This window comes from Vitis riparia, chromosome 13 (assembly GCF_004353265.1).
Source record: "Vitis riparia cultivar Riparia Gloire de Montpellier isolate 1030 chromosome 13, EGFV_Vit.rip_1.0, whole genome shotgun sequence".
Taxonomy (NCBI): domain Eukaryota; kingdom Viridiplantae; phylum Streptophyta; class Magnoliopsida; order Vitales; family Vitaceae; genus Vitis; species Vitis riparia.
The window spans coordinates 14,789,685-14,850,632 of record NC_048443.1 but is presented as its reverse complement, the minus strand read 5'-3'; the positions used below and the strand labels follow the sequence as shown (position 1 = coordinate 14,850,632).

General features: G+C 33.4%; 2 protein-coding genes and 1 long non-coding RNA gene across 7 annotated transcripts in view; all 3 read right to left on the bottom strand.

Moving 5' to 3' along the window:
* Window positions 1-9,705: 9,705 nt before the first annotated feature.
* On the bottom strand, window positions 9,706-11,484 carry LOC117927840. The gene has a single exon (XM_034847534.1). It carries the CDS (start codon window positions 11,318-11,320, stop codon window positions 9,863-9,865), a length of 1,458 nt encoding a protein of 485 aa, XP_034703425.1. The 5' UTR covers window positions 11,321-11,484; the 3' UTR covers window positions 9,706-9,862.
* A 739-nt stretch (window positions 11,485-12,223) lies between these two features.
* Window positions 12,224-28,012, bottom strand: LOC117929383 (uricase-2-like). Its single transcript, XM_034849683.1, has 8 exons — window positions 27,766-28,012; window positions 21,846-21,938; window positions 17,392-17,467; window positions 14,478-14,587; window positions 13,876-13,967; window positions 13,565-13,738; window positions 13,358-13,451; window positions 12,224-12,555 (listed from the first exon to the last, which is right to left on the bottom strand). Exons 1-8 carry the CDS (start codon window positions 27,970-27,972, stop codon window positions 12,472-12,474), a joined length of 930 nt encoding a protein of 309 aa, XP_034705574.1. The 5' UTR covers window positions 27,973-28,012; the 3' UTR covers window positions 12,224-12,471.
* A 20,930-nt stretch (window positions 28,013-48,942) lies between these two features.
* Window positions 48,943-60,948, bottom strand: part of LOC117927841 — a 14,456-nt gene continuing 2,450 nt past the window's right edge. Inside the window, exons 2-6 of one of the 5 annotated variants that reach the window (XR_004653413.1) lie at window positions 53,880-58,419; window positions 51,790-51,903; window positions 50,640-50,723; window positions 49,831-50,559; window positions 48,943-48,993 (exon numbers count right to left, since the gene is read on the bottom strand). This is a non-coding gene — a long non-coding RNA (uncharacterized LOC117927841). Of the gene's footprint in view, window positions 48,994-49,826; window positions 50,560-50,639; window positions 50,724-51,789; window positions 51,904-53,879; window positions 58,420-60,948 lie in introns of those variants that run through there. The other 4 variants (XR_004653414.1, XR_004653415.1, XR_004653412.1 and 1 more) reach the window with 4 other exon arrangements.

Genomic DNA, 60,948 nt, shown 5'->3' with positions numbered 1-60,948 from the left:
ATGTAGAGAATGAATTCATCTAGCACAAGAAGCATTAAAGACAGTTTATAAAAACTGTTCAAAGTCCCTTAAGATGGTTTTTTCTAAAGCACCCAAATATGGACATGCACAAAGAAGAAGGTAGGAAAGATGGGAAGCATAAAGAAATAAAGAATTAGACATAAAAATTATTGTAGATTTTTTTTTTCTAACTAGAAAAGAGATTTTGAATAAATAAAGAAAAAAACCTAAGCATCAAAATAGATTCTTGGTCACAAAAGCATCATGCTGATATTAATATCCTAAAATTGGTGTACCCACCAAAAAGGTAATAGTAGGTTTTGGATTTAATTGACATTCATAGCCAGTGGAAATCTAGGAGTTACTTAACTCGACTTGAGAAAATGATAGCTATTGGAAAAATGATCTTTGGGATAAAACAAAAACACAAAAGACTATTAATTTGAAGGTTTCTTTCTTTAAAAAGTGATGGGCAAGCTGAATTGGAAACAAGGGACTTTTCAGAGAATTAAAAACCCTTGATCTTGTTATATGCATTTCCCATATAAAGAAGAGAAAATGAAGGAGACTTTATTACATGATTATATTTACTTGTCTTTGGTCAATAAACCTTTTAATAAGTTCAAACCAAGAGAGGATGAAAGATAGAAACCAAGGTAGAGAAACAAAGCAAATTTGTGGAGCCAATGATGTGTTGTATGTATTTTTATATGAAGCATTCTATTGTTTTATATCACCTTTACTTTGTCATGTTGCAAGGATGACTTTTATAAAATTGAATGTGTTCATGAATGCACAGAGGAAACTGTTACTACTTTCTAAATAAGACAATTTGTCCATGAGTTTCAAAATTGTCTTGCATCATGCTTTCTTTCTTTTTTCTTTTACTTAGAGATAATTGTCAGTATGGTTAGTATTTGACAACTTGTTGAGTATTTTTTTTAGTTTTTATTCTATTGCAGCCACATGCCAAAAACAAATATTGAATGCATTAAAAAAACAAAAAAAAAATGTCAAGATTGAATTCAAAATTCATTTGATAAGATGGAAAAAAAAGAAGACAAATAAAGAATTAAACATAAAAATTATTTTTAAAATATATTTAAAAACATTAAAACAAGTTAATAACATTTTAGGTTAATCATATTTACCCATGATATAATTAAACCTAAGTAGATAGTTAGATAGTCTTGATCATTTTTAAATTAAAAATTTAAATTTTCCTCTCATCATAAATCAAAGAGTGATACCTAGGAATTAATATAAATATTCAATCATATATAAGGCAACCAATGAATATAGAAAGCCACCTAAAGAGTCTACCAAAAAACTTATGAAATGTAAAAAGCAAAGACCTAACCAAAGTACAACACATATTCACTAATTTTGAAAGAATCGCCTAAAAGAGTCTACCAAAACCCTTTTTAAGTTAATGGGTTGATGTAAAACCGAAGTACTTTATTTGTTACCAAAGACAAAGCCAAAATTAATAACAACTTTGTTAAGGGGATTAACCAGACAATGCCAAAAAATAGCTTCAATAGAAACTTGTGAACCAAAACAACAACTATCAAATTTAGGGTTGCAATATATGAAAAGGACCCTAATGATTCAACCTTCAAGTACCCCATATGAAAATGACGCAAAGTTTGAACCAACTACCAAAAAAGATCCCCAAGAAAATCTAACTCAAAGGTAAGAAATATTATGAGACAGTTAAAACTAAATAATTTTGAGATTTCCATGATAACCAAACATGATGTTCTTCTATATCATTTATTTTTGCTTTAAATTTTTATGATCATTGGGTAAAACTAAACATACATTAATGGCTAAATGATATAATTATTTAATCTAATTTATGTAAATGTCCTTTAGTAGCTTCCAAATAAGATATCTTGACTTTGATCATATTCATATATAAGCCATGCTATCAATCAACCTTTATCTCATGGGATGAGGAATCATGCCATAAGCCTACTCACAATTCACTAGAAATTCTATACATGCACATCTTACTATGACATATCCTTTCTTATATAAGTCCGTGCTGATAGAATATCCTCTAATACACTATCCCATATTTCTTGTTGTTCCCAAATCAAACATAGGTTTAAATGACCATGTACATTTTCCAACTAACCTCCCACCATCACTTTTCACAAGGCAAACTAGTTAGAAAATGTGAAGGAAGCTTCACAAACACAATTCAACAATAATCAAGGTAAAAACCAGCCCACAAAAATGTCTAACAGTCTTGTTGTTCAACATGCTCTTAATTCAATTCAAAAGCAAACCATAACAACAGATAGAGATGTAATAAGTGTATAAAAAGGTCATAAATAGTTAAACCCATCAAAACCCAGTTCCTCATAATCAAAATTCAATCATAACAGCACATGGAGATGCAAGACAGAGAGTGTATATCAAAGTAATGGGAACTGTAGAGGAGCAAAATTTGTAAACATCGATGGTTCCTCAAAGCCATAACCGAAACACACATATGGATCCAAACATACAATTGAACATCTTTACAAAATTCCAAAGTAATGGGAACTATAAAGGAGCAAAATTTCTAAACATCAATAATTCCTCAAAGCTAAAACTGAATCACACAAATACATCCAAACATACAATTAAGCATCTCTACAAAATTCCTTGAATCTCTAAACCCACTCCCACAAAATCAAAATTCCCCACAAAACCTTAAAATAAACCATTGGCATGAGAATCATAATAAATCGTACTAGAGAAGATAATTATTTAATTAATAAACCATTTCCAAGCAAAGAACAACCATTCTACCTATGGTTTAACCCCATTGTTGAGAAAGAGCAAGAACAAAATCTGAAACCTAAATAGAGAGAGAAAATGGGAAAGAAATTACCTTAAGAAAGCTTGGTAATGGTCATGTAACCAATGAGCTACACAAGGATGGGATGGGCTAGGGTTGGGGGTCGGGGTTGGAGTCATGATTTGAGAAGGTTTTAAAAGCTTGTTTTTTCTATTTTGAAAAAGACAAATATTTTGGTTTTTTCTATTTAGCCAAATATTTTAAAATTTTGGTAATAAGTCATCAAAAACTAAAAAAACAAACAACCTAAATTCTAAAAGCAAATTGTTTTAAGCAAAAATCCAAAAAAAAAAAAACACACCCTTTTAGATCTTACGTGCAACTCTTAATGCACCTAAGTCAGGTATAATGCAAAATATGCAAACAAGAATGTTTACAAAGTATTATACATGAAATAAGAATAGATAAAAATGAAACTGAAACATCATTAAATAAATAATGAATTCCAAATTTATTACATCATGTCATGTTTTTAAGGGTTCTATCATAATAGATATCACATTTTTCCATATTTATTTATTCAATTGAACAAATAACAATCAATCACAAAAATCACTCATTCATTCACAAATTTAATTCTATCTCTAGGGGTCATGGTATAAAAAAAATACCCTACAAAACAAAGTTAGCACACCCTATAAGGGATCTAACATGCTAGAACATACTCTAAGGCTCTAATACCAGTTGTTGAGAACCCTGAATTACTTTGTTCCCATGCCCTGGATCTCGTTGGATGCATGTATCTATCCCTAGGGATCCCTATCTAAAAAAATAAAAAACAATGCCTTCAAAACCATTTTAGAATAAAGATTTAGAGATTTTAAACTGATACTTGAATCTAGATGTTCCCATATCAAAATCCATTAGACGAAAATGAAGCATGTAAGTCTGGAAGTTTCGTACACCTAAGGTCTTCCTACTAATGACTCAAACCACAATCTTGACATTCTAAAGTGTGGCCTTTGAAAAAGAGGAATCCTAGACTTTCTCTCTTTCTAAAGGTGGAAGATGACTCTTACACCAAAAATTGATGGAAACTCTAACCTCTAAAGGGTATTTATCAGGTTCCCCTACTAGGCTTAAATGATTTGAGCCCACCAAGGCTTAGGTCACTTAATTTAGCCCAAAATGAGTCCTAATTGATTAATTAATTATATAAGGTCATCTAATTAATCAATTAACATAGTCTAGAGACCTTGTTCACTATCCACTGTGCAATTTTACATAATTACCAAAATGCCCTTATATACAAGAATGAACCTAGAGTTAATCCAACCCTCATAAACCCTGTCATCATGGTATATGATCTCAAAGTGGAGACCATTAGGACTCGTAGGATTATTGGCTCCCTCAAAATCTAATTCAAAAGCTAATTCAATATTTCATTAAGAGAATCAACTACGCTCCAATACTCTATGTAAATAATAGCGAAACGGAGCTCGAATTTGTCACTTATTATCCACTACATGCAAACACCCCATGAATTGGTGTTCATACTCTAACAAGGTAGTGCTATCACCTATCAAGATTAACTTTCCAATCCTTGAGTTACAAATCCTACTAATTATATGATCAACTAACATACTCTACTTGCAAGGAGCATATGTCAAAGTCCATTAAAGGAATTATAGTGACCGTAGATTTCAAGATCATAGGTCCTTTGGATCACCTAAGATGACACATTGTCTCAATCCTATGAGATATCATGGTGTCTCTATTGAGAATACCTGTTGCAACAAACCTCTATCAATAATGACACAATCATAGGGATATATGACCACTTTAGGGTCTTACTCATAGGTCAAAACCTCCTATTGATTTTAGAACAAACTCAATATCCTCTCAAGGTTGAAAGTCCATTTGTTCATATAGTATTGTAGCTTGGTGAATCATGACAATAGATAACCTTACATCATGATTCACCATAGGCTCTGTTCAATGTGTGTCCAATACACTATTGCACTCACCATGGGAAGCCTATCTTGACGCCCAAAACAAGTCATCCCTTCAATTAGGAGGTGGTGCACTACAGTCTTTACTAGATTATCCAAATTCTTAACTAATTGTGGAAAACTTATCTACTTACAAGGAACTCATGACTTGTATCTTCTATGCAATTCTTAGTGCACCCAAGTCTTGTACAATATAAGAGATATGAGGTGAATGCCCAAATCAATGTCAATGCATAAAAAAGATAGCAATAGGATAGTCAAATCTGAATTTGTTATACAAGGGGCTCGATCTCAATATATATTCAATATTATGGAGAGGATGGTGACCCCTAAGGATGATCAACAATGAGACATAAAATGGTTGTATGATATCCCTCAATTAGAATATGTGCAAGTAAACAATCATTCAAACATTCATCTTATCATTTTATCATCATGTCTTATATGATCAATTTTTTATAACAATTTAATTTTGATTATTAATGTTTTATACAATGGTGATTGTGTAATGTTTTTAAATGAGTATGTAGAATAATTGATGCATGACCAACCATTCAAACCTCTAATTAACACCTTTATGGACTAATTTCGAGAGAAAATGACAACATAATTATTTTACTTCAAAAATTTGTTTATGTAGTGAGTTCATATAGCGTTGAGAGTTGACTCTTAGTTTAGAGGAATTTTACTAGTTGTTTGAAGTTTAAATTTTAAAATTTAGTTTGATATGTTCAAAAAATATTAAAGTGAACATGGTGATTAAAATATTATATATATATATATATATATATATATTATTAATGCTTTATATGGTGTTGATTGACACATAATCAAAGTCAAGTGAATAATTTTGATTTCCATTGTGACTCATGTAGTTCTGAAATGAGTTAGACACATATTCTTTTCCATTATCGCTCCTTAATATTTTCACAGACACATCATATTGGGTTTTAATCTCAGCAGAGAATGCACAAAATTGTGAAAATTCTTCTGAACAATTCTTCATAAAATAAATCCAAGTCATTCGAGAAAAATCATCCACAAAGGTAACAAAATATTGAAACCCAGTTTTAGAAGTAATAGGACAAGGACCCCAAACATCAGAATGTACTAACTCAAACAAAGACTCAGCCCGTTTATTAATCCTTGGGCCTAAAGAACTACAATGATGCTTCGCAAAATGACACGACTCACAATCTAATGAAGGTAAATTTTCAAACTGAGGACATAATTTCTTCAACACCGGTAGAGAAGGATGTCCTAACCGACAATGAGCTTCAACAGGAGAGGCAGTACTGACACACGCAACTAGTCGAGGTACCCACTCATCAAGAATATAGAGCCCATCAGATACATGTCCTTTACCAAATGTCTGTTTCGTCATAAGATCCTGAAACACACAATGATCAGGGAAAAATGAGACACTACAATTTAGATTTTTGGTAAGTTTACTGACAGAGATTAGGTTAAAGTCCAAATTTGGTAAGTTTAACATAGAAGATAACGTAATAGAAGATGTTGGTTTCACAGTCCTAGACCCTTTAATCTCATAGGTAGAACCATCAGCAATAGTAACAGGAGGAGCAGAATGTGTTCTGAATGTAGAGAAAGTTTTATGATTACCTGTCATATGATCTGTGGCACCTGAATCAATTATCCATTTGTTTGAGGAGGAGACAAGACATGTTTTACCTGACTCTACTAGAGCACTAACAGGAGTAGATGCTTTCAATGTTTCTTGATACTGTGAATATTTAGCAAACTCTTCTGCTGTCATTGTGACGATCTTGCCTGAGGAGTCTGAAAATGCAGCAGTATCAGATGTAGCAACATTGGCAGTTTGAATTCTCCGATTTCGATTCTGCAATTTCTTGCAGTTCTTCTTGGTATGGCCAACCTCATGGTAGTAAAAACACACAATAGTACTTGAATCATTGCCACAATTTTCAAATGCCCTGTTTCCACCCCTGTTATTCACCTTCCTTGCATTTTCTGCATTTCCTCCTTTTGCAGCAAGAACATTGGTGTGCTGAGAAGACGGGACATTCTCAGTTCGTAGAACTCTACTGAAAACTTCCTAAAGGGAACCAATGTCAGAACCAGAAAGAATTTGAGATTTTGCAGTCTCAAACTCAGATGGGAGACTAGATAAGAAACTCATAACAGCCATCTGTTCCCGTTGAGCCTGTTGTACTCTAACATTCGGACTGAAAGGCATAAGTGCATTCAATTCCTCATATACCTTCTTGAAGTCCATAAAATATGCAGTGAGGGATTTAGCTCCCTTCTCAGGACAATGGAAGGCATTCCATACATCATACATCCGAGATACATTTCCTTTTCCAGAGTAAAGAAAATCTAGATAATCCATTAGCTCTTTAACAAATTCACAATGACTCAGCAAACCAACAATATCACTATTAATAGAGTTTTTCATCTGCAGAAATAACCGTGCATCATCTTGCATCCAAATTTTTCTAGTGTTATCATTAGGAGGTTCCTCAGTCAAGTGGTCATCTTTAGCAACACTTCTCAGATAAATTTTGATAGTCTTGCACCATTCAATATAATTAGACCCATTTAATTTGTGTTCAGTTATTTTTTACACAATAGGCACTATAACAGCAACAAAATTCTTATTCTCTTCCATGACAATAAAATTCAATCTCCAAAGTGATTTTACACCAGCCCAGACCAGAAATTACAATTCACCACAGCAAGAAGAAAGAAAGAGACAAGTACCTCTCTTACAAGAAGGCGTAAAAAATGTCAAAGGCGACAAAAGCGTGCGTCAAAAGCCTCACTTATAATTTTTCTTCCCCCATTTCTGCCGTAGCAACTATAAAACCCTTGACTCCCTCTCTTTCTCACCCCGAAAGCTGTGAGGGAAAATAGATTGTTGTCGTGGCGGCCAAGGTGGGCGAAGAGGAGTGTGCGAGAAACTCAGATCGGTCTGGTTTCTAAGAGGAGCAGTTCAACTGGATCGGCGTCGAAGCGGTGGAGATTCGAGATTTACTCCGGCGTAGTAACAGCAGCGGCAAGTAACAACAACGAGGGTAACAACAACGGCAAGCAACAGTAGCGAGGGTAAGGAAGGATTCCTTCGTGTTCCTCACTCTTCCCCGGAAAGCTATGCGATTCCGTAATCGTGGATGAATCGTCGCGATCCCTCGATCGGCGTCTAGATTTTCCGGCGAAGGGAGCTGATCAGAAATCGAAAAGAGAAATTTTGGTTGCAATGGTGACAAATCTGATCAGTCAAAGGAAAAGAGGAACTCCATCGATCTGATTAGTCAAAGGAAAAGAGGAACTCTGTTGACGCGTCCTAAGGGCGGAATCTCACAGTCCAAGAACGAGATCACCTTGGCCGGAAAACAGGATTGCGACACCAATGGAACTAGTCGGAGGTCAAAAGAAGCTGCTACGCTCCTCTACGCGCCGGTGCGTGAGTTAATGTGTCTTGCTTCTCAGTTCGGACGCGTGAGCTTCACGCGTTCAGCTTCAGGTTGCCGAACTTTGGGTACCGGCCGATCTTGACACCTCGCTTCCCCCTCTGAAGGTAGTGACACTACCAGGTCACTTTTATTCTGTGACCCAAGAACAAACCCAGAATTTGAGCCAATGGCTCTGATACCATGTAACTCAACTAAGGTATTTCTCAATTCCATACTTTATTAGAGGAATAATACATATATATATATATACATATATATATATATATATATATATAATTGAGAGTCCTAAATTAGGAAGGTATTATCCCTAAGGAAACAACCGAATTATGGTATGTACAGAGATATATACAGCTAACACAATGTTTAAATATTAGCATAAAATGTGATGTCTTTGGATATTTGAAAATATGTACTTGAATTGTTCTTTTTTTTTTCTTTAATTTGATTTAGGTTTTATCAATCCATTATTTTTCAGATTTTTAAGTTTAAATATTTTGTTTTAATTATATAAAAAAATAAATATATTAATTATTTTTTATAAGGATGATAAAGATAAATTATTTATTATAACAATTTTATTATTTTGAACTTTTTAGAAATACGTTAAAATATATTACTTTTCTTAATACATTAAAATATTAGTTTTTAACATATAAACAAACAACTTAATACTTAATAGAAATAAAACATTAAAAAAAAAAACAACGTAATACTTAACATTATTAAGCATTATTTAGTATTAAGTTAAATATAAGTTCTATTTAAAATTAAGCCAAAAAAACAAATGCTATCTTAGTTATATCTCAACATGTCAACTTTTTGATAAGCTGTTCTAGAGCATTTACTCTCTAAAACTGAAGCTGGCTCAAAATTTATATGGGTTTGCTTTAGCCATCTTCTTTGAAATTTTGTATAATACCAAGCCTGAGAATGAATTAAGCCTTAGTGGTCATACTTAAATCTTGCTTTCACTGTTCTTACAATAGAACTTCAAATTTCATCTTAATCCACACTTTCTCCTGTTCTCCTACATTGACAATTAGGGATAAAATGTTTTATGTGCAACCCAAATGGACATGAATTTTGAAGGATGTGTGTCGATGCACAATTGAGTTGAGCCCTTTTTGAGTTGAACTAGGAATCATCCAGTTTAATAACTCTTTAGGCTGCATGCCCATTAGTTCATACCATTTTTTTTTTGGGATGTGTTTGGTTTCTGAATATTCCATATTACAAAACAATGCTTATAAATGGAAACTCTTATTACTTACGACTTCGCAAACATTTATATTTTTAGTATAAATTCATTTTTTTTTCAATGCGTGGTTGATACGAACATTATAGAAAGTTTCTCTTTAAGAGACAACTTCCAATGTGACCAAAACCGCCGGAAAGAATCTTTTTCCAAATTTTTTGTAGAAATTAAAAAGCCCAAGAAACACAATCAATAAATGAGGAAGCTGCTCATAAACCATATCCTTCTCTAGAGAGTCCAGAGCCCAGCCTAACTCCAACTGCAAAAGAAGCAAAAAGCAGAAGCAACACTAGGCATGAGAATCCCAACCAAGACAAGAAAACATCAAAAACCCCAAACTCCAATATCATTTATTTCCAAGTATATGTTGTATATGATGGGTAACAATCCCTGCAACAATCTCTGGAGAGAATCTACTAATCATATCTTCCCTAGCCTTTCTTCCCTTGCCTCTAGCTTCCTCAGGATTGCTGACCACATGTCTCATTAGAACCCCAAGCTGATCCACACCAGGTTCAGCCCAAAGATGCCCTCTGAATGCTCCTTCCATTACTTCACTCATTCTATCCACAGGCAAGGGATAGCTATTTTCATCTGTCAAATACTCGGTTGGCCCTGACCAGTTGGTGGCAATCACCGGTAACGACATTGCCATGGCTTCCACCAGTGGCCGGCCCCACCCTTCACCTCTTGATGGAAGAACAAATGCATCAGCCGCTGCATACACTCTGGGAAGATCAACCTGAGCTATGTGGGTATCTATCACATAAATTGGAGCCCAAGTGTTGGGAGGTTTTTCTATGCCACAATCCTCCACAAACTCCACAATCTTGTTACCAAAATCTCCATCAGAGTGGTAGGGATTTGTTAGGAGATAGAGGGCAACCCCATCAGTCATTGAGAATTCTTTCAAGTATGCTCTCAGCAACACATCCCATCCCTTCCTATACTCCCACTTAAACACACTCAACAACACAAACTCCTCTCGCGACTTTGCTCTGCCCAAAACCAATTTCCCTATGGAGGCAAGATCAAATGGCTTGTGCTTAAGTGGATCGAAGAAGCTCACATCAATTGGTTGAACGATTTTCACAACCTTGGATGGCTCAACCCCGCTTTTAACAAAGGTGGATACATGAAATTCAGTAGGAACCCAAACAAAATCCATTTGATTACACCGCCTTACGTGTTCAGAATTGAGCCTGTCCGTCTCAAACATGGTCCGACCGATCGTGTACATGAACTCGCCATAACCAGTTGGTGGGCATGGAAAGGTTTGGAACAAGGGAGGGTACCAAGCACCTGGCTCACTATGACATACCACAATAGTCTCATTCATCCTACATTCTGTATTGTGAAGCTCAAAAGCAAGCTTCTTAATATGCGGAGGTAAACCCTCCCAAAATTCTATGCTCTCTTGATCGCCATGCTGCTCAATACCCAATTTAAATCTAGGGTTTTTCATGTGTTGGTGAAGAGACAAAATGTAAGACCAGGCTTCTGAACTGTACCCACCACCCGAAAGGAAGGGAGCCATCCAGAGCACGCAGTAAGGGGAGATGGAAATGGGGTTAGGCGTTAGGGTTTGTATGTGGTTTTGGGATGGGAAAAGAAACCCTAGAAGTCGAGTGTGGTGTGATGAGAAGGTTAATTTCAGTAGTAGGGTTTTGAAATAGTTTGTCTTGGTTGCAGTGGAGCTGAATGAAATTGCTATCAGTGCAACTACAAGCGATGATAAGAGCCATAAGAAAATGGGTTTCAGTTTCGAGGGGGAGCGGATTTTAATTTTATTATTGGACTCCATGCAGATTGTTTCTGTTTGTTTGGATGGCTAAATATTTTCTTAACACGAGGCCAAACAAGATTGATTTAGAAAGAGTACCTTGGGAACTTTTGGAGTTGGAACTTGGAAGGACAGACCGACAGAGATGTGAAGAGACTGTTGAGCTCCGTGACAACCCTCCAGTATTGGGGGGGGGGGGGGGGGGGGCGAAATTGGCGAATGCTCCAACCCAAAGGTTGAACTAGGTTTTTCTTTTTCTTTTTCTTTTTTGTTTTTGTTTTTTTTTTTTTTTTTGAAATTTTTATATCAAACCATCCATGTTATACAATAATTAATTTTATTTAAAAAAAATTCTACCTTGGAGGAAAAATCAATTTTCTTTAAAAAAAAAAATTCTGCCTTGAAACTGTTTGTATTCTACTTTCTCAGTGATCTTCGATGAATTAAATAAAAAAAATTTGTTTATAGTTCAATTAACCTATTTATTTAAAAATAAATTAAATATAAGTAAAACAATTTAAAAATATAATTAAGTTAATAACATATTACTAAATAGGTTAATAGGGTCAAATTCATGTTATACCTACAATTTACCTATTTATTAAATGAGTTATATAGATCTACATGGATTTAATCTAAACCCATTTATGTTCTACTAAAACCCGCGAAAAGCATGCTAAGTTTGTGTTATGTTTACCGATTATATCAAATTTTGATACCCCAAACCAATCTTTTAAAACATAAGAGCAAAAAGGTTAGCATTGAAAATAGTGAAATTGCCAAAGGGAAAAAAAAAAGAAGAGAAAAAGAGGTGTTCATATACTTTCTTCATATATATGGTTTAAGAGCCTTGGGATGAGGGCATTAATTGCTTCAAATAAGCTGAAAAAGAGGAAGATTGAAGCTAATTGGGATAAGGGAAGATGAAAAACTAAAAGAACCATGAGGATCTAGATATGATCTTTCATCATGAAAAACTCCAACATCGTCACATCAACCAAAGTAATATTCTCGTTCATATTACAACATTTTATTTATCAAAAGATTTATGGTTTCAGGCCATGTCTCGAGTCCTCCATAAGTAACTTAGAGGTTGCACCAGGTTTATTTAGAAACAAACCAAATTTTACAACAGCTGCTTTCCCTTTTGAGGGATGCCGGTACAGCAGCTTCTACATCTTTGCCCTGATGCGGCTCACCGTCGCTTCAATCGATCCATGTGGCTCGCTTGTTGGTAAGTACACATCATCATCAAACTGCAAAACCCATTCAGAAGACTATATGAGTATTGTATCTTAGTGCAAATATCAACCCAACATTCACATTATAGTAACTCCAATCATCTATGATTTTTTTCCTTGTTTTGCCAAATATAATTTAAAAAAAAAAAAAAGAAAAAAAAAAAAAAAGAAGCTAAAGTTCTTCCTTATTTTCAAGCTCAGAAGGCTTACTTGCATTGGTGGTAGGGGAACCATTTAGCAACACAATAAATTTTGGTTAGTATATCAGTAGAGTATGTATATGGAATTCAGAACCAAAAATAGTATCCAACTTCCATTCTCATAATACCAATTTTGTCTCAACCCCTTCCTTGACTTGAACTTAATTATACACTTCAAATCAACCTATATCATACTTTTTTGTGTAGGCAAAACTTATATCACACTTATACCAAGTAGTTGATTAAGGCATTTCCAGTCGAGTTGGTGAGTGAATAACTCCCATAGAGGTACATAGAAAATTCTGAAAATCCATGGGAACATCCTAAATCTGCCCATTTGCTACACCTATAACAAGTAATCCAAGAAGTCTAATGGCGAACTATGCCCAGATCCAGATAAATCTTGGTCACCACTATAGTAGTGTCTCTTGTTTGACTTTTGAATTTCCCTCCCTCCTATAGGGATAAAAATCTTGACCTAAAACACACTATCTGAAGTGTTTTCTCATCCACTTGAACATATTTTCTGTTCTTGGCAACTTGTAATGTAATAATGGATGCATCTCATCAGAATAATTACACAGCCACACAAGAGTGTTAGTAGATAGTAATTCTACCTTCACAATAGCTGGATTATCTTTGCTTGATATATTAACTGGCAAGAAATGGAGATTTGGCATTTTTAATTGGATTGATGAGATATCAGGGAACCTGCAAAATGAAAACCAAGAATCAATATCAAATGATGCCCAAGAGATTAGATGTGCATCTGTAAATGGATGTGCATGTGTGTGTGTGTAAGAGAGAGAGAGAGAGAGAGAGACCTGTTGAGCACAGTCTTTGCCATTTGGTAAAGAGTGCTTTGAACAGATGGGCTGTATACTCCCCCTCTTGGAGGGCCAAAAAAGGTTTCAGCCAGAACCTTTTTCACGTCCAGGTACTTGTCTGTAAAGTACAATGGCTGCAAGGGGATGCCAGAGAGAGATTCAAAAGCATACCTGCATCCACAGTTACCTAAGAAACTTGCCTTCATATAAATAAAACAATCCTTACCCTGAATAACATCCAAGCCAATACATTCAGTTAAACCATATATAACATCCCTATACATCAAGTCATTAATTGGAAAACATACCTCCAAGATGCAGTGACCTCTGTTGCGACTATCCTTTCTCGTGTGTCAGCCAGAGCAGTGTATTTGTCCCTAATAAACCCTTCAAAACCTGCCTGTTCATAAGGTAAACTCCAAAGTGAGTGTGGAGCAGGTAAATCAGATAGCATCACACGAACGCTACATCCATAACAGATCAGATAAACTAAGAGTTCCATTAGAAGAAGACATGCATGCCTTTATAAATGCATTTCTTGATTGATAGATGACAAAGATCAAGGATAGTTAATTTTAACAGATACTGTGGAATATAAATAATTATAGTTTTGCATTACTCAAAGCTTCAGCAATTACACCAAGTGAAACTGATACTCATGTTAGTACAACATAGGCACCAAAGCAATTCCCTATTCTCAAAGAATATTGATGCAGTTTTTAATACACAAAGCCAACTGTTAAAATGACAGATGAGAGAAGTGTGCGATCATCTTTGCATATGTTTAGTGCAGATATATGAATGGCCATGTCTTATGAGAGGTTTGGTCATCTTGTTCAAGCAAAAGAAAACGTTGAATAATACTGGGGAGCCAAGCCAAGTTAAATGAGCTGTAAGAGAGAAGCTTTACCTGAGTTGTCTTCAACAAAGCCAAGCCTTGAATACCAGAAGTCACTTGTAAAGCTCCAGATTTCTCCACTATTACTTCTGTTGTATGCATCTCAGATCCACGTTTAAATCCTTAAACAGAGGAATGACTAAGCTCAATATCGTTTAAAAGTACAAGCCTTACCTCAACGAAACAATGGATCAAGATAAAGATCATAATTGACAAAACTTAGATAAGCTTAAAGAGTTATAGAATTATGATGGTGAAATGACCTTAAAATGTTAAAACAGGCAAGTTTATAAAAATGGTTTTAACTATTGGCTGCTGCAACAAGCTCAGCTGTAAATGCTGAGTAAATCATTTAAATTTTAAGCACATAAAACAAGATATTTTATCTGTTACCACAAAAAAAATTAAGAAGCTTTTTTTATCATAGGATTAAAGATTAATTTATCAGAATGGAACCTATTGCAATTGTGCCAAGTTGTAGGACACCGAAAGCACTTTTTTATATGGAAGAGAAATTGAGATAAGAAAGAAATTAGATGAGAAAATAAGGAGAGAAAAAAGATGCAAAATTTCTTAATTTCTCTCATGATAATAATCCCTGCATTATTTTAATCAGCCCTATTTATGAACAATTCAAGATACTACTCCTAAAGGAAGCATAATTCTAATCCCAAAGATAAGAATTGGAACTAAATTAAAAAGTTAATTTATTAAGAATAAAAATCCTAATTTTCAAGGAAGTAGGCATCCTAATTTAAGTGCAAATATTGCCATCCTCTACAACTACATCTAATATAAACTTGAAATGAGTGGTCTTGATCTCCATCACCCGGTGAGCCATTTATGAACTAGGTAGATTTCAAATAGTGTCACAATTCAAGAAACTGAACTTATTACATTTGAAAAGTATTGCTATTCTTGATCCAATCTTCCTAAGCTCCCAGCAGGTTTTGATTGGCCATATAATCAGGGGTGTTTGGGTAAGCACCATAAATGGACGGAAAGCATGTTGAACATGGCCTCAAACTTGGGCCTAACATATTAGCCCAACCCTGACCCTATAAACACAATAATGAACCCAAGCCCAGCCCTAAAACCATAGAATTTGTAAATAATAAAATCCAATACTAATTGGCTATATATTTTGTGCTGTTAAAATATAAATAGACCATTGTGTACAACAAATAAAAATCAAGATTGTTTTAAAATATTTTTTTGGATCAAATTGTGCCCCACAAAATACCTAAAAACCTAATATGTAGGCAGACCATTAATAAAATAAAAAAAATAAAAAAATGAAAGAAAAGAAAAAGAAAGCATAATCATGGCTTATCCTATAAATGGAATCCCTTGCTATTGAAGATAAAAATGTAATATTTTTTTTCTAACAACACATATCATACATTTATGTATCTATCTTTGTATCAAAAGCTACAATGTGCAATGGACATTACCCATGCCCAGTCATACAGTAAAATAAAAATATATATATTTAAAAAAAAAAAAAAAACCATCATCAGGTTGGGCTGGGTTTGAATTTCCATGGAAAATATGGTCCAACCCAGCCCTACAGGCTCATATACTATAACAAAGCCAATCAAATAATAGACTGGGACCACATCACACCAAGCAGTTCCAGAGCAACTTCTAAGAATAAAGCCAGATTTTTCTTCAATAAAATATATCATATCAGGAGTATAGTAATTGTTGGCTATATTATGAAAAAACTGTTTTCATGACAAAAACAGCACCTATATAGCACTTAACAATTAACATAACTAGAGGGGAATTTTCAGATTAAAACAATGGGGGAAATTTTTTCTTTTTTGCCCAAATCAGAGTACCACAATGTAGCTCTATACACAAATGTGGTATCAAATATAGAAAGCCTTGGTTTTTTTGGATAAAAAAGTTTTGCAGGGGATTCTGTACGTTTACTAATAGTTATCATAGTTGTTCTTATAAAAATATTGCAAGCAAATGGATTTTGCAGTGTCCCTAGTTAAGGGTATAGCTGCAAGCAGGAGTGCTCATCATGAAAAAAACTGAGCATTCTCTTGCAAACCCCTTTTAGTAACATATACTAGAAACATTCTGGCAGCTGTATTTTTCTTTATTAGGCCCCTCAACAATAAAAACAAATAAATAAATTAATCAAATAATAATGAAGCTCTGAAGAGAATGATAAATTAACCTGAAAGAGATGAGGTTTATATGGAACAATTGTCCTTGGGCACCATGCACAAGGCAACACTTGGTTAAGACTTAATAATATAAACTCAACTTTTATGGGATTAAATACATGGAACCACCTTAATGCAGAGAGAGAGAGAGAGGGAGGGAGGGAGGGAGGGAGACTGAGAAGATGGGAGGAGACCAATAACAAGAAACTGTCATGGCCACATTGTTGGGGCTAGACTAGTGACTTGGAAAAGTGGTTCATAGGGTATCAGAAGCAATGTTATTACTATATCAGGACTAAGATCACAACTTGGAAAATCAGAAGCAGACCAAACTGAGATTTCCATTGAATAATGACATTAGAACTCCACAGATAATAAAGGTTCATGTATTGCATATGCATGTAGATTGACAAATGTTATTAGTGTGAATTGTCTATGAGATTTCAATTTGCTAATTTGATGCATTGTGCTATATTGTTTGTCATTTTCCAGGTGTTCCAATGAAAGTTCAAGCAATATCAACAAAGCACCATACTTTAGATCACTTCCTGGTTTAAAACAGTTCTCTTGTTTCCAGAAATAAATAAAATAAATTATAACTAAGTAAACATTGCAACAGGATTTTTGGAGATGAAGGATGAAAAAAGAAAAGAACTAGAAGTATTACAATTCAGTCCCTATGTAGAACTCATTTAATACCCTATATAAGGACTAGTCTCTACATACAAGATTGGAAAACTAACCATGATCATGTGGTTGACCATCTATATATGCACGCTCCCATGGTTTTTCCTCTATTGTGACTATGGCAGTGGTAACCTACAAAGCAAAGTACAATAACATTTTTCACAAGGAAATGAAATATCAACATAATTTGAAACTATTGAAGACCATAAATAAAACAAGAATTTGAAGAACCCAAAGTTAATGAATTACAAATTCTTCATACATTTGAAACTTCTTTCTTATAAAACATCCATAAGAAAATAACTTTAGCAAAAAGCTTCTTCCAGAAGCTCAACAAATAGATTAACTTTTGATGCATAGTCCTGAACACGGTTCAGAAGATTAGAGGCAAGTATCACCTCTGTTAAAAAAAGCCCAATTTTTAATTTAACCTTTCAGATGAGCTGTCCAACTACATTTCTCAATCATGAAGGTTTCTTCTAGATATAACATGCCATTTCAGTTACCAATCTAGATAAACCCACCAAAGATGGATTGATTCTAATAAGTTCTATCCGTGGGCTGTTGTATGTGAAACATTCATTGCATCCTTACATTATGTTTTATTTGACAAGCAAAACATTCATTAAGAAATTCACTGGTTGCTAGAGTCAAATGAGTTTTAAAGCAATTTAAAATGATATCAATTGTTGTTTTTTGATAGGCATATAAAATAATATTATGAACAATATCTTGCAAAGCAGCACACCAGATTACACAGAATACATAGAAAGGGTGCTAAAAGGCCAACCCCGAAAAAGAGAACACAAAAAACAACTTCCTCTCTCAACAAGAACCTAACCATTGGTGCAGTGAATTTTGTGCCTAGAGGAGGAATCTGAAGGTGAGCCCAACAATGTCCTCGCCAAGCTAAGAGGTAACTGCACAAGTCAATCAGCTACATCTACTATAAAGGAAGGTTGGGGGTTTGCTTAGTCTTCCTCCACTAGGGGCAAGTTAGTGTAGGAAGTGTAGGAATACAAAAGCAAAAATGTAGTGTGAAGGTTGGAAGGAGATGATGAATGGCTTGAGCATTGTTGAAGGAGGCTAGAGTCCTCTCTTAAGGTGGAAATGGAACAGGGAGTGTTCTTAGCCCAAATAATGAGTAGAGGGCTTCCTTTTATACCTTGTTACCTAACTGTGGTTACAAGCTATGATTGGGTTGGTGGGAACCATGGTTCAAGGGGATGTTAGGTGCTGAAATTTGATTGGCTGACCAGAGCATAACACGCAGTGTGGTCAGTGGATAAAAAGGGATGTCCAAAGGTGATGAAATTTGATTGGCCAACCAGAACATAACATGCAGTGTGGTCTGCAGATAAAAAGGGATGTCCAAAGGTGATGCGACAAGTCAACCATCGTAGGTGCTAACCATGGTGTCCATACAACCTCAATTTGCAATAGGGTTAAGGTCCTCTTATCCCACTTTAGGCAGAGGTGTTCCATTTAAGAGGAGTTAGGGTTTTGTGCAAGATATGCTAAGACACTAAGAGCGAACCACATAGTGCCAATGGCTCAAGCCCTCAACAATTCCTCTCAATGTATGGACAAAGAAAAGAGTGGATGAGGTCAACCAAGCTCACATGGGTAGTCCCAAGATAAACTCTTTCTCAATTGCCTAGTGGGTGTTGGGTGAGCTCATCTAAAGTGATTCAGACAGGATACAAGCCTAGTGGGGTTTAGGCTAGGTGTCTTCACCAACCAATTACAAAATTAACCAAAGACATTAAACCTTCATCTATAAACAATCAAACCCACATTAAAGGATTACTAAGGACCAAATATTTGAGCATTTGATCCAATTGTTCCTCACTTTTAAACAATTTCCAATTTCCCTCCCTTTAGATGGTAAAAAAAATGCACAAAGGAGAAGTCCTCTAGACCTTACACTTGCTCTCCAGAAAAGATTCATATCAACCTAAAAGAGTATCTTTGATCAAAGAAGGCAACACCTAATCCATGACAAATAAAGAGAAGCAGCTACCATAAAACTTTGGTTTGGCACAATGAAGAAAAATGTGATCAATCGATTCCCTTTATAGTGCAAGCATCTATTTACCAAGGTTCAAGCTCTCATCTAAAACTAATCTAGAGTCAAAATGATTCCCTAAGTTGCTTCCAAGCAAAAAAACCTCACTTCATCCAAAACCTATGAATTCCAAATTACATCCATTGGGAAAGGAGGTAACTCCAAGACACAATAGAAGGATTTGAACTACCCAAGCACCCAATCCTCCTCATCCCTATTTTCTAAATTTTATTGTAATCTAGAGAGAGATATCTCAATGCTATCTAGTTCCCAATCTTTCAACTATTTAGGGAAAAAGAAAGGAAAAAGAAAATTCCAATGACCTCCCTCACATGACTTCTCCCATAAATCTGCCACCCAAACCTCTTTTACCAAGCTATGGCATATAAGGTGGGGAAGGAAACACTCAAAGGCAAATCCCTAAACAATCAATCCTTCCAAAACATTTAACTTACCCTATCCTAGAAACAGAATAAAAATAAAAAAAAATAAAAAAAGCTCCACTGTTGAAAAAAATCTCACCTCTTCTAATAGCCTTCCATAACCAAACACCATCTCTCAATGCAGTAGAACACCAACCCCCTACTTCCTTATACTTTCAGCAACTATTTGTTTCTATAGAATCTCACTTTCGGATGCATATCTCCAACTCCACTTACCAAGGAGAAACTTCTTGAAAGAAAAAAAGGCATCCAATATCAAGTCTCCTTTTATTCATTTCCATGTAGATGATCGACCACTTCACTAAAAGAGACTTTCCCTTAAGGGCCCCTCCTCCCCAAAGGAGGTTCCGTTCGAATTTTCTCAAGCCTTAAGCTTACATTCCTAGGAATGACAAACAAAAGGATAAAATAGATATATAAACTAGATAGGGTGCTTCTAATGAGCCTCCTTCTAACAAATATTGTCTTTTCCACATTGACAAACTTTTAAGGAAGCTCTCTTCCACTCCACCCTAGAATGATATCAACTTAAAGGGAACACACAAAGGGAGATCCAACTAAGTAGCCAGAAAATCCCTCACCCTTCAATCCGATATAAAAGTGAACTCCTCCGCATAGCTACCCTTGGAATTGAGATCAACTCATTCATTTATAGATTTATTTTATGTTGTGAGATGGCTCCAAACCATATGAGCAACAAAGTAGTCCTAACAAGCTTCACAAAAACAAGAGTATCATGAACAAACATGAGATGAGGCACCACCCCCTCACTTGACCTCCCCTCACCTTGAAACTTGAGAAAACCCCTCCTTAGCCCTTTTCAAAAGACAACTGTGAGTCCCCATCGCCAAAATGACATCAATTATTTCATCACCATAGTAAGTAGAAAGTAAACTGAGAGGAGGGAAACACAGTGGTTAACATCAAATTAAATACCTAAATTTTGAAGTTCATATGGTTTAAAATGACCCAATATCTTTACTAGCGCTATCATTAAATAAATCAACTAATATTAATTTCTCACATTAAACTTCAAATAGAAATGAATTTTCCAACCATAGGAATTCAACACAATAGAAATAATGCACATCTCTTTTGGCAAGATTAAACATGGTTTACTTCCCTATGCATAAAATGGTGCTATGATATACGAATACTTCAATTTTAACTAAAATACCCATGTTGACACAATATGACACAAGTACGGGTGTGAGATTTGTGACTGACATGTTTGGATTGGATTGAATACGATTTTATCACTGTTGTTTGTTTGTTTGTTTTTTAATTTCTTTAATATTTTTTTAATAACATCAATATAAGTTATTTGGATCTTATCTCTTTCTCAATTTCTTTTTAAATTATAACATATAATAATAATTATCTATTTAAAACAATGTATAAATTAAATTCAAATTAATTTTATCAACTTAAAATAAAAAGATTTTAAAAATATATTTACATGAAAATTAGAGTAAGTTAAACTACATTAATGTTAAAAAAAAAAAAAAAAACACAATTCATATAAATTTTCCAATTTAAATAATTAAAAATATAAATTTTTGAATGTTCTCAACTAATAGAGGTCCACTCAAAATCAACTATATCTTTTCCATAAAGTTATCAACATTTATGGTAAGTAATAAATATGTTCCTATTTAATTTCTTAAAACTTTTTTTTTAACATCCTACTAAAATAAAAGATTTATCACAACTCTATTTAGCATTTACAATTAAAGAAAAATTTCAATAATGTTAACATTATTAAAATAAAAAATATATAATAATTAATAACATATAAAAATTTAAAGACAAATAAAATAATTAATATAATAAAATAAAAATATAGAGATAAGTATGTCACAATCTGGTCACCTTCAATTTATTCTTAAAAGCATTACCACAACAGTTCAATTCACAAAAGCAAAACTCTCTCTCTCTCTCTTAGGATACCAATAAAATACAATCCAAGATTAACCAACTTGATTCGGACAATATTTACCTGCTGATAAAATGATGTAAAGTGCTTGGCAAGTTTAATTGCAAACTCCTCCATTGAAAGTTGTTGAGCACATTCCTTTGCTTTTGCATAAACCTATCATAATTCAATTTAAACTAAATTAAATTTAAAAAGGAAAATAGACATTAGCAATGTTGACAGGAACAATAAGGGATGGCAGGAATTGGAATAAAACAAAATGTGAATTCATAATGATGCATTTTATTTCCTTTTTTGGCTCTCTTTTCAGATTACGCATTTTAATCTTCTTTCATGGGTACATGTCATTTATAATTTAAGTGTTTCAAACTTAAATGATACTTTATAGGTTAATATGACATACATGTCTAATGCCATTTATTTTTCTAGCTAATTTACATTATTAGCTTCAGATAAATGTTTATTGATTTTACTCACTTTTCTTGCTGTATTACATCAAAAAGTTTGAAGAAATTCTCAACATTTTTCATACTATATATTTTCTTTAAACTTCCCTTGACATCAGATGGCATTGCCACCTAAATTTCTCTTACCCTGAATCAATATTCTTATTCCAAGGAATGACATTGCTTTATCAAAACCAGTAACTGAGTATGCATACTTTATTTGCATATAGCTCATTCATACATAAAGCTCAACTCAGACATTAGTGGCATAAGTTTAAAAGCAGCATCGTGGTGTAGCCAAGCAACAGTATTTAAGTTACCTTCAGGCTTATGCTAATAAACAGCTAAATAGAGGCTACTAAGCTTTATCCAGAGCCTTACCCAAGGCATTCTATGACACATTAAAAAGTTAGATGGTGGCTTTCATGGTATATTTCAAGAGTCAACCCAAATGACACCTAAGGACATGTATGAGTTGAAATGGTCTGCAGTATATTATAAATTTTAGGACAAAAAATATGCATCATACAGAGAGGAAAAAAAAAAGCAGAGTAAGAGGGATCAGATTCACTGCTTCCTTAAAGGAAACCTGTTGGCAACACATGGTAAAAGAAATATCAGAGCAATCAAAATTCAAAAAAGAAACATATCAAACTGGCAACACCATCTAGCTTAGATAGTATATAAGTGGACCACACATGAACCCTAAAATTGGGCTGAGTGATAATCGGCCTTATGGAGTACCAAATAATTTTACAAAAAGAGTTGAGTCTATAATTTATAAGTTAAAAGGAGTTAGATTCTGCACAACCTAACATGACAAATATTGTCATTACTGGTCAAAACTCTCAGCAAAGCACAAAAAGGTACACTAATGGTTTTGCACAAAATTACAATTCCAACTTTGGTGGTCCAAACACCTTTGGTGATCAGTCTTTTTCTGGTAAAAGGGGCAATCTTCAGAACAATGCTAGAGGAGGTTTTGGATTTGCCAATTGAGGAAGAGGTCATGGAGGCCAATTTAATGGTCGATTTGGTGGGACAGGTTTCTAGTCTCAAAACAAACCACAATGTCAACTTTGTGGAAAGATTGGCCATGTGGAGATGAACTGTTATTATCATTTTGATCAGAGTTTCATAGGACCATCTTAGTTCCAGAATCAACAATCTTTTGTTCAAAGCCAATTCCAAGGTGCAGGAGGCCAAATGATAGCCATGTTTGCTACACCAAAAGTTGTCAATGATACCAATTGGTATCCTGACTTAGGAGCCTCTAACCATTACTTTTGATGCTACAAACCTGATGACTAAGGATGAATATTATGGATTAGATCAAGTTCACATTGGAAATGATTTGGGCCTATCAATTTAGCATGTTGGTCAGTCTGTCTTTTCCTCTCCTTATACTTCTAAAATTCTCACTTAAGCAACTCTTACATGTCCCAACAATAACAAAAAATTTACTTAGTGTTTGAAGTTCGCCCATGATAATGATGTTTTCTTTGAAATTCACTCACATTCCTATTTGGTGAAAGATCAAACTTCCAAAACTGTGCTATTGGAGGGAAAGTTTAAAAATGGATTGTATGTCTTTGACCACACCTAAATTGATCTCAACAAGCAGCTGCAACCTCCTTTGTCTTCCTTAAAGGTCCTAGTTCCAACACCATTTGTCCTGACCTTACATGTACCTATTCTCTCTCATTCTTGTTCATTGTATGATTTATGGCATGATAGATTAGGCAATCCTTCTGAGAAAGTTGTAAAAGTGGTACTCACAAATTGCAAAATACCTTTTCCTAATTCAAATTCTCATTCTTTCTGTTTTGCTTGTTGCCTCGGTAAAATTTGTAAGTTTCCTTTTAGATTGTTTGATACATAGAACCTTTACAATTGGTTCACTCTAACTTATGGGGACCCTCTCCAATGTTGTCATCCAGTGATTATAGATATTACACCATCGTTATAGATGAGTTCTCTCCTTTCACTTGGATCTTTTTGCTAAGGCATAAGTCAGATGCTCTTCAAACTTTCTCAAATTTCAAGACACAAGTTGAGTTGTAGCTTGGTTTTAAAATAAAGGCTATTCAAACTGACTAGGGTGGAGAATATAGAGCTTTTACTAATCTCTTAATGTCTCATGGTATAATTCGTAGAAATTCTTGCCCCCATACTCATGAACAAAATAGGGTTGTGGAGAGAAAACATCGTCATATAGTAGAAAATGGTCTTACTTTATTAGCTAAATCTCCTATGCCTTTAAAATATTGGGATGAGGCCTTTAGAGCTGCTGTTTTCCTATACAATAGGCTACCTACTTCAGTTTTGCATTGGAAAACTCCTTTGGAAGTCTTGTTTCACTCCTCTCTGGACTACTCTATGCAGAGTGCTTGGATGTATTTGTTATCCAAATACTAGACCTTACAACAGGCATAAACTCAATTTTATATCAACTAAATGTACTTTTCTTAGTTACAACTTGAATCATAAAGGCTATAAATGCTTAGACAAAAATGACAAGATTTTTATCTCTAGAGATGTTATTTTTTATGAACACTCCTTCTCATTCTCTTCTTCAAATTCATCACAAACATCTTTAGACTCACAAGCATCAAATGTCTCATCAATTTCTGGTTCTTCACCATTACTTTCTCATTTTCTTCCCTTTTTGTTGGTCATCTCCTTAATCAATCCCAAACACATGCTCAAGCACATATTGGTCAACAAAGTCCTATCTCTTCCATGTTACCAATTGACAATAGTTGCAATCTGTCAACTTCTTCGAAAAAGACAACTGAACCTATTGCTACTACTGAACAAATTTTGGTTGGTTCTGCTATTCCAACACGGGTCCAAGTTAGTGGAAACTCTCACAGGATGGTAACCAAGTCAAAAAATGGGATTTTCAAGCCCAAGGTTTATGTTACAACACTAGAACCTAGCTAAGTCACTGATGCTTTGCAACAAGAACAATGGAAAGCAAATATGACAGATGAATTCTTAACACTTATGAGAAACAGAACATGGTCCTTAATGTCTCTACCAAATGAGAGAAAAGCAATTGGATGCAAAGTGGCATTAACTATTGCCTTAGCAAGGAATTGGGTTTTTAGGCAATTAGATATTAACAACACATTTTTGAATGGAGACTTATAGGAAAAGGTGTTCATGGAACAAACTCCTGGATTTGTGGATCCTAAGCAACCTCATTTGGTATGTAAATTACACAAATCCTTATATGGATTAAAGCAAGCACCTAGAGCTTGGTTTGAGAAACTATGTAATGCTCTCCTTGCCTTTGGATTCATCACAACTAGATCCAATCAATCATTGTTCATTCGGATTACTACTACTCATACTGTATTTGTCCTAGTCTATGTTAATGACATATTAGTTATTGGATGCAACAATGAAGAAGTTCAAACTATCATCAATCAATTGAATAAGAACTTTACCTTAAAGAATCTTGGTTAAGTAAACTATTTTCTAGGCATTCAAGTGAGGCATACAACTAAAGGACTTCATCTCTCTCAAACCAAGTACATCAACGATTTACTTTGCAAAGCCAAGAGTAGCAATGCACCAATGACTACCAGACTCAAATTATCTGCTTATGGAAGTGATCTTGTAGAGAAAGGACAACTGTGTAGAAGTGTAGTTGGTGCCTAGCAATATGTAACCATTACTAGACCAAAGATCTCCTATTGTGTCAATAGGGTGTGTCTATTCATGCAAAGTCCACTTGAATCTCTCTGGAAGTCAGTCAAGAAGATACTAAGATACTAAGATACATCTTAGAAGATCATCTCAACTGTTGGTGGGATTTTGTGATGCTGATTGGGCCACGGATCTAGATGATAGGAGGTCTACATCAGGTTATTGTGTATTTCTTGGTGAAAACTTGGTGCCATGGTACTCTAAGAAGTAGCACACTATTTCTCATTCATCTACAGAAGCTGAATATAGAAGCCTTGCAAACATTATGATAGAATTAACTTGCTCAAATTCTTTACTTGAGGAGTTAAGGGTAGCTATAACTAAAATACCTATGGGCTTGTGCGATAATTTGAGTACAACACAACTTGCAGCAAATCCCGTATTGCATGCTCAGATAAAACATATTGAATTAGATCTATACTTAGTTAGAGAGAAAGTTCTATAAAAGGTGTCAGTTCAACAAGTTCCTTCAATAGATCAAATGATAGATGTCTTGACAAAGCCCATTTCCAACTCAAAGTTTCCTTTGTTAAGAAACAAACTCAAAATAGAAGACTTAGCTACTTTGAGTTTGAGTGGGGATTGTTAAGGACAATGGTTAAATTGTAAATAGTTGACTTAATTGTTAGTTTGAGTTGTTAGTTTGTTAGAACAAATCTAGGAGTTAAAAAAGTAGTTTCACACTCTGTTATAAGCTTCTATTTCTCTTGTAATAAGTTTCAAGAGTGAATAAGAGTTCAATATTTTCTTTAGCAACAAACTCAAGGAGTCCTCTGTTTTCTTAAATCCTAAATCCCCTGTTTTCCTTCATTTTCTTTAATCCTAATAGTCAACTTGCCTAACATTGCAAGAATCTTTTCACTCATACTAGGTCAAGGAAAACGTACTCCTTGAACTCATAAATTAATTTCCCCAAGCCTAAACAGACCCTTAGGTAATCTTTGGTTACTAGAAAATTTAAGGGCATATGCAAGGGAAAGAAAATAGAGAGGAAAAGTAAAAGAAAATAAAATAAAATAAAAATAAATAAGTTATTTTTATATGCTTGTCAAACTTAGTTTACTCATTACATATAAAATTAAATAATTTGAAAATACATGAATTTATAATTAATTTTAAAATGTAACTAATTTTATATTTGAAATCAAAATATGGATTTTCGGTTTTTTATTTTTAAAATTAGAAAATAATAATAACCTTCATAAGATATAAGAATCCTGTTTACAAATATTGAGATATATAAAAAAAAAAATTACTGTCTCAAATTTTAAATTTTCTTAAAGTGATTTTTAAATTCATGAAATAAATTCATATCTTTTGTAAAACATAGTCTATTCTAATTTTAAAAACATAAAAAAGTTTCTGATTTTAAGAACAAAAAATAAGAAGCTCCTCCCACCCCCCCCCCCCCCCCCCCCCCCCCCCTTTTTCTTTTCTTCTTTGCTTTGTATTTTCCTGAACCGAAATTAGCCTTAAAATTTAATCATAGTTCATGAATCAGTTACAGCCAACCACTACCAAGGTTCAACAAATCATAAAAATTAAAACAGACGAGAATAAAACAGGCCTGATCAGCTTAATTGCCGAGAAAAAGCAGAAAAATCCGAACAGATCGAAACAAATCATTTTGAATAAAATTTAAAAAAAAAAAAAAATCTATCTAGCAACAATCTCCTTTTCAATTTCCGGAAAACCAAATATATCACAAGCATAAAAAATAAAAAATAAAAAAAATAAAAAAAAAACAAGAACATCAAATTTTGCTGGGTTATCATCAACCAAACAGAGGATCGTAGGAAGAAGTGAAGGAGAAAACTTACAGTGTTTTTCATGGAATCGGTGGCGACGATGTCGGAGTTGTCGTCGCGGACGTAGGCGGCGAGGCAGTTGGAGAGGAGGCTGATGCTGACGGTCCATTCGACGAAGTTATGACGGCCGCTTTGACTTCGCCAAACCCTACCCAACCTCACTCGCGCTTTGCCATGCCTTTGCTCCAACGTAAATCCATCTATTTTCTCAGACGCCATGGCAAGACTTTGTTTTTCCTAGGATAGGTATGTAACTACGGAATGTGGACTCTGAAGGTGAGCGCTTTATGTAGTCGTACTTGTCTGTCTGCCAATGCGGACTTCCCACGTGTCTCCGACCCACCCACCACCCCTCATAGAATCTTTCATTTCAAAATTTTTGAAATGCAAATTACATTATTTTTTTGAATTCTTGAATTATTTCCATGTAATTTGATTTCCTTATGTGCATGTTTTAAACATGTCATGATGTCGGACCAAGAAATTCTTTCCATGTAATTTGGTTTACTTTTTGTACGAAGTAGGTATGATTATGTACTTGCACACATATTATAAATATTATAAACATGTTATGAATATAAAAAATTAAAAGCATATTATATTTTTATATTTATTTTAAAAAAATATAAGTAAAATTTTATATAATTTATATATGAGATCCATTATTTCAATATATAATATTTTTTTATAAGACATATAATATGATATTAATTAGTAATAATAATAATTATATTATTATATATTATTAAATCATATTTTGTATTTTATAAATATTAATTTTACATTGCATTTGTTTATTATTCTTTTTATTTTAAAACACTTTAATAAAATTTTCTAATATATTTATAATTAATCAAGTATTTTAATATAAAAATGTATTAATTTATAATAATCAAGCATAATAAATAAAATAAAATATTTATAAGATAAATAATATTTGTTTTGAAAATTTATATGAGTTAATATTTTATTTATATTAATTTTTTTTACCAAATATGTTTATATCCCTTTTTTATAAAGGATTTTTGTTTTTTTTAAGAAAAATTTAAGAATACCAAAAATGATGTTATTACTTTTTTTTTTTGTAAGAATTCCATGGATTCTTACATTATTATCAAGAAGAAAGAGCAACCTCCTCCTTTTCCATTATCTCTCTCTAGAGAATTTAGCATCAAATGGTGGGACAAATTCAATCAGGAGTTCGTATGCCAACAAAAGATTTTGCAAATAATCTCAAGGCCAAACTCATCAAATTCAAAAGATTCAACAAGCTCTTCTCAAGGGTCGACTCAAGTAATTCCTAATTTTGAAAAGCAAATGTCAAGCTTCATTAGCAACTGCTACTAATTTAGAACAATATTGTCAATGACTTATTCAAACCTTCAAACAGTTTGGCGATCATTAAGAAAATGAAGAAACTGAAAATATAACTTTATTAGACGATTCATACCAGGACATATAACAGTTTATGCACACAACAAATTAATTTTGTCTAATGAACTCCAAGCATAAAAATAGAAATAATTATTGTCTAATTCTATCTAATTTATTATAGAAATTTGAACATAAAAACATAGAGATTTGAAAATAACTTTTGTATTGAAAATATACCTTGATTAACTATAGAGAGTTGTTGATTACAGACTTGTTGACAGCAGAGGGATGACTACAAAGAGATGAATACAAAGAACTAGATTTTTGAAAGGATAGATTATAAAAGAGAGAGATTTTTAGAACACTCTTTGCTTGCTCTTTCCAACTCTTTGCAACTCTTTTCAAATCTGCCTGGTGATGAAGGTTGCATCTCTATTTATAGATGAAGAAATCAAACTTGAGTCTGATGAAGTCCGTGTGCTTGAAAAATTTTAAAATCCGCAATCAAATCTTGGACAGCTAGTTACATTCTTTGAAGTCTACCGAGGTGAGTTTTCTTTTCTTGTGTCAGAAAGGAATCAAGAGATCAGAAGAGAATGAATTCTCTTTCTCCACGTTGCCTTTTGAAAATTACATTGGTAGACAAAATTTACTATTGAAATAGTATTAATATTATTTGACACAATTCATTACTACCAAAATTTACTATTGAAATAGTATTAATACTATTTGACACTATTCACTACTATTTGAATAGTTTTTTTCTTCTTCTTGCATTTTATACTCATACTTCTTCACAATGTCTTCTTTACATACTTCTTCACATTTTTTTTTTTTTTTGAATTGGATAAATATAAGGAGACAAATGCACAAAAGATACAGGTGTACAAAAGATTCTTGATATCTCTTAATTGAGCATTTCTAAGAGATATTTCTCAAAAACTTGTTGAGCTTCTTTTTCAATGACGTAATATTTTTTGTATTTATCAACAAGATAAGAAAATTGAATTTGGAACAGAAGGAGGACTTCTAGAAAAACATTGGTAGAGATGATTTTTTTTTTAATATTGTCTTCAACGATGAAATTATAGTTAGAAAAACTATAAATCTCAAAGTCAAGGTTTCTTGCAATCATTCTTGACCTCCAATGTCTGATTTGTTTTTTGAGGCTGACTTTAGTATAGGGCAAGAGATCTCTATACCAAACAATTGATGTTTTCTATGACTGGCTTTGAAAAGGATGAGATGTTGAGAAGGATAAACTCCTTCATCATTCAACCATTCAAGAGGCTTGCTTTCGATAATGAGTTCAACTAATTTGAAATTTCTGATGAAGGCATTTAATACACAAATTGCTAATTTTCTTCCAAATCCATCAGTTTGATCAGGATGAGAGAAAATTAGTTGATAAAGTAATCCATAGTCCATGAGGATAGCAGAAGTTAGTTCTATTTTTTCATTGTTGAACTTGATGATTATCGGTTAGTATATGTCTAAGTCAATGTTGGCTTTACAAATACTGTAAGTAAGAGCACACTTAGAGTCATGTCTTTCTAGTGGAATTTTCCGACATAAGGGATCAAACTTTGGACAATCATTATTGGTGTTGCCATAATGAGTAATCCAAATGAAACTCAATAGTAACTCCAAAAGTGCTACAGTTAGCAAGAAATTACATTATATGTTCTTACTTAGCTTCTCTTGTAGCTTGAACCTTTTGACTTATTATTTGTCTAAGGTCTTGAGGAAGATTTAAATTATTTTCTTGAAAAAAGAAAATCTTGATTTTTGTAGGCTTTCCTCAGAAAGTGTTGGAAATTCATTTTGAAAATATTTTGAAAATGTAGCTTTAGATTCTTCTAAAATTGCTACAATCAGCAAGAAATTGCATTATATGTTCTTGCTTAGCTTCTCCTGTAGGTTGAGCCTTTTGACTTATTATTTGTCTAAGGTCTTGAGGGAGATTTAAATTCTTTTTCTTGAAAAAAGAAAATCTTGATTGTTGAAATTCTAGGCTTTCCTCAGAAAGTGTTCGAAATTTATTTTGAAAATGTAGCTTTAGATTCTTCCAAAATTTTCCTACAATTGAAACTTTCAAGATCTGTATCCATTGGGATGCAATGCATATCAAAACTTGAAGGGTTAGGAAAATTGTCTAAATTATCATTTAACTGTTTAAAATGAAAAGACAAAGCATTTAAAGTTTCTAACTTTTGAATATCACTTTTTGCATTCCAAAGGTTGTCCAAAATGCATTTTTGTGATATGTCTAAACCTTCTATATCTTTATGAATCCGAAATGACAAATTACTTTTAGGAAACACTGGAAGAGTGAATTTCCCAAACTTAATCTGTTCTTGCTCCATCTGTAGAGAAAATTCAAAATTTAGTATACCTTTTGAAGCATAAATAAGATATCTAATGAGTTTATCTTTAATATACCAGAATTGAAAATATGTTGAATTTATGAGGGGCACATAATTGTGAATAAGAATATTTAAAAGAGTTTTTGAATTTTTTGAAATCATATTGGTTTATATGAACATGCACAAATACCATCACAATTTTTTTTTATCATCTGATTCTTCTTCATTCTAACTAGACTCTTTACTTGATATTTCTTGTGTTATCAATATTTGATTATCTTTTTTTAATTCATATTCTTCACTTGAATCTTCATTTTCTTTATCAATCATTAGTCCTATCATTAAATTTTTGAGTTTATCACTTATTTCTAATGAATTGATCTCATTTTATAATTGACAATCTTTTGAGTAATGACCTACTTTTCCACATTTATAACATGTTGATGTTTTCCTTTTTAGAGTTGATTTATTTAAGGATTTTGATTTATTAGGATTAAATTTTACAAATTTCTTTTGGAATTTTGACTCTGTTGAAGTTTTTTTTACTTTTTATATCATTTTGTTTATTTTTTCTTTTTGAAGGAGCTATTATTGTATCATAACCATAATATGAACAAAATTTTCCTAATTCTTTTTTACTATCTTGTTTTTCTTTTTTCATTTGACTCTTTAATTTGAGGTCTGTGAAAAGAGCTAAACCTTCATTATTAATGAAAGTAATTAATTATCCATATGTTAATAACTCGTAAGGAATTCTTCCATTATGGATATTTCTTATTCTGTGCCTAACCTTTTCAACAAATAAAGTTGGTAAACCAGATATAAAATAGAAGAACAATTCAAAATGGTTACAGATTCAACAGTTAAAACCCCCTCAACAATCAATGCAATATTTAATAATTTTGTAAGTAGAAAAAATTATTATTCAAAACCCTTTTTTCTTGATGTTCAATTGGAAGAAAGAAATTATCAATTAGCTGCTAGTTATGATGATAGTAGTTTTTATGAATGGAATATAGATAGAATGAGTGAACATCAAATAATTAATTTACTTCATGAAATGATGATGGCTGCTAATGCTTATAGAATCAAGACTAGTAATTCTGATTTTCATGTTGCTAGTGCCTTAGTCATAGGATTCACCAGTTTGCTTAAAGGTTGGTGGGATCATTATTTGAGTCAAAATGATAGAGAATACATATTAAATGCAAAAAAAGACAATAATCAAAGAAGAAGGAACATCAATCCAAACTTATGAAGAAGACGTTGTCAATACTTTAATATTTGTAATAACAAAACATTTTATAGGAGATCCAGTCTATTTTCAAGAAAGAACTTCTGAAATCCTTAATAACCTTAGATGCCCAAAACTTCAGGATTTTAAGTGGTATAAAGATATGTTTTTAGTTAAAGTTATGTCAAGACATGATTGTGGAAGTCATTATTGAAAAGAAAAATTTATATCTGGTTTACCAACTTTATTTGCTGAAAAGGTTAGACAAAGAATAAGAAATATGCATAATGGAAGAATTCCTTATGAGTCATTAACATATGGAGAATTAATTACTTTCATCAATAATAAAGGTTTAGCTCTTTGCACAGACCTCAAATTAAAGAGTCAAATGAAAAAAGAAAAACAAGATAGTAAAAAAGAATTAGGAAAATTTTGTTCATATTATGGTTATGATACAATAATAGCTCCTTCAAAAAGAAAAAATAAACAAAATGATATAAAAAGTAAAAAACCTTCAACAGAGTCAAAATTCCAAAAGAAATTTGTAAAATTTAATCCTAATAAATCAAAATCCTCAAATAAATCAACTCTAAAAAGGAAAACATCAACATGTTATAAATGTGGAAAAACTGGTCATTACTCAAAAGATTGTCAATTAGAAAATAAGATCAATTCATTAGAAATAAGTGATAAACTCAAAAATTTAATGATAGGACTAATGATTGATAAAGAAAATGAAGATTCAAGTGAAGAATATGAATTAAAAGAAAATAATCAAATATTGATAACACAAGAAATATCAAGTGAAAAGTCTAGTTAGGATGAAGAAGAATCAGATGATAAAAAAGATTGTGATGGTATTTGTGCATGTTCATATAAATCAATAAATTTGATTTCAAAAAATTCAAAAACTCCTTTAAATATTCTTATTCACAATTATGTGCCCCTCATAAATTCAACATATTTTCAATTCTGGTATATTAAAGATAAACTCATTAGATATCTTATTTATGCTTCAAAAGGTATACTAAATTTTGAATTTTCTCTACAGATGGAGCAAGAACAGATTAAGTTTGGGAAATTCACTCTTCCAGTGTTTCCTAAAAGTAATTTATCATTTCGGATTCATAAAGATATAGAAGGTTTAGACAGATCACAAAAATGCATTTTGGACAACCTCTGGAATGCAAAAAGTGATATTCAAAAGTTAGAAACTTTAAATGCTTTGTCTTTTCATTTTAAACAGTTAAATGATAATTTAGACAATTTTCCTAACCCTTCAAGTTTTGATATGTATTGCATCCCAATGGATACAGATCTTGAAAGTTTCAATTGCAGGAAAATTTTGGAAGAATCTAAAGCTACATTTTCAAAATGAATTTCCAACACTTTCTGAGGAAAGCTTAGAATTTCAAAAATCAAGATTTTCTTTTTTCAAGAAAAAGAATTTAAATCTCCCTCAAGAACTTAGACAAATAATAAGTCAAAAGGCTCAACCTACAGGAGAAGCTAAGCAAGAACATATAATGCAATTTCTTGTTGATTGTAGCACTTTTGAAGTTACTATTCAAGGGATGAGTTTCATTTGGATTACTCATTATGGCAACACCAATAATGATTGTCCAAAGCTTGATCCCGTGTGTAGGGAAATTCCACTAGAAAGGCATGACTGTAAGTGTGTTATTCCTTACAATATTTGCAAAGCCAACATTGATTTAGACAAATACAAACCGATAGTCATCAAGTTCAATAATGAAACAATATAACTAACTCCTGCTCTCTTCATGGACTAAGGATTAATTTATCAACTAATTGTCTCCCATCTTGATCAAATTGATGGATTTGGAAGAAAATTAGCAGTTTGTGTATTAAATGCCTTCATCAAAGATTTCAAATCAGTTGAACTCATTATTGAACGCAAGCCTCCTAAATTGTCGAATGATGAAGGAGTTCATCCTGCTCAACATCTCATCATTCTCAAAGCCAATCATAGAAAACGTCAATTGTTTGGTACAAAGATCCCTTGGCCCTGTACTAAAGTCAACCTCAAAAAACAAATTAGATATTGGAGGTCAAGAATGATTACAAGAAACCTTGACTGTGAGATTTATAGTTCTTCTAACTATAATCTCATCACTGAAGACAATATTAAAAAAATGATCTCTACAAATGTTTTTCCAGAAGTCCCTCTTTTGTTCCAAACTCAATTTTCTTATCTTGTTGGTAAGTACACAAAGGGTTACGTCATTGAAAAAGAAGCTTAATAAGTTTTTGAGAAATATCTCTTAGAAATGCTCAGTTAAAAGATATCAAGAATCTTTTGTACACCTGTATCTTTTATACATTTGTCTCCTTGTATTTATCTAGTAAAAAAATAAAGAATTGTGAAGAAGAAATTGTGAAAAAGTATGCGTATAAAACGCAAGAAGAAGAAAAAAACTATTAAAATAGTAGTGAATAGTGTCAAATAGTATTAATACTATTTCAATAGTAAAATTTGTCTATCAATGTAATTTTCAAAAGGCAACGTGGATAAAGAGAATTCATTCTCTTCTGATCTCCTGATTTCTCTCTGACACAAGAAAAGAAAACTCATCTCGACAAACTTCAAAGAATGTAACCAGTTGTCCAAGCTTTGATTGCGGATTTCAAAATTTTTCAAGCACACGGACTTCATCAAGACTCAAGTCTGATTTCTTCATCTATAAATAGAGATGCAACCTTCGTCACTAGGCAGAGTTGTGAAAGTTGAAGAGAGTTGCAGAGTTGGAAGAGCTTAAGAGCGAGTGTTCTAAAAATCCATCTCTTAGCTTTTGTAACATCTCTCATTTCAAAAATCTAGTCATTTGTATTCATTTTCTTGTAGTCATCCTTCTACTGTCAACAAGTTTGTAATCAGCAACTCTCTGTAATCAAGGTATATTTTCAATACAAAAGTTATTTTGAGATTCAAATATTTGTGTTTATGTGCTCAATTTTATGAAATAAATTAGACACTAATTATTTCTATTTTTATGTTTGGAGTCCTTAGATATAATTAATTTGTTGTGTGCATGACCTGTTATATGTCCTGGGTGTGAATGGTATCAGAGCCACGTTCTGCTTAAGAACCGAGTGGTATTACAAGTTGGAATAGTATTTAATCACTAATTTTGTCATGATTTAGTTCGAATTGAATTTTCTATGAACAACTTGGTGAGCCTAGATAGTGGTGTTTGAGGGCAGAAGAAACGTAAGTCCCATGTTGATCCGCTTAAGGGTGGTCCATGTTCAGGAAATTATTTGAATTGATTAAGGACAAGGTTGTGATTATTTTCTGTAACAATGAGTAATATTATAAGGAAATTAAGCAGATCTAGTTCTTCCAAACCTCTTAGGTCTAATGATAATTCTGCATCTTCATCAAATAATTATGCACACACATCACTTGCTCAAAATATTGTTAATAGTCAAGAAATAAATATAGCACAAATAGAAAATCAATTACATAATTGGTCGATTCCACACATGAAAATTAATTCAATATATCAACAAAGAAATTTTGAATTTAGTCAAAATTATTCAATTAAAACTGAAGAAAGAACTATTTCTCTTAATCAAAATTTAGAAAGTCCTTAATAATTAAGTCAAAATACTATTAATCATCATAGAAAGAAATTTAATTATATTCATATATGATTAGTTCAAGTTGTAATAAAACCTTTGTTTCACTTAGGTCTAGATATTCCTGTTTTTGTCTGTCTAAGAGACTCTAGATCAACAAAATTTATTGATTCTATTCTTAGCATGATTGATTCAAACCTTACAAATGGTCTTGTTTATTTTAAACTTTTCCATGAACATAAATGACCCAAGTATTCTCTCAAGTTTAACCTTAAACATTAAAACCAAAAATATGAATTTTGTAGAAGTAGCCCAAACCATAGTAATAATTTATAGGATATATTATAAAGTCATGACTACTTAATTAAATCCTAGAGTTGTGTGTCAATATGTCAAAGATGAAACATTATTATTACAATATAATCCTAACAATACTCAAGCTTTTGTTCTTAAAAAATTAAAATGGAATGAAATTACTCAAGGAAGTCAATGGGAATTAAAAGATTTAACCAATCCAAAACCAATTAAACTTTTAACAACTCCTTAAAAAATTATACAACATACAGATGTTACTGTTCAAATAAAATTTAGTCCAACTTCCAAATATTCATTTAATCAAGATTTTATGTCTACAAGATCTTCCACTTCAAATACAAACTCAAATAGTGTTGATTTTACTCCAAAAATTCCTATTCCTGTATATCAACAACAAGAATCTTCTCCTGTGTCACCTACTCATTCTGATATGTATCCTAATCAAGTTAACATTAATCATAAGAAAAATTATAAAAAGACTCTTTTTACTCCTAATGTAGAATGGATAAAATCAGATTATTTTCCCCCTCATAATGATACTAAAAGAGCTTATTTTCAAACTCTTCCTCTTCAAGCTAGAAATGCATTAAGAAAACAATATGAAAAATACATGAATCAAAAGAAAATGACTATTTTTTTTTTCTATCGGTTTTTCATACTTAGAAAACAAAGAAAACAACTTATAACTTTAAGAAATGAAGAAGGACATCAATTAGCAATAAAATACTCAGAAAATGTTCAAAAAATATTTTTAACCATAACCTCAGAATTAGGTTCCCAACCACCCTTAAATAATCATCAATTTAATTTTGATAATAATTCAATTTCTGTCTCACCCTTCAAAATTCCAAGAACCAAAGATGAACAAAGTCCAATAATTTACAAAGATATTAGACAAGTTCAATAACAATTAAATTATACAAATCATTCTCTTCAACATTTAACTCAACAAACAACAAAAATTTCTGAATTTTTGTTTTCTTCTGCATCGGGAGGAAAGTAGGAGAAACATTAAAATCAACTTTTCTTCAAAATTTTCTCCAACTTTATCATCATCATCATCATCATCATATTCTGCTAAGTCTTTAAATCAACCCTTTATTATTCTTATAAATGCTGCAAAATCAAATATACAACTAGCTACACCAACAGAAACAATGTTAAAAGAAATACAACTTAGATTAGATAAACTTAGTATTAATGGTATTAATCAAAATAAGAATCAAATTCAAACTATAACAAAAAGAAAACCAGAAATCATTAAAATAGAAGAACAATTCAAAATGGATCCATATTCAATAGTTAAAACCCCCTTAACAATCAATGCAATATCTAATAATTTTGTAATTAGAAAAAATTAGTATTCAAAACCCTCTTTCCCTGATGTTCAATTGGAAGAAGGAAATTATCAATTAGCTACTAGTTATGATGGTAATAGTTTTTATGAATGGAATATAGATGGAATGAGTGAACATAAAATAATTAATTTACTTCATGAAATGATGATGGCTGCTAATGCTTATAAAATCAAGACTAGTAATTCTGATTTTCATGTTGAATATTTTTTATATAAAAAATTATATCCCTTTTATTTTGGTCCACAAAATCTTCTAAATTGGTTTCAATTTTTTTATAAAGGCTTTTTGTTTTTTTAAGAAAAATTTAAGAATACCAAAAATGATGTTATTACTTTTTTCTTTTTTTGTTTTTTTTTTTATTTTATTTTTATTATAGGGGAATATATTATGATCATCCAAATATGTAAATAATATTTTGTATATCAACCTATACAAAATAGATAAGTGATTAAAACTAAAAGTTAGTCATTAGTAGAAATATCTACATATAAAAATGAATAATTGAGCCTAATAAAAAAATATTTATAAGATAACGATATTTGTTTTCAAAGTATATATTGGATAATATTTTTATAAAAATGAATAATCGAGCCTAATAAAAAAATATTTATAAAATATATAATATTTGTTTTCAAAATATATATGAGATTATATTTTATTTATATTAATATTTTTTTAAACCAAATAGATTTATATTGGTCCACAAAGTCTTCTAAATTGGTTTCAACTTTTTATAAAAGGCTTTTTGTTTTTTTTCAAGAAAATCTTGAGAATATAAAAAATGATGTAATTACTTTTTTTTTTTTTAATTACGGGGATATATTATGATCATCCAAATATATAAATAATATTTACATATTATCAAAAGATTAATAATTTGTGTATCAAATTATACAAAATAGGTAAGTGGTTGTGTGGACCCCGTATTTTTCAGGATGTGTTTCCACTCGATGACAAACTCACTTTTTATTTATTTGATGAAAAATATGATTTTTGAAAAGTTTTTGAACCGTCACTTATTTTTGTTTTATTTTTAAAGGAAAACAAAATAAGAAATAAAACCCTAAGTGTGACTTCTTATTTGGAAAATATAGTATGTGAAAAACCAAAATCAGGTCCGGGGGTTAGGTTAGCTATTAGAAAGGTATGGTAAAAGACCGTAACACCCCTTTAAGTCCCTAAAAATAGGTCTCTACTAATTAAGGTGAGACAAGTGTGACAATTGATAAGGAAATCAATGGGTACCAATGAAATGATCAAATAATAAAATAAATCATGCATGAGAATAAGCAAAGTGAGAGTGAGATTGTAACTTAATAGCAAGTAATAATGCACTATCATGAGACGGGGTCAGTGCACAATAAAGAATACTAAAGATATCACATGTGTCACAAAACAAAGCAAAATAAATAAATAAATAATCAATGACAATTATGCACTTTACTCAAATCATTTTTAAAGAAAATATAATAGAATGTTGGGCCCTACCAAAACCCAATTTACTTTAGCATGAATTAACCCCATAAATTACATTATTTTGGAATTATGAAAATTCATTCATATTTATTAAAAATTGAGAAAAATGGAAAATAATTTTAAAATCAAAGAAAATTTGTGAAAGTGTTTATCTGAAGGGAAATGTAGCAAGTTTATTAAAAACGAGATTTTTTGTTGACTCTAAACCCTAGGGAAGGAAAAAGAAAAGAAATGATTTAAAATTATTTGAAAACTTGAGTAGAATTAAAATTATTTGAAAATTTGGAGTTTTGAAAATTATTTAGAAATTATAGTTTTGAAAATTAAATTTGAAAATTGGAGTTTTGAAAATTATTTGAAAATTGAAGTTTTGAAAATTAAATTTGAAAATTGGAGTTTTGAAAAGTATTTGAAAATTGGAGTTTTGAAAAGTATTTGAAAATTGGAGTTTTGAAGATCAATCTTTGAAAGGAAGGATGAAGAATTAAAAAGATGAGGCACGTGTGCCTTTAGAGTTTGCATGCTAAAGGCGACCATGCATGGGTGCAAAAATGGGCCTGAGGTAAGTGAGACTGCACTGTGGGGATTGGTGGTGCTGCTGGGTGATGCTTTGAGACTAGCTTTTTGGAAAGTTGATTGAGCAGCAGCTCGTAGACCACCTAAAAAGGAATATTTATTATTTCCCCAAAAATATAAAATCATTCGTACTTGGAAAGCTGGGGGGACCATTTAAGGAAGATAGAATTGAAATCAGGCAAGTGAGCTTATTTGAGTCACTTTTCTAATGTTCTTCAGCTTGCTTTCTCATCCATGGGTTGATTAAGCTACTGATCTAAAACCCATGCACTACCTTTACTCACACTATCTTCCTCAAACCAGATTTTGGAAGCCATTTGCACCTAGTTCAACTGACTCTACATGATATTTGTTCAACTTAGTGCTTTCAAAAATCGGCCTGCTTAGCATGCTACACAACTACTTCTCAGGGAGTGCTCAGTTCGTTTCAACGACAAGGATGTTTCCCAAACATTTCTAGGATTTATGAAGAGATTCAACTCACTGTCCTTCATCAAAGATGCCATATATGCAACAATAGGGCCACCAAAGATATACTTGCGACGAACATCGACATCGAGTTGCTTGCCATCCTTGTTGAATTCAACAAACCTCTTGTCATTGTGAGGGATATCCAGTCCATGTAAGAATTGATGAGCATAGATCGGGGAGCACCATAGAAATGTTTGTGAAGGTTTTCTTCCATCCGAACAATACAAAAAATGTCTTCATCTTCTACAGGTTTAACTCCCAAAAGCTAGCCACTCTGATGCAACCTTCTCAAGATGAAGACATAAAGATATATCATTTGCTCCTCAATTTTTGGGTTATTTCTTCATGGAAAACGCAATGGTGTAGACGAAGCTGATGGAGAGAACCCGTGTGTGGATTGTGCTGAGGAGTAGCCAAGGTGATGGGTTGTGTGAGTTTGAAAAATGGAAAGGTGGTGAGCTTGTATCAAGGTTTTAGACATGGAGTAGCTTGGCTTGAGATTTGGGTTTGATAAGGGGACTTTGATGGAGAGTTTACAAAGGTGGCTGTACAAAATATGGTCGAGCACTAAGGGTAGTGATGTCGAAGGTGCATGATGATGGGTTAGGTTGATGGTGATGCAAATGGGGAGTGGATGGTGAAAAAAGTGGCCATACATGCAGGCTGCATGCCCATGGGAAAGAATGAGAAGGGGTTTATAGGGGGTGAATGGTGGAATGAGTGGTGAAGGTAGTAGGTTGGGTAGGTGTGAGGGGAATTAGTTTGAGATTTGGGTTTGGTGGGTATGAAAGATGGAGAGATGGGTATGGTGACATGGGGTAAGCTAATGGGTATGAAAGTTGGAGAAATGGTGGGTTTGCACATAGGAATTCACTCATGGAATTACTTGGCTTAAGATTTGGATTTGATGGAGGGCTTTGAAAAGAATTTGGGTGGCTATGCATGGTCATGAAAATGTGGGAAAGATGGGAAAGAAGCTCGTAGGAAGCGAGTGGAGGAAGAGAGATTCAAACCATAATGGTTATTTGGGCTTCTTTTGGGTGAACTTGATGGAGAAAAAGAACACCATGCACATGGGAATTCATGCATGTGGAAAGTGGAAGGAAATGAGTTGAAGGTGGGTTAGATGGTGGTGGAGATGATGATGTACTTAGTAGGTATGAAGGATGGGGAGATGAGCTGAATGTAGTGGGTTTGGCTAGGGACTTTATGCATAGGGCGGTTTGGCTAGAGAGGTGGGCTTAATAGAGGAGGGTTCTTTATGGAGGATTTTGCAAACATGATGAGAAAATGGGGTGGCCATGCGTGCATGGGTCACATGCACGTGAGGAGGGTGGAAAGAGAATGAGTAATGGAATGAGAGGCAGAGTGTAGACCCTTCATTTTGTTCTCCTAGCACATGTCCTATTAGGTATTTGTTCGATACTTTACAATAATTTCCTGGTGGCCCATTACTACTCGTGTAGCCTATTTTTTCCAAGCCACCTTGGAGACTTTGGTTGAGGGATTTACCTAACCCCATCGTGACTCTTGGCAACCCTATTTAGACTTAGGATCACTTAGGCACCTTAGGCTCACTTAGGCACCTTAGGCCCACTTATGCACCATAGGTCCACTTAGGCACCTTAGGCCCATCTAGGCATACTTGACCCATTAGGCATCACCTTAGGCCCACTTAGGCACCTTAAGTCCATTTAGGCACCTTAGGCCCATTTAGGCACCCTAGGCCTATTTAGGTACACTTGGCCCATTAGGCACCATCCTAGGTCCATTTAAACACCCAAGGCCCATTTAGGCACCCTAGGCCCATTTAGGCACACTTGGCCCATTAGGCACCATCCTAGGCCCACATAAGCATCCTAGACCCATTTAGACACCTTAGGCCCATTTAGGCACCTTAGGGCCATTAGGCACCATCTTAGGCCCATTTAGGCACCCTAGGCCCACTTAGGCACCCTAGGCCCATTTAGGCACACTTGGCCCATTAAGCACCACCCTAGGCCGACTTAGGCACCCTAGAACCATTTAGGCACACTTGGCCCGTTAGGCACCACCTTAGGCCCACTTAGACACCCTAGGCCCATTTAGGCACACTTGGCCCATTAGGTATCACCTTAGGTCCACTTAGGCCCTAGGCCCATTTAGATCATTTTTTGCATGGATGCGTAGTTTGCATGGCTTGCATGGTTGCATAGCTCGTATGGCTTGCATGTGCTTGATTTTGTTTTTGTTTTTTTATCTTTCTCTATTTATTAGTTTTATTAATTAATTAAGTTATTTTTAGGAAATTGCATGAGCTTAATAATCATATTCATTTCGTTTTTATTTATCTATTTATTAATTTATTTTGATAGAGAGTTGCTTGAGTTGATAAATCATTTTAGTTATGCATGCGATCCATATTTTTAATTTCATTTAAAATTACATATTTTGGATTTTTAATTCTTAGTTGCATGTCTTTTTATTTATTTTATTTTTTTATTTATTCTAACCCTTAGTTTTCTTCTATTTGTATTTTTCTTTTCATTTTATTTTTTATTTGTTTTGCATGAGATTCCACGTGCTCCATATGGGAAAGGAAAGGGAGCATGCATGGGAAATGAAGGAAAAGATCATAGGGGAAGGAAAACTAGGATAACTAACTGGTGATTGATGAGAGGGACAGAGAAGAAAAGAAGGTGGTAATCCAAAAAAAAGAGGAAAAGACCATTGGGAAGGAAAAATCTTTTGACAGCCACATGAAAGAAGAAAGATTGAAAGAGCACAAATTTAAAAAGGAAAAAAAGAAGAATAATGGGAAGATATTGGGGGTGATCCGAACATGGGAAGGAAGACTTTTCTTGTCGTGTCTTCCATCACTGTGGTTGCAGAGGGGTCTGACAGAGGATTGAGAAAAGATTAAGAAGGAAAAAAAAAATGAAGACGGATGCACGATAGAAGGCGGTAGTGGCATCATTCTAGAGAGAGGGTTAAGGGGTGTTAGAGAAGGTTTCAGAGAGAGTAGGACTGTGATTTTCAGAGGGGGAATCAGTCCATGTTAGAGAGAAGGGTTAGGCTGTGATTTTCAAAGGGGGGAATCAATCTGTGTTAGAGAGAAGAGTTAGGTTGTGATTTTCAGAGGGGAAATCGGTCTGTGTTAGAGAGAAGGGTTAGGCTGTGATTTTCAGAGGGGGAATCAGTCCGTGTTTTAGAGAGGTTAGGCTGTGATTTTCAGAGGAGGAATCAGTCCAGGTTTCAGAAAGAGGTTAGGCTGTGATTTTTAGAGGGAGAATCAGTCCGTGTTAGAGAAAGGTTAGGCTGTGATTTTTAGAGGAGGAATCAGTAAAGGTTTTAGAGGGATTCAGGTTGTCATTTTGAAGGAGGAATCGATCCAGGTTTTAGAGGGATTCAAGATTCTGTTTGAAGGAGGGATCAGTCTGTGTTTAGGAGGAATTCGGGCTGCTGTTTGAAGGAAGAATCAGTCCGTGTTTAAGAGGGATTCAGGCTGCTGTTTGAAGGAGGAATCAGTACGTGTTTAGGAGGGATTCGGGCTGCTGTTTGAAAGAGGAATCAGTCCACATTTTAAAGGGATTTGGGCTGTTGTTTGAAGGAGGAATCAGTTCGTGTTTAGGAGGGATTCAGACTGCTGTTTGAAGGAAGAATCAGTCCGTGTTTAGGAGGAATTCGGGTTGTTTTTTGAAGGAGGAATCGGTCCATGTTTAGGAGGGATTCGGGTTGCTGTTTGAAGGAGGAATCAATCCATGTTTAAGAGGGATTCAGGCTATTGTTTGAAGGAGGAATTGGTCCAGGTTTTAGAGGGATTCAAGCTGTCATTTTGAAGGAGGAATCGGTCCAAGTTTCAGAGGGATTTGGGCTGCTGTTTGAAGGAGGAATCAATTCGTGTTTAAGAGGGACTCAAGCTGCTGTTTGAAGGAAGGATCAGTCCGTGTTTAGGAGGGATTCGGGCTGCTGTTTGAAGGAGGAATCAGTCCGTGTTTAGGAGGGATTTGGGCTGCTGTTTGAAGGAAGAATCAATCTATGTTTAGGAGGGATTCGGGCTGCTATTTGAAAGAGGGATCAGTCCGTGTTTAGGAGGGATTTGGGCTACTATTTTAAGGAAAAATCAATCTATGTTTAGGAGGGATTCGAGCTGCTGTTTGAAGGAGGGATTAGTCCGTGTTTAGGAGGTATTCAAGCTGCTGTTTGGGAAGGAATCCTAGAGGTCTTTGGAAGGTATATATTGTCTTCCACGCATTTTAAAAGTCTCCTGTTAAGCAGTTTACAGTTTTAGAATTTAGTTTTATTGTTTTTAGCCATGTTATTTAAATCTTTATGTTGCAAAGTTTGACTACTTTTAATATTATCTTATGCACTTATCTATTTATTCATTGTTTATGGTTTCTTGATATTAGAATATTATTCACTCCCATGTTATGTAATTTTCATCTTACAAAGTCTAATAGATTTAGCATTTACTTGTTTTTTTCATGCTTAATTTCATGTTATTAGGATGCTCTCCACGCTATTAAAAAGGTCGATAATGGTTTTTAATCTTATTTTAGGTTTGTTTTATTAGCTTACTACCCATGCCATAAAATATATATATATATATATCTGAATTCTGTTTAGTGTTATCTTTAATTCATTGTATAAATTCTAAAAGTTTAAAATTTTGCTTTGTATTAATTTAATTCATGTCAATTTGAAGTTGATAATTAGATAGTTAGATTACTTCTTGCTAGTTGTTGGTTATGATTTTAGTCTTTAGTTTAGCTCATGCTTGTTTTAAACTGATAATTGGCTAGTTATATGAATTCTAGTTAGTTATTAAGTTAGGTATAATTATAGTTTTGGTTTAATTTATGCTAATTTTTATTTGAAAACATGCTAGTTTGATTAATTCTTAATATTTGTTAAGTTATTCCTAATTTTAATCATAGCTTAATTCATGTTTACCTTTTTTCAATTGATGATTCCTGAGTTTGATTGATCATTGCAATTATTAAGTTGTTTAGAATTTTTGTTTTAGTTAAATCTATGTCTCCTCATAGTGGTTTCTTTTAGTTGGATTGACCTCATTTGTTTATTTATTTATTTTTTATTTTAAAATCTTAGTTTTAGTCAAATTCTTGTCACGTCTTTAAATTAATAACTTTTTACTTTGATTGAATCCATTTAGTTTTTAGAATTTAGGTTTTAGTTAAATTTTTGCTATGTTTTCAAGTCAATAATTCTAGTTATTTTTTAATTGAACTCTTTTAAGTCTTGAACTCAAACCTATTTATTAAGAAAAGAGCTCTTTTAAATTGGCATCTCAAATGAAGTCAAAATAAGTTCTATTCTTTAAAAAAAAAATGAATATTCTCCATCAATGATGTGGCTCCTAGATCCCAAATGAAAGGTAGCCAAAAAGGGGATTCAATCTAGCTTTTCTCTCATTTTCAAAACCCTCTTAAGTCAGGAATCAAAAATCTCTATTTTGTGTATATTGATTGGGATTTAACAAATCATTGGGTCATTTTTTTTTACTTCCCTTAAATTCATTTTCAAAAGCATTTAAATCACCAATAAAAGGTTTTAGGAAACATTCATTCTAGCTTTAGGCGAAGAACACACTTTCTATTAAAATTATGCAACTCATTTAATTTAAGTTGCATTTCTCCTTTATTGGTTTTTTTCAAAAATTTGGTTTTTATTCTCATAGGTTTGGACTTGTGCTCCCAAACTAATGGGGATACACAGGTAAAACTTATGGAAATTGAATGGGGACTTGATGGAACCCCCACATAAATTTTTTTTTCAAAACTCTTCCTTGCTGCCAGTTTTCACTCAATCACTGACCCTTTAGCTTTAAAATTCGTTTTATAAACTTTAGAATATTTTTAAAAAATTTCCAAAGCTTGTATGAATTTCATCACTCCTTGAACTTAAATTTGAAGTTTTTTTTTTAAGTTAGAAAACAATTTCGAAACAGAAAATATAAATGAGTCTTTAGGGGGGCTCCATTTTCACCTAATTTTGGACATCTGAGATCTTTTTGCAAAAATAAAATACCAGATGACTTTTTAAATTTGATTCAATATTTTTTCTCAATTCTAGGCTTCTTGAAATTGACATTAGTCACATAAAATATTTAAAAATATGCCTTTTTGAGGGAGATGTGTTTTTTCAAATTCGTACTTATTGCACATGCTGAATATTTTTGACTGTTTTAAAAATATTTTTGAGTACTATCCGACCCTGGATTCATTTTATGTGATCATTTATTATTATTTTTTTTTAAAAAATTAATTTATGCTTGTTAGTTTTTCTTATATAATCTGGACTTTGTAGAACCTTTAGGTGTCTTTGCTGCAATCTGTCCTTTGAATGAGAGTTTGGCCTTCGGTATGTTGATCTAGATGTGTAGGAATTGTTTCCTGAATTTTTTTCGTAATTAAATTCCACTCTAAGACATTTTTTAGAATTTTTTTTTATGCTCCATTTTCTAATTGCATGCTGATGGTTTTATACTTTACTTTGAATTGTTATTAGTTTTGGAGTCATTTGATTTATCTTAGCTCAATTTTGGCTTTGGTACTGTACATTAGAATAATAAAGATGTGATATAATTTATACTTGTCCTAAACATTCTAACATTTTTAAAGGAATCTTATAAAATATGCATGCTATCCAGGTACGCTCTCTATCACTCACTTTTTGGAATTCTATGAACATGTATACCATTGAAGATTATATTTATGTTTGATGTAATCCTTTTGACACTTAGATGTATGTTTGATTCACTATGATTAAATACGTGTCGTGTGCTATATTTCTATACAAACTCTAATGTTTTATGATAGCGCTTGAGAAGCAATTCAGGTACACACTTTGACTCTCTTTTATGATCATGATTTGATTTTCTAGCTTAGCATGTTAATTCTAAAATCACCTTAGTCTACCTAGGTACCTTCAATCAAACAATTAATTAATTACCATATTCCCCTGAACTTAGTTAGTAGAGACCTTTATAGGGCTTAGAGGGGTGCTACCTCCTAGAGGTACCTTCCCAATAAGTAACTTGATCTCCGGACCTAGACTCGGGTTTTTCAAAGACACGTTTTTTCAAAAACTATGAAGTCATTTTTTAGGGTTTTCTTTCTTGTTTTATTTTCCCTTTAAAATAAAATAAAATAAGTGGTGACTCTGACTTTTCCAAAACTAAATTTTTCACCAATAAAAGTGAGTCTTATTGATCAAGTGGGAGCACACGCGAAAAATGCGGGTCCACACAGAGGTGGACAATTGGTAAGTATGAATGAAGCTGAAGGTGGTGCTAATGAGGAAAATGGGTATGATGGTCATGATGATAGGAATCTTACGGAAATGTAATTATTGAACAGTTCCGAAGCAATTCATGCTGAAATATTTGAAGAGACTTCATATCCTCATTACTTCCGAAAAGAGTCTAATTTCTGTTGCAACAAAAAAGTGTTTCTTACACATATTTTTAGTAGTAGACAGGGCCACTCGCTGGACCTCCGTGGAGAAGAAACCCATATATGAAAGTGCTGCCAAGAGTCCTCTAGCTTGTAAGTAGGTAATTGGGTATTCCTAAGATGTCTTCCTAAGAGCTTGCAAAAATTGTTTAGCCAAGTCCGCATACTCTATTGTGAGTAATCGAGCATAAAAACATGAAATTGCACCATGATGCACTACTGTTGCACATGAAGAAGGCAGCTCATCACATAAATGGGTCAATGTCCGAGTACAAGAAACATAATATCGGGATTGCTCTCATGATTGAGCAAACCTATGAGCACCAACATAAAGGAATCCATTGAAAGTATTATGAGTGACTCCATGTCAAACTTCCTTCTCGATTGCTTTATCATCATAAGAATCAATTTCTCACTTTCAAGAGCTTGTGGAAGTTCCCCTCCTTCCACACTTTATGTTTCCTTATCTTGGACATAGACTTCAATTCATCAAGTGTTTTGAAATCCATGAATTCTTTCACCAAACATATCTCACAACTATGAGTGCATGTACATTTATATTTGTAAGAACCGTGTGAATGGTACTTCACTGATTTATCCAACCTTGGCTATTTTACTAATGCATATTATCTTTATCCACATAATTTAATGCATGGTTGTATTGATTCCTTTGAGACTTAATAATGTTCAGTGTATCTTGTGCAATACTATTGATTACCTTAACAAAATGACACACTTTGTGAGGAATTGTTGTAGTCACAATTGACACACCTCCATAATTTTATCTCTAACAATGTTCCCTTTATTAAGTAGTAATGTCACAACTAGCTGTAGTTTGTAAACGTGCATCTTGTCTTACACGAATCAGAACAATTGATTTAGAGTTGAAAATGGAAGAAAAGAACAAGAAATGGTGTAAACCAGCTCTAAGCTCTACCAATGAAGTACTTAAGGTTGCCCAGTTCCAAAATTCCATGTACTTTAGGGAGAGGATACCACAGTCATACCTATAACACATTACACTTAGACTTGTCATCTAGATGACTGAAATCCAAGAAATATAATTGACCAAAAATATATTTATTAGTAAGAATATTATAATCTTTTACCCATTCTGTTGTTGGACAAGATCTAGTTGAACATGCAGAAATCTTAAGACTTCCAGGTTCATGTGAATTTTATATGCATGCAATGCTTTTTGGATAGCTAGTGACAATTGCCTCGTTAAAGCACTGATGTTGTTCCTCTAACGTAGTGGCAATAATGATAGGATCTCTACTCAACCTATTGGAAAGTTTACCACATGTATGTGCCAGTGATTGTTTTCACATACGGGGATAAACAACTGCATGATCAATGGAGACTTATTATGTTTTATGTTATTAGATAAAAGTCACAACAAATTCTCTTGCATATATTACAAAGGGAAATAACTGTAACAAAAGTTGCATACCATATCACATGTCCCAAGATCATGACCCCATATATCAACATCAAGATACATGCAACATTTGTCAATGATTACCTAGTTGGTTGCCTTTGCTTTAAGGTTGCTGAGAACAACTTATTCAAGGGTGGGATTAATCAATACAAACATCAACAAATAGTATTCTATTTTGACACGAAGTAAAATTATCTTCAATAGAAGGTGCACTAAGAACAAATGATCAAAATAGTGTGCATGTGGTGGTTGTGCTTGGTGTCCATTCAACATACATGACATAATGGTCACAATCTAAAAAAAATTTGAAAATGCACATATTTTACAACCTGACTCTAGACTTCATGCATTCATATAAATTGTTAATTGGCAATTCAATTCAACTAAAGGATTAGTAACTTACCACAGAATTAACCCACCGACCTGCATTTAAACAAGACAGTTCTTCCCTTGTTATGTACATTCCATGCATGTCGCATACAACCCCACTACAATGTCAGAAAAGGATATGTGAAACTGATTTAAAGTTCTTCACATAGTATATCACTATAACAATTATTGACAAATACAAAGTAATGTACCTGGGATCACCATCTTCTGCCAATGCATAATCAGCTACAACCATATCTTAATGTGGGATTTTAGGGAACTATTTTAGGCATTGCATGAAAAACAAAGATTTGCAAATGGGAGGACGCTTGACAATCCTCTTAGCAATCCGTTTATATCTTCGCATAGATGAAGGTCTGACTGATTGGCTGCCACTAGCACCTACTCCATCATTTTCCACCGCTTCTTCTACTCCCAATTCCGGTTGAATAGGGGACTTTGCATGAGACTACAAGGGCACTGGTTGGGAAGCAGGGATTGCTACTGATGCTTCCATTTCAACTTACAATCGTGGGCTTGGCAAGAAGTTGTGTTGTTCTACCAATTCTTCAGTAGAAGGCTGAATGTCCGGTATATCACACCCTGTTTGTTCTTCAACTTGCTGCGATGGGTGTGGGCAAGAGATTAAGCAAGTGTCGTGAGATCCAAAACACCGGGAACGTAATGCAGCAACATCCCGTGCTAATGACGAAGCCAATCTCAGCATATTCTCTGGTGTCTCTATGACACATGCTTAAAGTACCTATTAGAAAGTGAAATTTTTTATATCCAAACATCATTGTATACAAGAATCATTAAAAGTTATGAGTGGGCTTGTACTACCTCGGTAGCATCATCACAAGCTGAGGATGTCGAAGCTATTGATGGTACATGAAAGTGGATTGTGCTTTCTGGTTGCTCTTGAGTCTACATGTGGAATTAGCAGAACAACAACATCATTTTAACTTAGTCATGAGTTGAATAAGATAATATTGTTTATAAGATTTATGGAAAGCAGTGTAGAGTTAGAGCATACATGCACTGTCCATAAGCACCAAATGTAGCTATTTCCGTTGCTAATCGACGTTTTATTACATTGTTAGTCCAGACAGCAACAAGTGGATTGATAACTTTAACCTTTACTGATAGCATGTAGAAGTATGTCATGTAGAACAATTGTGCAGGGGTAGTATATGAGACGAGGTGCATTAAATAAAAAACTTGTACTAAGCATGACAATTAATTTGAATTTTTTAAAAATACATCCTAATTTCAAAATGTGTTGATAGCTTTATTGTATTTGTAGGTACATGAGGCAACCTTGTATGTAAGTAGGGCGATTTTTTCTGTAATCCTTGATTCCATTTTCTAAGTCGTAGAAGACAAACTTGGACCAATTCTTTTGCACAACAACATCACCATCCCAAATGGTGTTCTAAAGGTCGTGCATGCCTTTAAGCTTCAAGTTTGGTGCAAGCATGGTGGCACATGAGAAAATTAAAGAAGTTTTTATAAACTCATCACCGACGAGCAAATTCTCAAGGTTTTGCTCCAATAAGCTTAGGGTGTATGTGCTGTTCGACGTAGCTCTCCCATTATGCACAACCATGTCTACACCATTACTAAGGATCCTCATGACCATGCTAACATGTTCTTCATTGACACGGACATCAATGTTGGTTGCCATATTCAGTCGATGGTATGCTATGTCGTAGTTTGAAATGAGCCATCCACATAGCTCATAACACAATTCATGACATGTAAAGTAGAGAAGTCCCCCGAACCCCATGTCCTTAATGGCTTGTTGTTTCTCATCCGAAAGGCATCTAATTACACAAATAAATTTTTTTCCCAAACATCGCGACTTTGGAAACTTATCCTACAGTGAAAATGCAAGTGCAGTCAGTGTAAAAAATCAGCAAGATATGGAAATTAGCTATAAGGTTAAAATTGAAGCTTCCATGCAATTCGAAAACAAAACTCTATTGCGAACCTGGGTACATGTGGTTGGAACATGGTCTTTCCTTTTATGGCGTACGGTGGCCATGTCTGGATTGAGGTAACCTTTTGTTATGATGTTGAAAATGGGATGGGAAGTTTCGACACCCTACAAAATAAATACAGTTAGCTTAGGGTATCTTATGGTAATGTATAAGGCATGAACATGTTTATTTACAAATAAAATATTATAGTCAAGCAAATGAAACTACACTTACCAAAAAGAGGACAACATGGCTGATAATGAAATAAGTTAACAGACCTAAGATATATGCAGTCCCTCTATTTCAAACAAAACTTGACATTAAAGTATTACTCAAAATCCAATTGCAATTTTATCCATAATATTTTCAAATAATGTTGCCTAAGGACAATTGAACTAATATAGCAGATGTAATTCTTGTGTATTTTATAGGAGAAATGAGGTTGCTATAAAATAGTGAATTTAGTTTGTTGATAGATTTTTAAGCCTTCACTTATATTCTCCCTAATGAAAGTGCATGATTTAGCAGTCTTTATATGTTCCTCCTTGATGTGCTCGACAGATAAGTACACTGAGTTGGGAAGAAACTACAATTGCATGGTTCATTGGCTGTGACATTGTGAGCAAGGTCACTTTAACTATTCCACATTACTTAAAATCAAAACCGATAATGAAGAACTTGATTCTCCAACCATGGGGATTTTGCAATCTTTATATATCTTTGACTTCTCTATTTCAAGTAAGAAAGCATATACATTGAATTGGGGTTTGCAATATGTAAATCTTTTAATGATTAATACTGGATATCTCATTTTGGTAGGTCAGGCTCTGAACGTAAAACCAAATGGAAGAAGTTATATATAGTCTAATTTAACAAGATCCAAATGCGCACAATAATTGGCATATTTACTTCATCATCTCTTTGAAGTGGCAAATCCAATTATCTCCATTATATATAGAGGAATCTCACTTTTAGAAGAGATGCATCTAACAATTACCCATGCTATATTCTAGTATTAAAAAGTTTCCTACCTTTTTCCTTGGTTAATGTTTAAACATTCATGTACCTAGATATTTGGATGCTAAAAGTTTCACCAAGTGTAGAAGTGCTTCATTTACGAGAAATCTTCCTTTATTAGATTTTACAATATGGTTTATATTATGATTTAGGATTCTATGAGAATTATTTCGCTCAATCTGCCACACATTTGATATGCAAGTTATCTATGTTCTTTCTAGAGATGACCATGACATGAAGCTCCCATACTTTACTGCGATTGGGGCCTTTATATGTGCCATATTCGCCAAAGGATTGCCATACTTGTCAATTGTAGGGATTTGGGTGGGGTTTGTGACATTCCTAAGTCTAATATATATCCTTACAACAGTTGTGTTGTCACTTATAGATGGTAAGATTTCAAACTGAATGCTTGGTCTTGGAATAACATCTTATTGTATGGTTTCCATGATGATATGCACTTTAAAAGACAAAGAAAAATCCAAATTTTCCAAATTACAATTTACGAGCTTCTATGGTTATCTTAAATCTACAAAGTTAGTGAAATTGTTAATTTTTCTTTCAGGTTTGAGAACTTTTTACATCAATTTATCTTCAAAATTGGAAAGCAAAAACAAAATTCCTAGGTTTTATTGCTTCATGTCTTGTTTTCTCCCAGTTCTACACTTGATATCAAATCAACACAAAAATTAGGACACTCTAAACCCTTCAAAAGAACTTAAGTTTCAAATTTGGTCTACAACTTTCTGATCAAAATATGAAAATTGTTTTACCACCTATGAATTCCAAAAAATAATCAAAGATTCTCTTATGACTACTTATGTTGCAGTACGATTCATGGGGACATCGAAATGTTTGACAAAAATTGTTTGCCACTGCAGTGTGCTTTTTAAAATAAAGTTGGTAGTATATTGAGAATAATGAACACAATCTTCTTGTTTATAACCCAAGAGTAATAGATATCATGTCTATTTACAACATGGTAAACATAAAATGCAGCCTATGACAAACTGGGTTAATATAAGCAGAAATAGAACAAAGACCAAACAAAGCAAGTTGAGACAGTAAATAAAATTAAAGATACCTATAAGTTAATCTCTTCCTCCACACAATGGCGTAGAGCCCAAATATTAGTGTACATGTGACATCAGAAGCACCTAGAAAGACAAAATTAATGTACAAATTACTCATCATACCATTGCGGAAGTTAGAATAAAGATGAGAGTGCATTGTTATGAGAGTGGAACCGCCACCACATATTGGCTAATTTATACATTTAAATAATAACATGGGAACGAAACATATTGTCATTACATAGAACAGGGTAGTTACAATTTAAAGGATGCAAAACCAGGAGATTCCTGATGTGAAAGTCATTTTAATAATGACAATGTAACAATGCATAAATATATGACAGTAAGAAACCATACGTTCAGTTAAGAGTATATGTAGGGACTTCATTTTAACTTATGTAACCTATTTGGTTATCAACAACTTGAAATAAAATCCCAATTGAATAGTACATCAATATTTAAGGAAAACCCTGGCAAAAAAATTTGGCCCAATCAGGGAACACAACATATATAATAACTGACTTTAGTTTGGTAATGAATTCTAATTCCCTGAAGCCTATATTTGATGCAAGGGAGTGTGGTGTTTTTGAAACTGCATATGTTTTGTTGTAAAAATGGATTCCCCGTTCTTCATCCAGGTTTACAATTGCTGGACATGTGAAGCATGAATGTTGGTTCATTGGTGGTTAGGCAGGGTCTTGTATGTCAAGCAATGATCTGGACAGATGACTCATATGTATGGTAATAGATAAGAGGGTTGGTGGCCGAGTGAAATAGATGAGTTGTGGCCCCATTTTAGTATTTTTTTGGACAGGAAGACAACAGTCAATGATGGACTGCATTAGTACCTTAATGTGTTATGGATATATGTAGAATAGAGGAACTAGATTTGTGGAACAGACCCCATAAGAGTTTACATAGTTGTCATAATTCTAGAAACAGTTTAACCCAACTTTGAAAATTACATGTAGAACATAGCAAGTGACAGAAAAAGTACAGAACATTGACATAGTAACAGTTGAGCAATGGGAACCAATTCAATTAAGTAATGACAATACAGTTGTAGAAGCTCTCAACAATGGAATAAGGTGACAGTTATGCACTTAGGTCAAATGATTCTTTCATGTTTTTCTGTTGTGGTTGGACATATGACATCGAGAGCAATAGACCATCCGTTTATTTTGAAATTGAGACTTAGTGCGCTTCTTTTTTGGTATTTTAGGAGGGCGTTTTGTATGCAAAGGGTTTAGAGAGAAGAAAACCTCACCATTGATATATTGAACCAAACCATCATCATCCACAGATGGCATGTCATGGGTCTCTATGCCGGAGAAGGAACTCGCATAGATCAACTCTTTCATTAGGTATTTATAGCAATCATCAACAAAATCAGCAACGTTTTGTACAATGGAAAGAATGACGGCTGCTACATGTTCATAAGGGATTCCTAACATTTCCCAACCCCTACATGTGCATGTACGGTTCATAATGTCTACATTCAATAAGGTCCTCCCAATACATACCCCAAATATGTCGTTCATGAATGAAGTCACCAGATACACCTCACCCTTTGCAATATTTTGCAACACCTTATCTTCAATTTTTGGGCCTATAGACCCTTTCCAATTATTGGACTCTTATTTATGCTTCACAAACATAGAACCTAACTTGGACATATGCTCCAATAAAAAGTTACAAATGGAGTGATGTCTTTCATTCCTTAACTAAGCATTAAATGACTCGGCAAGGTTGGTGGTCATCTTATCCCATTTTGTTTTTTGGAAATTTTGACATGGCCCAATGGTGTGAAGTACATTTTCTTCAACCCATGTGGCTAAAGCATCATTTTATTTTTTAAGTTCAAACATGGAAACGTTATAATCATGTTCTAACCTTGCATATGCAATACTATCTAGGAATTGATGTGCATTTTATTTACCCTTTTTCCCTTTTGTGTTATGCTTGGACAAGAAACTACTATAATTCTCTCTCAAGTGACGGTAACAATAGGCATGGTTTTCAAGGCCAAACACATCAGGAACACTATAAAGGAAAACATAATTTCTATTTGAGATAATAACAACTTTTTTGTTTCTGACATCTTTCTTCAATTTTTCCAAAAACCACAACTAATCTTCATAATTTTTCGAGCTCATCACTCCAAAGGCTAAGGGGAACATCGAATCATTAGCATCATAAGCAGTGGCTGAAAATCACTCATATGGGCCAAATCAATTGCAATGATTGGCCGACTCCCCATTAGAAACATTTGGATAGATGTTGAATGAGCAACAAAAAGCTGCTCAAAATGGCCATCATCGGTATAACTCAACTCAACGATCGATCTTGGATTTGTTGCAACCATTCTCTTACACATCCATGGCAACAATTTGTAATAATTTTTAGGTTGTCCATAAATGTGTTCCTTGGCCTTTTCCTTCATTTGCCATGCTTGAAGGTAAGTCAGCTGGAAGCCATGTTGCCTTACAAAGTTCTTGCAAATTTTCCATGGTTGGTATTCGGGAGTAGACCGAATGACATCGTCAATGACCAAAGAGGCGTGAGTAGATCTCACTAAAGGTTGATACAAGGCAACATCTTCCAAACAATGGTGTGCACATTTTGAAATGTGTGAACTTGAACAATGTTGGAATCCCTTATTGCACAAGTTGTGATTTTCCAAGGACATTCTTGAATTGTGCATACTACGATCATGTGTTTTGAACTATTCCTTTTATAAGAATATCAGAATCTACCAGCTAAAGAAATCAAATAGATTGCATCTCGAAAATCCGAGGCATTTGGGAAGGTATATCCACTACCCATAATTGAATGTTGGACTCGGCTTAGCTAAAGTTGAAGAATATTTGTTTCAGCACATCTTTGGGAAAACCCAAATGACTCTATTGTAGACATATGCATTGGCTGCTCGCCATTGGAGGAAACTTGTGTCGAATTGGAAGCAACAATAGATGTTGGGGCACTGCGAAAAAAACACGAAGACAAATTGCTCATCCATCTACTTATGTGCGAAAAATGATTATAGAAAGAGAATATGATGGTAAGAAAGCAATATGTACCTAGTAGGGGCAATTAAGCCATCACTAACTTCAGTACATTGGGAGACATAGGCACGACAAAACATGTTGTTGAATTTGAAAATCTTGAGTATGTATGTATCATCATGCAATAGGAGTAGACATGATGGGTTAAACTTCACTGTGAATTCTAATTTAATTGAATTGGGCTCCAAGTTGAGTTCACCACAAACTTTTGAAACAAATTCAGAATGTGAGATATTTTTGCTAACAACAATGCAATTGGTGGTACCACCTTTATATTTGACGGACCCAACAACACTCTTAGTAAGCTCACTGCCTTCATGAATGTAACAAAACATGTCCTCTTCCATTTCCTTAATCACATAAGGATTTGTTACAAACAATACAACAACGAAAGATTGAGGAATTATGTATGTTGATTGCATTTTCTTTTATGTAGGAAATATATAAGGTTGACATACGGATTGTCGAAGCTTCCAATAAAGAACTACCTAATTAAGGTTCAGACATGAACATTGGATGCTATACACAGGTAGTATGCAAGTGCAACTACGGTACCTAAGGATCACTATGGTAGTACCTAAGGATTACTAAGGTTGTACCTAAGTTTAATTAAGGTAGTACCTAAGGTACATTCACTAGTATATGAAAAGGGAACCAACCGAGCACAGTAATGAAATACATAATGCCATGATCAGTTGTATGTGGAAGCGAATACGTTCTAAGTTATGCATGGATTGAAAGCAGCTTGTGGGTCCTATACTTGACAAACCGGCTTCCTTGGGTTGAAAACTAAGAGAACTAATATTCACGAATGAAGTATCTTAATGTTCATAAATGCAGTTTTGAGTCGTCACACAAGTAGTACACAAGGTGTGCTAAGATAGTACCTAATGTTGACTAAGGCAGTACCTAAGGTCGATTAAGGTAGTGCCGAAGGTAGATTCAACTAGTACATAAGGTTCACTCAATAGTAGAAAAAGGTTAACCAACTGATCACCAAAATAAAACATGATGTGCTAAGGTAGTACCTAATAGCTTGGTCAGTTCTATGCGCAATTGAGTATGTTTTATGGATGTACCCCATGCAATGCCACTTATTGGTGATATTCTTGCCAAACGAATTGTGTAACGTTGAGAAAGGAATTACCTAATGTTAAGGAATGAAGTAACCAAGGCTCACTTATGTTCTAATATTATGATGGACATGTGAAACTTACAGTATCAAGTACATTGAGTGTCCAAATAATATAGGAAAATGGTACATACAAGTGTAATATGTAAACATAGGGATAAAAAATAAATCTTTAGGTTCCCATGTATTTATAACAACATCCATGTTTAAAGCATGCCAAAGCTGGTTTCATAATGCATACTACTCAATAATGTTTGTTAAATAAGAAGTATCATTGGAGGAGTGCCAATGGACTATAGTATACGCTAAAGTGCCTTGGGTTCACAACTTGAAATGTAATTGGAACAATATCACCTGCATAAATAAAGCAAGGAAGAGGTCAAATTGTATTTACGTATACGAAGATGCACAAAAATCTGGTTCGCTCACAATTGTATACAGATTTTGAAATTGAACATAGAAAGGTAAATAATAGTGCAAAGTAGATGCCCTTAATTCAATTTTTCTGCTATCACTAATTGAGAACCAAGTGAAAAGGATGAAATCACAAAATACCTATGTAAGGACCTTCTAAGGGCACCAATATGACTACCTAACAATAGTATTAGAGTGTAGGCCATAAATAGTAAAGATGATAATGTGCCATAAAGTATTGATGTCCTTTAGGAGCTTCCATAATAACTTCTGTAATAGGGCTCTATTCTTCAAGGAGCCTCCATAAATACTAAAGATGAAATTGTGTCATAATTCTATAGTGCCTATTCATTTGGTTATCCATAAATCCTTAACCCAAAAACCATATTCAATGACAACAACACAAAATACCACTTCAAAGCTTTCCATTTCTGGAACTTAAAGTTTGTGGAACCTCATATCATGCACCCAAATGATATCGAATAGTGAATCATGAAGAGACTATGAATTCCAATGTTTCATATTCAAGAATTCCTAATCACAATTTCAATAAACCTAATTACAATTCGTATAAAATCATTATGAATACACGTTAGTTACATAATTTATAAATGACACGGTCAATATCGCAAACTCATTTTGCCATTTAGTTTTCATTCTATAATTCAAGTGATATGAAAATATGTAATAAAAAGCGAAATAAGGATCATAAATGGATGAAATGTGTTATTATGAGCAATATTAGGTTCTATTCCACAAAGACTAATTGTGAGTAACTACATACTTGTTACTACCCTTATTGTCCCATACCAAATGTTTCAAAGAAAAAAACTTTCAATTTTATAATTTTCATGACCTGTAAACATTTTCAAAATGAAAAGTTCACTAAACATGTAATTTCTAATAAAATAAACAAAATTTATACATAAAGTACATAACAAACTAGAATTACATCAAACTAAAAACACAAATCCTCTAAAACAACTTTTTAATTTCTTAAAGAACAACAATAACAAAATGAATAAATCCTAAGCCTCAACTTTTGCTTTTTCCATATCAACCACATAGTATTGAGTAAACTCTACTATTTAAAATTGAATTCGGTCATTGAAGTTCTCAACGAACCCTCTCACAGATCCAAAACCCAATTCAACATTTAATTCCAATTTCTCAATGTAGAAGCAAAGAACTTATTATGTAAGTATCTTACCACTTATTGAAGCTTTCTTTGTGCAAGTTTCAAACCCAATGTTCTCTTTTTGGTAGGTGTTGTGGGTTTTACCAAAAGTCTTGAAGGATGAGGTTATCTTATGAAGTTTAATAATAATTTGTTTCTTTTTCTAGGTGGGGTTTCACAAATTTGAGGGAAAGAGAGCTAAGACGAATGAGGAAAAAGGTGTGTGTTTGGCCATTAAAGAGTAGAAAATAAAGGGGAAGAATAAGTACAAGAGGTCATGGAAAAAAATACACAATACAAAACAAAGGGGTTATGCAATAAGAATCTAGACATCCACTTCTTATTTCTCGATTGTCTATATTTTGCTCACTATCATTATATATATATATTTTTTTTTTGGTTTCTTTGCTTTGTTTTGCCTCATCATGATTTTCTTGATTTGCCTATTTTGGTGACAACTTATTCTCTGAATATCATTCATTTCATTCCCTTCAATCTCTTTTATTGCGATATTTCAGCTTGTTGTGTGTTGTGTGTCGTGTATGTGGTTTTCCGCAGTTGCAGAGTTTCAAATTTAAACTACCTTTCAGGAGATGCGAAGAGAAAAATACTCAAATGCAACATATAGAAAACTACACAAGTCACAAACTCACTTTTTCTAAGTGGAGAAATTGCATCTTGAAGAAAGCCTTTAAGCTCTCTATGCTATCTTATGCTGAGGTTGTCCTCATCATTTTCTCTCGAAGAGAGAAGCTCTATGAATTTTCCAGTTCCAAGTACATTTTCCTTACTACTTTCTTCTCTTATTAAAAACATTAATGTCGAATCCATCATTGCAATATGCAAACTACTTTCTCTTACTGTTTCGTTTTCAATTCATAAATAAATACAACTACTAGTAACAAAGGGCAAGCAGACTTATGTCTATATGAGTCTCATATTAGGGAAGTACTCTCCCTTGTTCACTCAATTTCAATAAGATCTCATATGCAATTTTTACAGCTAATTCAATTGTCTCACATGTTTATTTCCTTCTCTAGTCAAATTCCCTTATAAGTATATTTTTCTTCCTTGCCTCTATTCACCCAAAAATAAATAATCAATTACCAAAAAAACACTCAACCCATTTAATCTAATGCATGTGTTTTCTAAGAGATGGAGCAGTACCACTAAATCTAAAACAGCTTTCAAAAGAACATTACCACAATTCCTTCATGTACCGTATGGGGTTTTCCCTACTTGCTTCTTTCTCTTCTCCAATCTTCTGCTCATCATTTTCTGCTACATCGAGT

Bases quoted from the DNA above. Each gene is read 5' to 3' on its own strand.
- LOC117927840 (XM_034847534.1), bottom strand. From the start codon at position 11,320: ATGGAGTCCAATAATAAAATTAAAATCCGCTCCCCCTCGAAACTGAAA.
- LOC117929383 (XM_034849683.1), bottom strand. From the start codon at position 27,972: ATGGCGTCTGAGAAAATAGATGGATTTACGTTGGAGCAAAGGCATGGC. The intron at 21,939-27,765 runs GTAAGTTTTCTC...GAATTATGATAG, and splicing joins CCGATTCCATGAAAAACACT to GTTTATGCAAAAGCAAAGGA. The intron at 13,968-14,477 runs GTAAAGCTTCTC...CCTTATGAACAG, and splicing joins CTTTGTTGAAGACAACTCAG to GCAGGTTTTGAAGGGTTTAT.